This window comes from Triticum aestivum, chromosome 5A (genome assembly GCF_018294505.1).
Source record: "Triticum aestivum cultivar Chinese Spring chromosome 5A, IWGSC CS RefSeq v2.1, whole genome shotgun sequence".
Taxonomy (NCBI): Eukaryota; Viridiplantae; Streptophyta; class Magnoliopsida; order Poales; family Poaceae; genus Triticum; species Triticum aestivum.
The window spans coordinates 512,837,607-512,909,695 of record NC_057806.1 but is presented as its reverse complement, the minus strand read 5'-3'; positions in this window follow the sequence as shown (position 1 = coordinate 512,909,695).

Here is a 72,089-nt window from a genome sequence, read left to right as displayed (position 1 = left end):
CTAGCCTCTCTAATACCGCACACCTTTCGCCGGTATCATACACCCACCATATACCTTCCTCAGAACAGCCACCATACCTACCTCTTATGGCATTTCCATAGCCATTCCGAGATATATTGCCATGCAACTTTCCACCGTTCCATTTATGACACACTCCATCATTGTCATATTGCTTAGAATGATCATGTAGTTGACATAGTATTTGTGGCAAAGCCACCATTCATAATTCTTTCATACTTGTCACTCATGAATCATTGCATATCCTGGTACACCGTCGGAGGCATTCATATAGAGTCATATCTTGTTCTAAGTATCGAGTTGTAATTATTGAGGTGTAAGAAAAATAGAAGTGTGACGATCATCATTATTAGAGCATTGTCCCAGTGAGGAAAGGATGATGGAGACTATGATTCCCCCACAAGTCGGGATGAGACTCCGGACAAAAAAAAGAGAAAGAAAAGAGGCCATAAAAAAGAGAGAAAAGGCCCAAAGAAAAAATGAGAGAAAAAGAGAGAAGGGACAATGTTACTATCCTTTTACCACACTTGTGCTTCAAAGTAGCACCATGATCTTCATAGTAGAGAGTCTCTCATGTTATCACTTTCATATACTAGTGGGAATTTTTATTATAGAACTTGGCTTGTATATTCAAATGATGGTCTTCCTCAAAATTGCCCTAGGTCTTCATGAGCAAGCAAGTTGGATGCTCACCCACTTAGTTTGTTTTTTGATCTTTCATATACTTATAGCTCTAGTGCATCCGTTGCATGGCAATCCCTACTCACTCACATTGATATCTATTGATGGGCATCTCCATAGCCCGTTGATACGCCTAGTTGATGTGAGACTATCTTCTCCCTTTTTGTCTTCTCCACAACCACCACTCTATTCCACCTATAGTGCTATGTCCATGGCTCACGCTCATGTATTGCGTGAAAATTGAAAAAGTTTTGAGAATGTCAAAAGTATGAAACAATTGCTTGGCTTGTCATGGGGGTTGTGCATGATTTAAATATTTTGTGTGGTGAAGATAGAGCATAGCCATACTATATGATTTTGTAGGGATAACTTTCTTTAGCCATGTTATTTTGAGAAGACATAATTGCTTTGTTAGTATGCTTGAAGTATTATTATTTTCTATGTCAATATGAACTTTTGTCTTGAATCTTTCGGATCTGAATATTCATACCACAATAAAGAAGAATTATATTAAAATTATGCCAAGTAGCACTCCGCATCAAAAATTCTGTTTTTATCATTTACCTACTCGAGGACGAGCAGGAATTAAGCTTGGGGATGCTTGATACATCTCCAACGTATCTATAATTTTTGATTGCTCCATGCTATATTATCTACTGTTTTGGACATTATTGGGCTTTATTATCCACTTATATATTATTTTTGGGACTAACCTATTAACCAGAGCCCCAGCCCAGAATTGCTGTTTTTGCCTGTTTTAGGGTTTCGAAGAAAAGGAATATCAAACGGAGTCCAAACGGAATGAAACCTTTGGGAACGTGATTTTCTCACCGAATACAACTCAGGAGACTTGGACCCTACGTCAAAGCACGTAACAGGAGGCCACGAGGTAGGGGGGCGTGCCCTACCCTACCAGGCGCGCCCCCTGTTGCTCCACCGACGTACTTCTTCCTCCTATATATACCCACGTACCCCCAAATGATCAGAGACGGAGCCAAAACCCTAATTCCACCGCCGTAACTTTCTGTATCCACGAGATCCCATCTTGGGGCCTGTTCCGGAGCTCCGCCGGAGGCGGCATCGATCACAGAGGGCTTCTACATCAACACCATAGCCCCTCCGATGAAGTGTGAGTAGTTCACTTCAGACCTACGGGTCCGTAGTTAGTAGCTAGATGGCTTCTTCTCTCTATTTGGATCTCAATACAATGTTCTCCCCCTCTCTTGTGGAGATCTATTCGATGTAATCTTCTTTTTGCGGTGTGTTTGTTGAGACTGATGAATTGTGGGTTTATGATCAAGTCTATCTATGAATAATATTTGAATCTTCTATGAATTCTTTTATGTATGATTGGTTATCTTTGCAAGTCTCTTCGAATTATCAGTTTGGTTTGGCCTACTAGATTGATCTTTATTGCAATGGGATAAGTGCTTAGCTTTGGGTTCAATCTTGCGGTGTCCTTTCCCGGTGATAGTAAGGGCAGCAAGGCACATATTGTATTGTTGCCATAGAGGATAACAAGATCGGGTTTTCTTCATATTGCATGAGTCTATCCCTCTACACATGTCATCTTGCTTAAGGCATTACTATGTTTTAACTTAATACTCTAGATGCATGCTGGATAGCGGTCGATGAGTGGAGTAATAGTAGTAGATGCAGGCAGGAGTCAGTCTACTTGTCTCGGACGTGATGCCTATATACATGATCATACTTAGATATTCTCATAACTATGCTCAATTCTGTCAATTACTCAACAATAATTTGTTCACCCACCATAGAATACTTATGCTCTCGAGAGAAGCCACTAGTGAAACCTATGGCCCACGGGTCTATCTTTATCATATCAATCTCCTACTACTTAGTTATTTACTTTGCTATTTACTTTGCTATTTACTTTGCTTTTATTTTACTTTGCATCTTTATCATAAAAATACCAAGAATATTATCTTATCATATCTATCAGATCTCACTCTCATAAGTGGCCCTATAGGGATTGACAACCCCTAGTTGCGTTGGTTGCGAGGATTTATTTGTTTTGTGCAGGTACGAGGGACTCGCGCGTAGCCTCCTACTGGATTGATACCTTGGTTCTCAAAAACTGAGGGAAATACTTACGCTACTTTGCTGCATCATCCCTTCCTCTTTGGGGAAAACCAACGCAGTGCTAAAAGAGGTAGCAACCAGCATGTGAAGCCCCCGTTACGGGGTGAGCAATAGGCCAGTCAGCTATGCTGGGAGCCGCAAAGGGCGTCAGGCAGATAGGCGATAACATAAGTCGTCTTATGGAAGAGGATAAGCTTGTACTGATAGATGCAAGAACGATACATGTTGCAGGGACGAACCCACGTGACTTGGGGATGATGCAGCCCAAGGGGTGCCCCCAACAAGGTAAACTAGAGATGCAAAAAGGATAGGCGCCGCAGGGACAGGCCCATGCGACATGGGGATGATGTAGCCCAAGGGGCGCCCCCAACTGAATAAACTGGAAAATGTCACCTAGTGCCGTTGCTGGAGAGATGTTGAAGTAGCTGAAGGTGCACCCTAATGAGGTTGCTCCTCACGAGCCGCCTTGGCCTTGAACCTCAGGAGGCTCTGGAGGCTCGGGTGGTTCGCGAAGAACCGTCGCTGCCTCCGCCAGGACCGCATGGTACCTGGCCTCCTAAGCTGCCACAATGCTCCGCAGGCGATGCTGGAAGGCGGCAGCCGCGTTCAGCAAGCCAAAAGGCATGCGAACATAGCTATGAGATGGTCCCTCACACCGGCCAGCGTGCGAAGGCCAGAAGCGCTGCTAAACTGTGGCTCTATTGAGCTCGAGGATGTTGACGCAGACGCAGCTCGTTGTCCTCGCTAGGACAAGGAGCCGCGCCAAGCAGTAGGTGATGGTCGCCGCACATGGCTCTCGCCTCTTGAAGCTCCTCGGTCGTCTGGGTGACAAACTCCTCAGCACCTGGCACCTTGTGCCTAGTGCCCTTGCGGGGGAAGCGTGCGGTGAAGCATGCCTCCATGTGGTGCTCGAGCGCCTCCCTCATGACATTGGCTAGGTCAGAGGCCCTCTAGAAGAGAGCCCCTGAGCCCAGCATGAGGAGGGCACTGGGCATGCCTTCCTATGTGAGGGAGGGAGGCGCCCCATCCGTGGGCGCTGGTCCTAAGGTGGTGCCACTGGAGACACCGCTCTCATGAGGCCCTTGGCGGAGCAACTGCTTCTTCTTCTTGGGAACTGCCGCGGGAGGGTAGATGGCGCCTTTGTTGTCTGGGTCTTCAACTGCCGCAGCCTGGTAGGCGCACTCAAGGGAGCACACCGCGCCCTTCTCGCAGGCGACCGTGATGACGCCGTGGCACCCTGGCATCTTGAGGACGTTGTAGCAGTGGTGGGTCACCGCCATGAACTTGGCCAGGGATGGATATCCAAGGATGGTATTGTACGGTAGGTGGATGTGCGCGACGTCAAAGTCGATGAGCTCGGTGCGGTAGTTGTCACGCTGACCAAAGGTGACAGGGAGGCGGATCTGCCCTATCGGGGTGGTGGAGCCGTCGGTCACTCCTGAGAAGGCCTTGGTGTGCTGCAGCTGATTGTAGTGCACTTAGAGGCGGTCAAATGTCTCGATGGAAAGAATATTGAGTCCTGCACCACCATCGATGAGGGTCTTGGTGACAAGGACATTGTTGATGACGGACGAGCAGAGCATTGGGAGAGCGCCGGCAGTTGCCGCGCACTTGAGCTGGTCGAACGAGCTGAAGGTGATGGTGCACTTGGAGCACCTAAGTGGACGCATGGCCTCGAGTCTGGGGAGGGCCGCATTCACCTCGCGAGCAAACTGCTTGAATATGCGGTGGGAGGCAGGGGCCTGAGCACCACCTAAGATGCAGGCGATGGTGCGAGGCTCCTGGAAGCCCCGAGCCCCCTCATCTTAGTGATGGTCGTCATTCCTTCTTGGTGGTGGCGGCAGTGGAGGGAGGTCAACCTTGCCTTGAGGACGATCCTCACAAGGCTGGTCTCTCCAGACACCTCGTGAGGCTGATCCTACCAGCAGTCCTCACGAGGCTGGTCGCGCCACTCCTGGCGTGGGCCGCGGTCGTCCCAACGTCCTCCACTTCTGCCTCATCTACGGCCATAGCCTCGGTCGTTGCGCTCGGGGCATCGACTGAAGCGCCCGTCACGGATGGCCCTAAACTCTTGACAGTCGTTGGTGTTGTTGTTGTGTACATTGTGGAAGGCGCAGAACAGGCGGCTGCCCTTGTATGACTCGGGGTGGTCGCGGTCGTGCTTCATCTCCGGTTCATCCGCGAGCACGGCCGCCCCCTTGTGCTTCACGTCCTTCGTCTTGGCCTTCTTGTCTTCTGGGTTGGCAGCTGGAAGCTCGAGGAGGGAGAGGCATCCATCCTCAGCTCTTGCACACTTGGTCGCCATGTTGAACATCTCCAGAGCTATGCACAGGTCCTCGTGAATGGCGAGCTCCTCCTTCATCTTAACGCCGCGGACGCCATCGGAGAACGCCGAGATGATGGCTTCGTCAGAAACCTTGGGGATCTTGAGGCGAACGCTGTTGAAGCGTTGGATGTACTTCTGCAGGGTCTCCCCAGGCTGTTGCTTGATGCGCCGCAGGTCACCCGCGGTAGGTGGGCGGTCGCGAGTGACCTGGAAGTTGGCGATGAAACGCTCGTGCATCTCATCCCAGGAGGAGATTGATCCCGCGGGCAGGTTCACGAGCCACAAGCACGCTCCGTCCTTGAGGGCCATGGGAAATGAGTTCGCCATGACCATCTCGTCGCCGATGGCCGCCTCGATGCTCAGCTCATAGAGCTGCAGGAACTCCGCAGCGTCGGTGTTGCCGTTGTAGCATGAAGGCAGGTCGGGCTTGAATTTGCCGGACCAGACAACATTGCGTAGCTCGGGGGTGAAGGCGCGGCAGCCTGCTGTGGTCACAGGGGCCCGTCGTGGAGGTGGAGCCTGATCTTCGCGATCATGCACCACCGCTTCAGGCGGCGCACGGTCTTGACATGGAGGTGCAGGGAGTGCTGGAGCACCTTCTTGCGGCAGTTGGACTTCACGGCAGCTTTCTTCCTCATGCGCAGGCGCCTGGCATGGCAGGTCGCGCCGAGGGGCCACGCGTCTTGGTCTGAGGGCGATGTCTTAATGGGGAGGTGGTGGAGGCGCTCCATGGGCTACGTCGCCCGCAGTAGGGGGTGGACGAGGCAGCGAGAGGGACGGTGCAGGAGAGCCCCCAGCGGTGCTGACGAGCTCGGCAATGCGGTCTAACCAGTCTTCGTAGAGGTCGTCGATGGGGCGGTAACGCAAGAGCTCGCGTGCCAGGAGCAGCACAGCCTGCGTGTCCGCGGGCCCGCGACAAGCGTGGGATGACGAGACGGCCGGAGTCAGTGACGGGGTGGCGGTGCGTCCATCCCTTCGCACGGAGGGGTGCGTCAGCGAAGATTGCTGCTCGTTCCCCGCCGGGCCGGTGGCGACATTGGCAGCGGGTGATGGAGAGCGACGGGGAGGCCCGCTAACGGGCGCCGTCTGGGTGACGCGAGCGTTGAGAGTGGCTTGGCACTCAGCATGAGCCCGACGAGTGTTAGCCATGGAGACGGTGGGGTGGTGGTGTGTCGATCGACGGAAGAGAGGTTTCAGCGCACCCCTACCCGGCGCGCCAAATGTCAGATTCAGGGCTCCGCGGACCCTTGAGAGGTTCGAACATTGGGGTGCGCATGAAGAACACTCTCTCCTAGCTCGCTCGCTAACGATCCCACGGCCTAGCTCAACAAACTCAAAGAACGAGGGACACAGAGATTTAACCTAGTTTGGGCCACCTTGCGGCGGTGTAATACCCTACTCCAGCTTTGTGGTGGATTGCCTCGAGGGGCTGAGGATGAACTAGTACAGTGGATGAAACGCCTCAAGAGGTGAGGTGTTCTTAGGCTCGATGAGCTGGTGAGCTGGTCAGGGTGGAATGGATCCCATCCTCCCTCTATGGTGGTGCCTAAGTCCTATTTATAGTGGCCTTGATCCTCTTCCCAAATGTTAGGCGGGAAGGGATCCCACAACGGCCAAATTCAAAGGGAGGTAACCAGTACAAGCTATCTTGACAAAGTATACTTCGCTTGCAAAAGGCTCTGGTGATGACTCTGCTGTGGGCTCTGTGATGACCTCGATCTTGCCGTCCTGGCGGTCTTGGTCTCGTTGCACCGATATGGAAACCTTTGCTTGATTCCTCGAGACTCCGCGCCTGCGCTTGCCCCCTTAGCACCAAAGAGGAAACTGGTACACTGCGCCGTTGGCGCCCGCCTGGCGCCCGCCTGGCCTTGGTCTTCATGGCTCACGTCACGTGAACTTCGTGAGGTGCGCCTTGCCTTGATATCTCCGCTCCTCGGGAGCCAACCTAGTGAGGCTGCCCCCAGGGAGGCCTTGGTATCATACGCCTTGCGAGGCTTGTCCCCTCGCGAGGGTCTTGAGTTGTAGTTGCTGGAACCGGGCCGTAACAGGCCGCTGATGGAGTCACTCTATGGGCCGCAGGCAGGCAAGTCTGGACACCCCCGATCCTAGAACGCCGACACAGAGTGCTTGCCAACTCCGGGTTGAATACTCTACCCTCGAAAACTGTTCCGGTCCCCTATACTTGTGCGTTATCAAGACCTTTTTTTGGTGCCGTTGCTGGGGAGCATAGCTATATTTGTTGAGTCACTTGGGATTATTATCACTATGAAGAATCTGAAGGATCCAAATACTAAGATATTACCCTCAAGGACGAGGGGAGGTAAGGAATTACCTTCCAGTTCTGCTTTAGATTCACCTTCTGTTATGAGTAAACTTGCAACACCACCACATGCTATTAATTCTGAAATGTCGCAAGTTATTGATGATGCTACTTCTACTATGAATGATGCTTATGATGATGCTAGTACCTTGCTTGATAATGATGATGTGCCACTTGGTGAATTTCTTGATGAACAAATTGCTAGAGTTATACAACATGATGTTGTTGAATCTGATGATGAGCTTGAAACTGAATCTCCTGAAACACCTGCTAGAACTAGCCTTCCTAGATATGAATTTCCTAAGGTACGGGAAGGCTATTTATGAGTGAAGAAACAACTAGAGATATTCTTGCTTGCAATGATAGAGATGATCTAGAGAAATTATTACACAAGTATAAAGAAAGATCTCTGAATGCTAGAATGAAATGTGATCCTAAGTTTGCTACTTCACCTATCTTTATTGATGAAAAGTATTACGAATTCTCTGTCGACCCAAAGTTAAATCTGATCCTTTCCATGGTTATGGAACTGAAATTGTTATGGCACATCTTACTAAGTTGAATGACATATCCACCCTTTTTACTCATGATGAGAAAACTCATTATTACTTTATTCTCAAATTATTTCCTTTATCATTAAAGGGTGATGCTAAAACTTGGTACAATACTCTTGCTCCTGGTTGTGTGCGTTATTCCCAGGATATGATTTATTACTTCTGTGAAAAATATTTTCCTGCTCATATGAAACAAGCTGCCTTACAGGAAATATTTAACTTTGCTCAAACTAAAGAAGAGAGTCTCCCACAAGCTTGGGGGAGGCTTTGCCAGTTACTTAATGCTTTGCATGATCATCCTCTTAAGAAAAATGAAATACTTGATATCTTCTATAATGGACTAACCGATGCTTCTAGGGACTTCCTAGATAGTTGTGCTGGTTGTGTTTTCAGGGAATGAACTATTGCTCAAGCTAAAGAATTATTGAATAACATATTGAAAAATTATGATGATTGGACTATTCCTGAACCACCTCCTAAACCCACTCCAAAGAAGAGGGGTATATTATATCTCAGTCCCAAAGATATGCAAGAGGCAAAGAAATCTATGAAGGAAAAAGGTACTAAAGTTGAGGATGTTAAAAATTTACCTCCTGTTGAAGAAATACATGGGCTTAATACACCACCAATGCCTAAGGTGGTAGAGGTAAATTCTCTTATGAAGTTTAATGATAATGATAATCCTCACAACATGCATCCTAGTCAATGCCTTTATGAGTTTAAAAACTACATTAGGAAACAAGATCACTTCAATGCAAATGTTATGAAACAATTGAAATACAATTCTGATATGATTGCTCGCTTGAGTGACTTGTTATTTAGAATATCAAATGATGTTAGGGGTGTTGGAAAACATGCTTCTATGGTTCAAACTCAGTTAGAACAAGTTGCTAAATCACAAAGAGAATTGCTTGATGAAATGAACCATGATATGCATGAGTTTGCTGTTAGAGTTGCAACTAGAGGAGGCAAAATACTCAGGAACCACTTTATCTTGAGGGACACCCTAAAAGAATTGAACAAGATTCACAAAGAGCTAACACTAGTGCACCTAGCCCTTCTAGAAAGAAAAAGAAAAATGATAGGACTTTGCACACTTCTAGTGAACCTAAAATAGAAAAACCTCCTGATGATGAGAATGAAGTTTCTATCTCTGATGCTGAAACTCAATCTGGTAATGAACACTCACCTAATGATGATGAAAAAGATAATGATGAGGTTCATGAAGACTCTCAACCAAACAACGAAAAAGAACCAGACAATGATGTTGAGATAGAACCACCTGTTGATCTTGATAACCCACAATCTAAAAATAAAAGATATGACAAAAGATACTTTGTTGCTAGAAAACACAGTAAAGAAAGAGAACCATGGGTTCCAAAACCTATGCCTTTTCCACCCAAGTCAACTAAAAAGAATGATGATGAAGAATTTGAATGCTTTGCTGAAATGCTAAGGCCAGTCTTTTTGCATACTCGCTTGACTGATATCTTGAAAATGCCTCCATATGCAAAGTATATGAAAGACATCATCACAAATAAGAGAAAAATACCGAAAGCTAAAATCTCCACTATGCTTGCTAATTATACTTTTAAAGATGGGGTACCTAAGAAACTTGGAGATCCGAGAATACCAACTATACCTTGCTCTATCAAAAAGAATTATGTGAAAACTGCTTTGTGTGACATAGGAGCTGGTGTTAGTGTTATGCCTTTCTCTTTATATAAAAGACTTGACTTGAATAAACTCACACCTACTGAAATATCTTTGCAAATGGCTAACAAATCAACTGCCATACCTATCAGTATCTGTGAGGATGTGCCCGTTGTTGTTGCTAATGTTACTATTTTGTCTGACTTTGTTATACTTGAGATGCCCGAGGACGACAACATGTCGATTATCCTTGGTAGACCCTTCTTGAATACTGCAGGGGATGTTATTGATTGCAATAAAAGCAAGGTCACTTTTCATATTAATGGCAGTGAGCATACGGTGCACTTTCCGACGAAACAATTCCAAGTGAATGGTATTAATGTTATTGAAAAATCTCCGACAATCACTATTAGAAGTTTTCAAATACCTCTATGTCGGTGTCAAAACCGGCGGATCTCGGGTAGTGGGTCCCGAACTGTGCATCTAGGCCGGATGGTAACAGGAGGCAGGGAACACGATGTTTTACCCAGGTTCAGGCCCTCTTGATGGAGGTAAAACCCTATTCCTGCTTGATTAATATTGATGATATGGGTAGTACAAGAGTAGATCTACCACGAGATCAAGGAGGCTAAACCCTAGAAGCTAGCCTATGGTATGATTGTTGTATATATTGTATATCTATCGACTAGCCTGGCCTCGGTTTATATAATGCACCGGAGGCCTAGGATAACAAGAGTCCTAGCCGAATACGACGGTGGGGAGAAGTCCTTGTCTTGATCGCCAAGTCTTGTGGAATATTCCTTGTATGCGGTAGCCGTCCGAACTGGCCCATGAGTATACGGCCAACGGGGTCCTCGGCCCAATCTAATAGATCGGGAGACGACGTGGTGAGTACCACCAGTCCAGGACACTGTCAGTAGCCCCCTAAACCGGTCTTCAAGTTAGGGACACTCCTCGATTCTTCCGAACTGTTCTTCATCTTCGATCTTGAGGATCGCCGAAATGCATTTGACGAGTTTACACGTCGGGTATCCGAGGAGCCCCTTTAAGTTTCTGGCCTTTATCAATGCCTTGTTTATTTTTATGCCACACCTTGGGTTCGAAGTTGTTCCCGGGAGGCAGGGTCCTCTTGCGTCCGAGCTCCAACGCTGGACTGCATTCGAGGTATCTTTCGCAGCCGAGCACCAACGTCGGACCGCTTCCCAGCTCTAGCGCCGGAATGTATCCGAGCTCCAACGCCGGACTATGTATCCGAGCTCCAATGCCAGACTGTATATCCGAGCTCCAACGCCGAAATATATCCGAGCTCCAACGCCGGACTGTGTCCAGGCTCCAATGTCGGACTATATCCGAGGTGTCATATCACCTTGGTTCAAAAAAGTTGAAGGAGTTTAGCCGAGCTTAATGCCGGAAATGCCCTCTATGGAGCCAGCCACTAGCGCCCGAGCTTTATACCGGACTGCTTCCGAGGTGGTGCACCACCCCGACTATGGGCCGATTTTTTGTCAATATTTTCTATTGGTGCAATTTATTCTCTGCCGAGATATATAGCCAGTAGCCCTCAAGGTGTGTATCGGTCTAAAACCCGAGATGCACATGAAGGATGACATAAGACCGCTGATCCCAGTAGCCGCTGAGACTCAGGTTGATTTGCAAAATCGGCCTGAGGATCAAGTCCTAGCTCAGCAAAATACTTCGGGACACAAAAGCGGCGTGCTCACTCCTCAAGACTCAGGTTGGGTGCGGCCGACCAACCTGAGGATCAAAATCTCCTCGGAAACTATATTGCACATAAATTTTCTGCATTGGACAAGCAATGCAGTAGCCCCCGAGACACTGGTCGGGTGGCAACACCAGATCAGGGGATCGATGTGCCCCTTTAATATTTGTAAATAATAAGCCCGAAGACCAGTAGCCCCCGAGCCTTAATGCGGGCACGGGTGGCCGAATTAAGGATCAATATCCATAGTAAAGTCACAAATTATGTGTAATGACTCTATGTATCCAAGTACTTTACGTCATTAATGCTCGGATCCGCATTGTACAAAACTTTGTTGACCGACCATCGGCTTCCACCTCCTTGGCCAGTAGCCGAGGAGTGTTTGTCCTACTTTATAAAGCATTTATGAGGGCAAAGATTTACGACAAACAAGGCAATCTGGCCACACGGTTTTATAAACAAAGGTACGCAGAGAGATATTTATATTACTGTTTAACAGAAGAAATGTATTCCAAAGAAAATAGTCCCGCTATCGGTTCCTTTCTTTGGGTTGTCATGCTAAGCATGATCATGAAACCTCAGCTCGAATGTAAGAGCAAAATATCGAGGATTTAGTTTGGGAGGCCAGTTAATAGCCCCCGGTAGTGTTCGGCGACAGTCGAGGTCAAGCCGTAAACACTTCGGCCAATGTTATGAATGGCCCGTCATAGTCATCGGATCGCTGACCAGTTTACGCTTATTGTGACAGTCAGTTTTCGGCTTTCTCCACTAAGGTGCTTAACCATGTGAGCTGGAAGCACAATCGCAGTGGTTCTCCCTTTGCACGCCTAGCCAAACAAAACGGAACGTAGGAAGCAAGTGCAGGAGCCGGGCAACCCAACTATTGACCGAAGACACAATTCGAAACCGATGCATATATAGCAATATATGAGAATGTTTTTGCCGAATCCCTAAAGGTGTCCGGCGTTGCACTGCGAGACTAATGCTGGAAAAGCACAAATAGTTTAGAAGTGCCAAAAAGCTTGGAAAACCAGGAAACGTCAGTAAAAACATGACGTCCGAACAAGATCAAGTGGTCGGTGCCAATCCAAAAATTGGTCTTAGAAAAAAGAAGTGCTTCTGTCGTCCTTTAACATGACACATCCTATCTCAAGACTTCGAGCGGGTCAGCCTACGGCTTCAACCTCCTATCCCGAGGGTGGAGTACTTCTCATTAGGCCAGTTTAGCAAACTAAACTCTAGCGGCTTTGAGAGAGAAATTAGGCTCCCCGGCTAGTGACTGCACACTCGCGTCGAAAAAAGGAGTGATAAATAATAATAATAGAACTTTGCAATGACTGAGAAGAAGAACACTTATTATAAAACGGCTCAAATAAACTTAAGAGCCCCCAAGTGACTTGGGTAGAAGAATGATTGCATGTACTGAAGTACTTATATCATATCTATGTTCAACCGAACTTTAAACGCGTCTTAACCGACCATCGGCTTCTCGCTCTTCGGTTAAGGACCGAAAAGTGTTATGTATTCCATCGGTCGAGAATATCGACGGTGTTTCCAATAACCAGGCAATCAGTCCATAAGGCTATAACAGACAAAGCGCGCTCAGGGAACTTATGCTATATTACTGCAAAGAGTAAGAAGCATCTTCGAAGAAAATAGTACCCCCACCGATACCTTTCTTCGGTGCTCATTGTTATTATGAGACTTGTGCAATAGATTTTTTGTACTCATGAGTTCCGTTGTGTGCCGACCATCATTGAATAACTATAAGAGCGCTAGCTTTCGGCTTCACCCAGTCTGAGGTCCGGCTCGGGTGACCCGATCGTGACAATCGCAGAGGTGCTCCCTTTACTCCCTACCCGAACAATCGGGAACGTAGGGGTAAACACAAGAGCGAGGCAACCCAGCTTGCAAATCGCTTAAGTCAATGTGGTGCATATTGTGGCGTAATACACGAACAAGGAACGAAGCCGTACAAGTATAATCATATGCAACAGGAAAAGCTTCATAAAGGAAGCCCCCAAGTAAACGGGGTATTTGAATTTATGCATCACAAACAAAGTTTGGACAAGGAAATTTTTTAGAAGCAACTTTTTTCTAAAAAAGTATAATGCTTGGTCGAACCGAACGCAAGTTAGAAATTAAAGCTTTGAGCATGAAAGCGACTTAGCTGGTTAATGTGTTCGGTATTGATGACGCGGTCCGAGCTTGATGCGGGGCAAGGTTCCATCCCTCAAGCCGGTCCCGAGGTGGCGGAGTGGAGAGCTTGACACACCGAAGTGGTGACATAGCATGATCAATGCAGACCGGCAGAGTGATGCCGAAGTCCCCAGATCATTTTCCTGTGCACAAAAAATAGTGCAAACCGGAGATAATAGTAATAATGATAATTAAAAAAATCATTGCATAATAAATAATTTATGCAAAGTGAGTAATAAAAGAAATATGGCCTGGCGCTGAAGTCAAGTCGATGCAGGGCGTCGGCGTGATGCGGTAAAGGCATGGCAAAGCCTGAATTCGCAGGTCGGTCCGAGCTCCGAGTGCGGCGTTCGCCGTACTATGTACGGAAACTGACCGAACCACCATGCGACTGTCGTTAATGCAGCCACCATTTGATAGACCTATGTACATATGACGGACAAACCAGAGTAATAATTCCTTGGGAAAAATGAACCCAAATAAGCAAAAAATACTGGGATTAATAGCACCTGGTTTATTTGTTATAGCAATCCGAAGGAAGGTGATTCCTAAAATTGGGACCCGCTCCGCACACCCATTGCCTGATGGACGATAAACGACGGCATGGCAATGCTGGTAAAGGTTGACTCGCCGAGGCAAAGCCCTCGGCCCAGCTAACGTGACGGAGCTGGTCGGCTAGTGACGCCGAAGTGTCCGGAGTAGGTTGATGAAGAGATGGCGAATCCCCCGGTCCAGCCGAGATGTCGAAGCCTCGATGTCAACCGATGAGTCGAAGTAGGTCGGCGTGATGGACACCAACTTGAAGAAGCAATAGTGCGGCCCTGTCGATGCAGGTCGTGACGTGGTCGATGCCGGCTTGATGAAGCGACCGTGCGGCGATGCCGGTATGCCCGCTCCGTGTAATCCGTGGGGCGGCGATGTTGGTGATGATTTATCCTTCGCGATGCCGGGCTCTTGTTCGGCTTGCCGAGATGATGATCCGAAGAAGTTGAGCTCGGCTCAACAAAGTGACGCCGTGTCTAGCGCAGGTCGGCAGCCGTGGAGTAATATTGCCGGACTGGTTTGACACCAGCATGATGTTGAAGATCATGTTCAAAAGATCTTACAGTTAGTGGGATGTGTTCGGGAACAAAACACAATACCCCATACAAAACTTCCTTCAAAAGGGATGTCCGAAATCCTGTTCATAAAAAAGATGAACTCGGGTCGGATTCGTTTTCGCGCAGAAAACAGATCCGAAAAGTGATGCACTAATCGGAAGGTTCCCGGAGTTTGGACGGTCAGATCGAGCCGAAATTTTGAGAGTTGGTAGATATAGGAATTCCGCAGCCGATCAACGGTTGGATCTTCCAAAGGACGTCCGAGCTAGAAGCTGGACACCACGCCCTAAACTCATCCAAATTCCCGTCCAGATTTGACAGGGCTCCGGTATATCGTGGATTGCCAGAGATTCCTCCATCGGAACTCGACGAAATTTTCCAGGGTTGTTGTAGACTCAATTCCGTACAATTCCACCAAAGCGATCGTCAAAGCGATACTCGAGGAGGTGGTGGTGGCAGATACGAGTTCGATGCCCAGAAAAACAGCACGGTCGCTTGAGGGCAATGTTGACGTTGAGCCCCCGAGCTCCATAGATGATTCCTTCGTGATCTTGATAGAGATCGGAGTTGATGTTTGATGAAGGCCCTCGTCCGGACATGGTGATCCGAATATGGGGCGCAATTCTTGGTCGAACCAAGGTGACCAGTCGAGCTGGTGACGAAGATGCCGAAGTCGCAGTTGATCTACAGGCAAGCCATCGATCCTTTTATCAATCACACAACGGAAACCTCAATGAAAGCACCAATGTAGGTGTCAAAACCGGCGGATCTCGGGTAGTGGGTCCCGAACTGTGCGTCTAGGCCGGATGGTAACAGGAGGTAGGGAACATGATGTTTTACCCAAGTTCGGGCCCTCTTGATGGAGGTAAAACCCTACGTCATGCTTGATTAATATTGATGATATGGGTAGTACAAGAGTAGATCTACCACGAGATCAAGGAGGCTAAATCCTAGAAGCTACCCTATGGTATGATTGTTGTATATATTGTATATCTATCGACTAGCCTGGCCTCGGTTTATATAATGCACCGGAGGCCCGGGATAACAAGAGTCCTAGCCGAATACGCCGGTGGGGAGAAGTCCTTGTCTTGATCGCCAAGTCTTGTGGAATCTTCCTTGTATGCGGTAGCCGTCCAAACTGGCCCATGAGTATACGGCCACGGGGGTCCTCGGCCCAATCTAATAGATCGGGAGACAACGTGGTGAGTACCCCCTAGTCCAGGACACCGTCACTCTACCTACTGCCAAAAAGAAATATGAAATGCTTATAGTTGGGGAAATATGCATATCCCCATTGAGAAAATTGTACACGGACATGAATATCTTAAGGAAGTTTGGCTCTAAGAAGAACTCCAAGGGTGTTATTGGGGAGTCTTCTGACAATGATCTCCACCCTCGGAGGTAGGCGGTAGCCTTGCGAATGGCCACACACCCCGTTCCTGCAAGAGGCTGGAATTCTTGAGGACTTCATGCAATACATTGCCAACGCTGGCCTCACCGACTTCATCGTAGATGAGTGTGACCAGCACCACATCCTCACAAACATCTTTGTTCAGAGCTTTACTTTCTTGCCTAGAAATAATCCCCCTGAAGTGAGCTTTAATTTATATGCGGAAAACCATCGGATACCACTTACTGAGTTTTGTGACATATGCATGATCCCGTCTGATAGGAGCTTGGCTGAGCCTAGGTCGGCTGGGTTTGAGGATTTTTATCGCACTCTGACAGTGGGTGACGAGAGAGGAGTGTCAGCCACTACGACTGCTAGCATACACTTTCCTACCATACATTATTTTGCTTTATTTGTTGCTAAGTGCTTGCTTGCTAGAAAGAAAGTAGGTGCGCTCAGTGCACCAGACTTTGCTATTTTACGCCGAGCACTAGAGGGCGACAACACCTATAGCTTGGGAGCTATTGTGGCTCGTCGCCTCCATCTTAATAAATCACAGGGTGAAATACATGGTGGGATTTATGCTACTCGTTTGGCGGCTCACTTCGAGGTTCAGATACACCCCCATGATTTCCCTCTGACCAAAGTTTACCTAGACCGTGCAGCCATGGATCACCACCATTTTACTGATATCGAATCTCCTCACATCCCTATTCCGTATAACTTGGTTTTTAGTGTGATGACTTGTGATGTTATTCCATTGCGTGCTCCTGCTTTGTTTGATTCTATTGCCAGGGGCGGATACCGAATTATGGCTGCAGACATCATCGCCTACTGGAACGCTCACGCTGCAGCACACCAGGCACCTCTGCAGTGGGACTAGTGGATGCCCACTCCTCAGGATCCCTACTACCCTCCAGGCTACTGATTCACTACCAACTTAGGCCAAAAGCCTAAGCTTGGGGGAGTACGTGTTCTCACCGACATTATATTCATGTTCACATATCATTCCATTTGTTGGTGCTCACACTTTTTCATCGTATCATCCATGCTTAGATTTATTTTCTTGCTTTCTTCTTGTGTGTTTGAAAAACTTTAGAAAAACAAAAAAAATAGTTGTAGTTAATTTACCTTCTATGCATGCTTAGTAGTAGTACTAAAAAGAAAATCCAAAAAGATTTCCTTGTTCTTCTTTTGCTTGTTGGGAGTTTTCCCATGTAAATAGTTTTTCTCGTTTTTGCTTTTCCCTTATTTGCTTGCTTAAGAAAACCAAAAACTCCAAAAATATTTCCGTGTGTTTCTCTGAAATTCTTTTCTTTTATTCGAGTTGTACTGAGGAGAAGACCACGATGAAAATGTTGAGTGGCTCTCATATGAATAATTGTTGAACTAATAAAGAGCCCATTTTACCTTGTCTTCTCTTGTTGAATAAAATGTTTGTAGATTCCAGCTTAGTCCATGGCACTCTTGCACTATTATTATTTTCATATCATTCGGTCATGCAAGTGAAAGGCAATAATGACGACATTCGATGAACTGGCCGTGGCAAAGAGAAACTGGTATGAACTCGACCTGCCCTGTCTGTGTAAATATGTTTAACCTAGTGCCCATGATTCAGCCCATTATGATTAAACATGTTTGCAATGACAATTAGAAATTATAGTTTCTCATGCCATGCATAAGTATCTGGGAGTTAATAATGATTTATCTTGGATATCAACATAGCGTTAAAATGGTTGTGATGTAGTACGATGATATGGTATCCTCCTCTGAATGCTCAAGTGGCTTGACTTGGTACATGTTCATGCATGTAGTTGAATCAAAACTAATAGCCTCTATAATGTTTATGTTCATGGTGTTCATATCCTACTCATGCTAGTGTCCAATGTTACTTACGCATAATGCATGATTATGATCGGTGTTGCTCTCTAGTTGGCCGCTTCTCAATCTAAATTGCCAGCCTTCGCCTGTACTAAGTGGGGATTCTGCTTGTACATCAAAAACCTTGAACCCAAAGTTATTCCAGATGAGTCCACCATACCTACCTATATACGGTATTACCCTGCCATCCTAAGTAAATTTGCATGTGCCACCTCTAAAAACTTCTAAAAAATTTATCTGTTTTGTGTACCTGGATTGTTCATGGAACGACAGGAGGTGGTCAATATCTTCCGTGCTAAGTGGGTTATTCTCAGGTCGAGTGTTTATTCACTCACCATCGCATGAGAAAATGGGCGGCAATAGGGATGCCCAGTCCAAAACTGCAAAATACAAAAAGAGTTCATCTCTTACATAATCAAACAAAAACTCCCAATGGAGTCAAAACCTTGTTATTCTCAGAAAGAGCTAGCGAGATACCACCATTGTCATATTATATCATGGCTGTTTTGATAACGTGTTGCCGTTTGAGATATATTATTATTGCTCGCTAGCTGATTATGTCATTGATATGAATCATTATAATCTTTAAGAGTTATTGTCGACATGGTTAGTTATAATGTTGGCTGAAAACCTGGGTGCTGTTTAAGCTTATTTATGCAAACAAGAGCAAAAGAGTTTGTAAAAGTTTTTCTTTCTCACTTTCAGTTTATCAACTGAATTGCCTGAGGACAAGCAAAGGTTAAGCTTGGGGGATTTGATACGTCTCCAACATATCTACTTTTCTCATGCTTTTCCTCTTGTTTTGGACTCTAATTTGCATGATTTGAATGAAACTAACACCGGACTGACGCTGTTTTTAGCAGAACTACCATGGTGTTGTTTTTGTGCAGAAATAAAAGTTCTTGGAATGGAATGAAACTTTGCGAGGATTTTTATATCAATAATAAGAATTTCTGGAGCCAAGACCCACCAGAGAGTGGCCCCTGGGTGGGCACAACTCACCAAGGCGCCCCCCTCTCCTGGCGCGCCCAGGTGGATTGTACCAACCTGGTGGCCCCGCTGATGACCCCCCTAATACTATAAATTCACATATTTCCAGGAAAAAAATCAGGGAGAAGGAATTATCGCGATCCACGAGACGGAGCCGGCGCCAAGCCCTATTCATCCTTGGGAGGGTAGATCTGGAGTCCGTTTGGGGCTCCGGAGAGGGGGATCTTCGTTCTTCGTCATCACCAACCCTTCTCCATCGCCAATTCCATGATGCTCCCCACCGGGAGTGAGTAATTCCTTCGTAGGCTCACTGGTCGGTGAGGAGTTGGATGAGATTCATCATGTAATCGAGTTGGTTTTGTTAGGGCTTGATCCCTAGTATCCACTATGTTCTTAGATTGATGTTGCTATGACTTTGCCATGCTTAATGCTTGTCACTTTGGGCCCGAGTGCCATGATTTCAGATCTGAATCGTTTATGAATTCATCATTATATCCATGTTCTAGATCTGATCTTGCAAGTTATAGTCACCTACTACGTGTTATGATCCGGCAACCCCGGAGTGACAACAACTGGGCCCACTCCCGATGATGACCGTAGTTTGAGGAGTTCATGTATTCACTATGTGTTAATGCTTTGTTCCGGTTCTCTATTAAAAGGAGGCCTTAATATCCCTTAGTTTCCAATATGGATCGCGTTGCCATGGGAGGGTAGGACAAAAGATGACATGCAGGTTCTTTCAATAAAGCACGTATGACTATTTACGGAATACATGCCTACATTATATCGATGAACTGGAGCTAGTGCCGTATCGCCCTAGGTTATAACTGTCACATGATGAATATCATCCAACAAGTCACCGATTCAATGCCTACACATTTATCCTTATTGATCTCGTCACGTTACTATTCCTATCATCATTGTTACACTTGCTACAAACTACTACTATCACTGTTACTGTTGCCATTGCTGCTGTCACTATCATCAAAACTATCAAACTACTTTGCTACTGATCACTTTGCTGCAGATAATTAATCTCCAGATGTGGTTGAATTGACAACTCAACTTCAAATACCTTCAAATATTCTTTGGCTCCCCTTGTGTCGAATCTATAAATTTGGGTTGAATACTCTACCCTCAAAAACTGTTGCGATCCCCTATACTTGTGGGTTATCAAGGGAGAAGTGTCCGGATTTCAAGGCGACTTGCTGCAGGAGCTATCCAAAGTGCACGAGCGAGCTCGGAAAGCCATGGGGAGCATGGCTAAGGCTTTATGGCCATACGATTCTCCTCCATAAATTATGGAGGAGCTCGTGAATTTATTCAAGGGAGCTCAACGCCGCCTTGAACTATGGAAGGTATCAGCATGTCAAGAAGGCGCACAAGAAGCCTGGGCCATGGTAAAAATGCGGTATACCGGACTTAATCCAAATCATATGGCCTGGGTCGGACCTCGGGGGCCAGATAGACAAGAAATTCATGTTAGCTTGGTGTATGACCAAGTAAAGACAACCTCCCATTTTTCACAACATGACTGTAAACTAGATAGCCTGATAGATGGTATAAATAAAGAGTAGGCGTTTGATTCCATGCAACAATGTACTTTATCACCAAACTTACATCCGTCCGAACTTGAAAAGATTGTCATGGCAAACCTTCCGCTTCTACCTCCGAAACCCAATGGTTGGAGTGTTTCTGAATACTATACCTGTGGGAAACACCAAGTATGTTCGAAAACCAGGCAATCCGGTCATAGTGCTTGAACAGACAGACTGTATTCGGGGAGTTATGTTATATTACTTTTTAATGTAAGAAACATCTTCCAGACAGAATAGTTCCGTTAAGGGTTCCTCTCCCTGGGTCAACATGCATTATTTATGCATGCCTAAGCCGTGATGCGAAAGAAGCACAAGAATTTTTATATTTTGAGAGTTTATACTGCCACGAAGGCAGTTCATCGTTTGTCCGCCGACCAATTATTCCCTTAAGAATGCTAGCTTTCGGCTTCACCCGTCTGAGGTACATGCCCGGATGACCCGGTTGTAACAATCACAGAGGTGCTCCCTTTATGCCCTAGCCGAACAAGCAGGAATGTAGGGCATAAGCACAGGAGCCAGGCAACCCAGCTTGGCAAAAACTTAAGTCATAGAGGTGCATATAATGGCGAAGACAAGATGTATATGAGAAAACAATATATATATATATATATATATATATGGTGAGCTTTATGCTCAAAATAATAATAAGCTTCTATTGAGAGAAGCCCCTGATACGTCTCCGTCATATCTACTTTTCCAAACACTTTTGCTCTTGTTTTGGACTCTAACTTGTATGATTTGAATGGAACTAACCCGGACTGAGATTGTTTTCAGCAGAATTGCCATGGTGTTGTTTTATGTAAAGAAAACAAATATTCTCGGAATGACCTGAAACTCCACGGAACATCTTAGAAAAAAATAATAAAAAATCCTCGCCAAAGATGAAGACCAGGGGCCCACACCCTGTCCACGAGGGTGGGGGGCGCCCCCCCCTAGGGCGCGCCCCCTACCTCGTGGGCCCCCTGGATGCCCTCCGACGCCAACTCCAACTCTATATATTTGCTTTCGGAGAGACAAAAATCAGAGAGAAGAAATCATCGCGTTTTATGATATGGAGCCGCCGCCAAGCCCTAAAACCTCTCGGGAGGGCTGATCTGGAGTCCGTTCAGGGCTCCGGAGAGGGGGATTCGTCGCCGTCGTCATCATCAACCATCCTCCATCACCAATTTCATGATGCTCACCGCCGTGCGTGAGTAATTCCATCGTAGGCTTGCTGGACGGTGATGGGTTGGATGAGATTTATCATGTAATCGAGTTAGTTTTGTTAGGGTTTGATCCCTAGTATCCACTATGTTCTGAGATTGATGTTGCTATGACTTTGCTATGCATAATGCTTGTCACTAGGGCCCAAGTGCCATGATTTCAGATCTGAACCTATTATGTTTTCATGAATATATGTGAGTTCTTGGTCCTATCTTGCAAGTCTATAGTCACCTACTATGTGTTATGATCCGGCAACCCCGAAGTGACAATAATCGGGACCACTCCCGGTGATGACCATAGTTTGAGGAGTTCATGTATTCACTATGTGCTAATGCTTTGTTCCGGTTCTCTATTAAAAGGAGGCCTTAATATCCCTTAGTTTCCAATAGGACCCCACTGCCACGGGAGGGTAGGACAAAAGATGTCATGCAAGTTCTTTTCCATAAGCATGTATGACTATATACGGAATACATGCCTACATTACATTGATGAATTGGAGCTAGTTCTGTGTCACCCTATGTTATGACTGTTACATGATGAACCGCATCCGGCATAATTATCCATCACTGATCCGGTGCCTACGAGTTTTCCATATACTGGTTTACACTTATTTACTTTCCCGCTGCTACTGTTACAATCACGACAAAATACCAAAAACATTACTTTTGCTGTCTTTACTTTTTGTTGCCGCTACCACCACTATCATATTACTTTGCTACTAAACACTTTTGCTGCAGATACTAAGTTTCCAGGTGTGGTTGAATTGACAACTCAACTGCTAATACTTGAGAATATTCTTTGGCTCCCCTTGTGTCGAATCAATAAATTTTGGTTGAATACTCTACCCTCGAAAGCTGTTGCGATCCCCTATACTTGTGGGTTATCAAGACAAATTTCTGGCGCCATTGCCAGGGAGCATAGCTCTATTCTTTGAGTCACTTGGGATTTATATATGCTGGACACTATGAAGAACTTGAAAGACGCTAAGACAACAATTTATGCCTCAACTACGAGGGGAGGTAAGGAACTGCCATCTAGCTCTGCACTTGATTCACCTTCTGTTATGAGTAAGTTTGCGACACCTACACCTGCTTCTGCTATTCGTTCCGATATGTCGCATGTTATTAATGATGCCACTTCTGCTATGCATGATACTTATGATGAAACTCCTTCTATGCCTGATACTACTGTGCCCCTTGGTGAATTTCTTGATGAACAAATTGCTAGGGTTAGAGAAAAAGAAATTGTTGAATCTGAATACGATGATGATAGTGATGATGAAAATATGCATGTTATCCCTGAGGGTTATCTTTTTGATATGGAATCTTCTGCCGCTATTTTAGCTTGCAGAGATAGATATGAGCTTAAGAGGTTATTCGTTAAATGGAACAAAGAATCACATAGAGATAAAATGAAACCCGACCCCGCTTTTGCTACTTCACCTATTTGTGTTCCTGATAAGGATTATGAATTCTCTGTTGATCCTGATATAATTACTTTGGTTGAATCTGATCCGTTTTATGGCTATGAATCTGAAACTGTTGTGGCACATCTTACTAAGTTAAATGATATAGCTGCCCTGTTCACTAATGATGAGAGATCGCGTTACTTTTATATACTCAAAATATTTCCGTTCTCATTAAAGGTTGATGCTAAGATATGGTTTAATTCTCTTGATCCTGGTTGTGTGCGTAGTCCCGAGGATATGATTTATTACTTCTTTGCTAACTATTTCCCTGCTCATAAGAAACAAGCTGCTTTGAGGGAAATATACAACTTCGTGCAAATTAAAGAAGAGAGTCTCCCACAAGCTTGGGGAGGCTTCTCAAGTTACTTAATGCTTTGCCTGATCATCCTCTTAAGAAACCTGAAATCCTTGATATCTTTTATAATGGACTAACCGATGCTTCTAGAGATTACCTGGATAGTTGTGCTTGTTCTCTTTTCAGGGAAAGAACACCGGATGAAGCTGAAATTCTATTGAATAATATGTTGACAAATGAAAATAATTGGGCACCTCCTGAGCCAGCTCCGAGCCAACTCCTGCTCCAATTACTGAGCTTATTCTTAAACCAACTCCGAAGAAGAGAGGTGTTCTATTCCTCAGTCCTGAAGATATGCAAGAGGCAAAGAAATCTATGAAAGAAAAAGATTAAAGTTGAAGATGTTAAGAATTTACCTCCTATTGAAGAAATACATGGTCTTAATATACCGCCCGTTGAAGAAACATATGATCTCAATTCTTTATTTATTGAAGAACCTCCTGATCTCGATATCCCGACACAGGTAGTAAAGGTAAATTCTCTCTATAGGTATGATAAAGCTGAAGTCCCTCCTACTAAAATTGCTTGCCAATGCTTGGATGAGTTTGATAATTTTATGTTTAAGCAAGACGACTTCAATGCTTATTTTGGTAGACAATTAAAAGAAAATGCTTATATGATTAGACGCTTGGGTGATTATATGGCTAATATTAAAGGTGAACTTAAACTTGTTGGCAAACATGCTTCTATGGTTACCACTCAAGTAGAACAAGTACTTAAGGCTCAAAAAGAAGTGCTAGATGAAATGAATAGTAAGAAAAATGATTATGCTGTTAGAGTGGCTACTAGAACTGGTATAATGACTCAGGAACATTTGTATCCTGAAGGCCACCCTACGAGAATCAAGCAAGATTCTCAAAGAAATAATATTGATGTTCCTAGTTCTTCTAAAAAGAAGAAGAAGAAAAATGATAGAACTGTGCAAACTTCTAGTGAACCTATTGCTGAACCACCTGATAATCCAAATGATATCTCTATGTCTGATGCTGAAACACAATCTGGTAATGAACATGAACCTAATGAAAATATAAATGATGATGTTCATGATGATGCTCAACCTAGTAATGATAATGATGTAGAAACTGAACCTGCTGTTGATCTTGATAACCCACAATCAAAGAATCAACGTTATGATAGAAGAGACTTTGTTGCTAGGAAACATGGTAAAGAAAGGGAACCTTGGGTTCAGAAACCCATGCCTTTTCCTCCAAAACCATCCAAGAAAAAGTATGATGAGGATTTTGAGCGCTTTGCTGAAATGATTAGGCCTATCTTTTAGCGTATGCGATTAACTGATGTGCTCAAAACAAATCCTTATGCTAAATATATGAAGGATATCATTACTAATAAAAGAAAGATACCGGAAGCTGAGATTTCCACCATGCTTGCTAATTATACTTTTAAGGGTGGAATACCAAACAAACATGGAGATCCCAGAGTACCTGCTATACCTTGCTCCATTAAAAGAAATTATATTAAAACTTCTTTATGTGATCTTGGAGCCGGTGTTAGTGTTATGTCTCTCTCTTTATATCGTAGACTTGACTTGAATAAGCTGACACCTACTGAAATATCTTTGCAAATGGCTGATAAATCAACTGCTATACCTGTCGGTATCTGCGAGGATGTGCCTGTTGTGGTTGCAAACATTACTATTTTAACGGACTTTGTTATTCTTGATATTCCCGAGGATGATAGTATGTCTATTATTCTTGGAAGACCTTTTCTTAATACTGCAGGGGCTGTTATTGATTGCAACAAAGGCAATGTCACTTTTCATGTTAATGGTAATGAGCATACGGTACACTTCCCGAGGAAACAACCTCAAGTTCATAGTATCAACTCCATTGGAAAAATTCCATCGATTATAATTGGAGGTTTTGAATTTCCTCTTCCTACTGTCAAAAAGAAATATGTTACAATTATTATTGGGGATGTGCATATCCCCGTTGAGGTAACTTAGTGTTATTCTAAATTTCTCCGGTTTCATGATTATCGGAATGAGTTTGTTAACAAGACTTGATCAACCTTGTTAGTGGATTCTTTTTTATGAGCATGAGATGGATGAAACTAGAAGCACAACCTTCTGTACCCTCTCTATATTTTCTGTTAATTAGTAGAAATAAAGTAAAAATAGTATTTTTCTGTCTGTTTCTTGACTTATCAGTGCAATATAAAAATATCCCAAAAATAAAAGTCCTCAGAATGCCATGCCAATTTAATATGATTTTTTCAGGAATATTTGAGGATTTACTGTGTAAAAATTACCGCGGGAGGAGCTGCCACCTGGCCACAAGGGTGGTGGGCGCCCCCCCCCCTCTAGGGCGTGCCCTCTGCCTCGTGGGCCCACAGTGGCCCTCCTCCACTTATCCCAGCACCCATCTTCTTCCTTTGTCTCACACAAACCCGAAAAACCAACCCAAGCACGAGTTCCAGCCACTTTTGCTGTGATTTTCGATCTCCTTGCTCAAAGCACCTCTTGCAAAACTGCTTGGGGAGATTGTTCCTTGGTATGTGACTCCTCCATTGGTCCAATTAGTTTTTGTTCTAGTGCTTTATTCTTTGCAAATTTTTGTTGCTTAGGTGACCCTGTTCTTGAGCTTGCATGTCAAATTTATATGGTCAAAGGTAGTTTTGATGCATGATATAGGCCCTAGGCACTTGTAGGAGTAGTTGCTATCAATATTATTGAGTTTGCTTTACTTTTATTTTGAAGTTGCTAAAAATTTCAGACTTTTTCAGAGAAAAACAATATGCTTAGGAAGGTGTTCCAAGGTGGTTCTTCTAAGAAGTAAGGACCCAGGATTGCTATGCGCGATGCTGACGAGGATCCACCAAGAGACGCTCCAGTACGACCTTGCGAATGGCCGTCGGAAAATTTTATGGACCGTGCGGGAATTAAATAAGAATCCAAAGCATATTTTCGTAATGCCGGTCTTGAGGATTTTGAGGCTAACAAATGCCCCCAGTATCATGATCTCACAAGTTCATTTGTGAGGAGGTTTGAGTATTCATCTTCGTGTAATTCTTCTTCAGTCATGTTTGATCTCTATGACAAATCTTATACCATGGACTTAGAGGATTTCACTTCTGCTTGCAAACTTCCATCATGGGGTAGTGTTAGGGATCCCCCTAAATCTGAATTTAGAAACTTTCTTGCTAGTATAACTGTGGGGGAATCTAGAGATATAACGCAGGCTACCATAGGGAGCATTCACTTTCCTGCTATACATTATTTTGCTCTCTTCGTCGATAGATGCATAAATGCTAAGGATGAAGCATGTCACATGTGTGTCCCCGATCTTAGCATTCTTAGGAGTGCTGTGTTAGGAGACCAATCTTATCATATAGGAGCCATTGTAGCTCGTAGGTTGCATCATAATAGACATAATGGAGATTTCTTTGGAGGAATTTATGCAAGCCGATAGCTCATTTTCTTGAAATAGACATTCGTGAGGGTGATACGGAGTTGCCTCCTGCATATTTAGATTATGACTCTATGGCTTTGCACCAGTTTGTCGAGAGGCCTGAATCACCTCTCTTATATCTTTTAATTTTTGATAAACGATGTGTTTTCCGTATTACTCTCCCTGCGCCTGCCTTCTTTGATTCACAGACAAAAAGAAGATATGTTATTACCAGAGAGGAGGCAGAAGAGCACGAGAGGAGAGCGGAGGCAGCTCGACTCCACGCTGCAGCTCAGCAGGCGATAACCGCTGCACATCAGTATGATCCCAACTATTCCTCATCACAGTACTGAAGGAAATATGCCCTAGAGGCAATAATAAAGTTATTATTTATTTCCTTATAATCATGATAAATGTTTATTATTCATGCTAGAATTGTATTAACCGGAAACATAATACATGTGTGGATACATAGACAAACAAAGTGTCACTAGTATGCCTCTACTTGACTAGCTCGTTAATCAAAGATGGTTATGTTTCCTAACCATGAACAATGAGTTGTTATTTGATTAACGAGGTCACATCATTAGTTGAATGATCTGATTGACATGACCCATTCCATTAGCTTAGCACCCGACCGTTTAGTATGTTGCTATTGCTTTCTTCATAACTTATACATGTTCCTATAACTATGAGATTATGCAACTCCCGTTTGCCGGACGAACACTTTGGGTGCTACCAAACGTCACAACGTAACTGGGTGATTATAAAGGAGCATTACAGGTGTCTCCAAAGGTAGATGTTGGGTTGGCGTATTTCGAGATTAGGTTTTGTCACTCCGATTGTCGGAGAGGTATCTCTGGGCCCTCTCGGTAATGCACATCATATAAGCCTTACAAGCATTGCAACTAATGAGTTAGTTGCGGGATGATGTATTACAGAACGAGTAAATAGACTTGCCGGTAACGAGATTGAACTAGGTATTGGAATACCGACGATCGAATCTCGGGCAAGTAACATACCGATGACAAAGGGAACAACGTATGTTGTTATGCGGTCTGACCGATAAAGATCTTCGTAGAATATGTAGGAGCCAATATGGGCATCCAGGTCCCGCTATTGGTTATTGACCGGAGACATGTCTCGGTCATGTCTACATTGTTCTCGAACCCGTAGGGTCCGCACGCTTAAGGTTACGATGACAGTTATATTATGAGTTTATGCCTTTTGATGTACCGAAGGTTGTTCGGAGTCCCGGATGTGATCACGGACATGACGAGGAGTCTTGAAATGGTCGAGACGTAAAGATTGATATATTGGAAGCCTATGTTTGGATATCTGAAGTGTTCCGGGTGAAATCGGGATTTTACCGGAGTACCGGGAAGGTTACCGGAACCCCCCGGGAGCTAAATGGGCCATGATGGGCCTTAGTGGAAAAGAGAAGAGGCAGCCCTTCATGGGCTGCGCGCCTCCCCCTTCCCCTAGTACTATTAGGACTAGGAGAGGTGGCCAGCCCCGTCTCTCTCTTTTCCCCCTCCGCGAATCCTATTCCAACTAGGATTGGGGGGGGGAATCCTACTCCCAGAGGGAGTAGGACTCTCCTGGCGCACCCCTTGTGGCCAGCCAGCCTCCCCCCTTTGGTTCTTTATATACTAAGGTAGAGGCACCCTAGAACACACAAGTTGATCCACGTGATCTATTCCTTAGCCGTGTGCGGTGCCCCCAACCACCATAGTCCTCGATAATATTGTAGCGGAGTTTAGGCGAAGCCCAGCTGCTGTAGTACATCAATATCGTCACCACGCCGTCGTGCTGACGGGACTCTTCCCCGACACTTTGCTGGATCGGAGTCCGGGGATCGTCATCGAGCTGAACGTGTGCTCGAACTCGGAGGTGCCATAGTTTCGGTGCTTGATCGGTTGGATCGTGAAGACGTACGACTACTTCCTCTATGTTGCGTCAACGCTTCCGCAGTCGGTCTGCATGGGTACGTAGACAACACTCTCCCATCTCGTTGCTATGCATCACATGATCTTGCGTGTGCGTAGGAAAATTTTGAAATTACTACGAAACCCAACAGTGGCATCCGAGCCTAGGTTATTTATGTTGATGTTATATGCACGAGTAGAACACAAGTGAGTTGTGGGCGATATAAGTCATACTGCCTACCAGCATGTCATACTTTGGTTTGGCGGCATTGTTGGACGAGACGACCCGGACCAACATTACGCGTACGCTTACGCGAGACCGGTTCCCCCGACGTGCTTTGCACATAGGTGGCTTGCGGGCGACTGTCTCTCCAACTTTAGTTGAACCAAGTATGGCTACGCCCGGTCCTTGCGAAGGTTAAAACGGAGTCTATTTGACAAACTATCGTTGTGGTTTTGATGCGTAGGTGAGATTGGTTCTTGCTTAAGCCCGTAGCAGCCACGTAAAACTTGCAACAACAAAGTAGAGGACGTCTAACTTGTTTTTGCAGGGCATGTTGTGATGTGATATGGTCAAGACATGATGCTGAATTTTATTGTATGAGATGATCATGTTTTGTAACCGAGTTATCGGCAACTGGCAGGAGCCATATGGTTGTCGCTTTATTGTATGCAATGAAATCGCGATGTAATGCTTTACTTTATTACTAAGCGGTAGTGATAGTCGTGGAAGCATAAGCTTGGCGAGACGACAATGATGCTACGATGGAGATCAAGGTGTCACGCCGGTGACGATGGTGATCACGACGGTGCTTCGGAGATGGAGATCACAAGCACAAGATGATGATGGCCATATCATATCACTTATATTGATTGCATGTGATGTTTATCCTTTTATGCATCTTATCTTGCTTTGATTGACGGTAGCATTATAAGATGATCTCTCACTAAATTATCAAGAAGTGTTCTCCCTGAGTATGCACCGTTGCGAAAGTTCTTCGTGCTGAGACACCACGTGATGATCGGGTGTGATAGGTTCTACGTTCAAATACAACGGGTGCAAAACAGTTGCACACGCGGAATACTCAGGTTATACTTGACGAGCCAAGCATATACAGATATGGCCTCGGAACACGGAGACCGAAAGGTCGAGCGTGAATCATATAGTAGATATGATCAACATAACGATGTTCACCATTGAAAACTACTCCATCTCACGTGATGATCGGTTATGGTTTAGTTGATTTGGATCACGTAATCACTTAGAGGATTAGAGGGATGTCTATCTAAGTGGGAGTTCTTTAAACTTGATTAATTGAACTTAAATTTATCATGAAACTTAGTACCTGATTAGTATCTTGCTTGTTTATGTTTGATTGTAGATAGATGGCTCGTGCTGTTGTTCCGTTGAATTTTAATGCGTTCCTTGAGAAAGCAAAGTTGAAAGATGATGGTAGCAATTACACGGACTGGGTCCGTAACTTGAGGATTATCCTCATTGCTGCACAGAAGAATTACGTCCTGGAAGCACCGCTGGGTGCCAGGCCTGCTGCAGGAGCAACGCCAGATGTTATGAACGTCTGGCAGAGCAAAGCTGATGACTACTCGATAGTTCAGTGTGCCATGCTTTACGGCTTAGAATCGGGACTTCAACGACGTTTTGAACGTCATGGAGCATATGAGATGTTTCAGGAGTTGAAGTTAATATTTCAAGCAAATGCCCGGATTGAGAGATATGAAGTCTCCAATAAGTTCTATAGCTGCAAGATGGAGGAGAACAGTTCTGTCAGTGAGCATATACTCAAAATGTCTGGGTATAATAATCACTTGATTCAATTGGGAGTTAATCTTCCAGATGATAGCGTCATTGACAGAATTCTTCAATCACTGCCACCAAGCTACAAGAGCTTCGTGATGAACTATAATATGCAAGGGATGAACAAGACTATTCCCGAGCTCTTCGCGATGCTGAAAGCTGCGGAGGTAGAAATCAAGAAGGAGCATCAAGTGTTGATGGTCAGCAAGACCACTAGTTTCAAGAAAAAGGGCAAAGGGAAGAAGAAGGGGAACTTCAAAAGAACAGCAAACAAGTTGCTACTCAAGAGAAGAAACCCAAACCTGGACCTAAGCCTGAAACTGAGTGCTTCTATTGCAAGCAGACTGGTCACTGGAAGCGGAACTGCCCCAAGTATTTGGCGGATAAGAAGGATGGCAAGGTGAACAAAGGTATATGTGATATACATGTTATTGATGTGTACCTTACTAATGCTCGCAGTAGCACCTGGGTATTTGATACTGGTTCTGTTGCTAATATTTGCAACTCGAAACAGGGACTACGGATCAAGCGAAGATTGGTTAAGGACGAGGTGACGATGCGCGTGGGAAACGGTTCCAAAGTCGATGTGATCGCAGTCGGCACGCTACCTCTACATCTACCTTCGGGATTAGTATTAGACCTAAATAATTGTTATTTGGTGCCAGCGTTAAGCATGAACATTATATCTGGATCTTGTTTGATGCGAGACGGTTATTCATTTAAATCAGAGAATAATGGTTGTTCTATTTATATGAGTAATATCTTTTATGGTCATGCACCCTTGAAGAGTGGTCTATTCTTGTTGAATCTCGATAGTAGTAACACACATATTCATAATGTTGAAGCCAAAAGATGCAGAGTTGATAATGAGAGTGCAACTTATTTGTGGCACTGCCGTTTAGGTCATATCGGTGTAAAGCGCATGAAGAAACTCCATTCTGATGGACTTTTGGAACCACTTGATTATGAATCACTTGGTACTTGCGAACCGTGCCTCATGGGCAAGATGACCAAAACACCGTTCTCCGGTACTATGGAGAGAGCAACAGATTTGTTGGAAATCATACATACAGATGTATGTGGTCCGATGAATATTGAGGCTCGTGGCGGATATCGTTATTTTCTCACCTTCACAGATGATTTAAGCAGATATGGGTATATCTACTTAATGAAACATAAGTCTGAAACATTTGAAAAGTTCAAGGAATTTCAGAGTGAAGTTGAAAATCATCGTAACAAGAAAATAAAGTTTCTACGATCTGATCGTGGAGGAGAATATTTGAGTTACGAGTTTGGTGTACATTTGAAAAATTGTGGAATAGTTTCGCAACTCACGCCACCCGGAACACCACAGCGTAATGGTGTGTCCGAACGTCGTAATCGTACTTTACTAGATATGGTGCGATCTATGATGTCTCTTACTGATTTACCGCTATCGTTTTGGGGATACGCTCTAGAGACGGCCGCATTCACGTTAAATAGGGCACCATCAAAATCCGTTGAGACGACGCCTTATGAACTGTGGTTTGGCAAGAAACCAAAGTTGTCGTTTCTGAAAGTTTGGGGCTGCGATGCTTATGTGAAAAAACTTCAACCTGATAAGCTCGAACCCAAATCGGAGAAATGTGTCTTCATAGGATATCCAAAGGAAACTATTGGATACACCTTCTATCACAGATCCGAAGGCAAGACTTTTGTTGCTAAATTCGGAAACTTTCTAGAGAAGGAGTTTCTCTCGAAAGAAGTGAGTGGGAGGAAAGTAGAACTTGACGAGGTAACTGTACCTGCTCCCTTATTGGAAAGTAGTACATCACAGAAAACTGTTTCTGCGACACCTACACCAGTCAGTGAGGAAGCTAATGATGATGATCATGAAACTTCAGAACAAGATACTACTGAACCTCGTAGATCAACCAGAGTAAGATCCGCACCAGAGTGGTACGGTAATCCTGTTCTGGAAGTCATGTTATTAGATCATGATGAACCTACGAACTATGAAGAAGCGATGGTGAGCCCAGATTCCGCAAAGTGGCTTGAAGCCATGAAATCTGAGATGGGATCCATGTATGAGAACAAAGTATGGACTTTGGTTGACTTGCCCGATGATCGGCAAGCAATTGAGAATAAATGGATCTTCAAGAAGAAGACTGACGCTGACGGTAATGTTACTGTCTACAAAGCTCGACTTGTCGCAAAAGGTTTTCGGCAAGTTCAAGGGATTGACTACGATGAGACCTTCTCACCCGTAGCGATGCTTAAGTCTGTCCGAATCATGTTAGCAATTGCCGCATTTTATGATTATGAAATTTGGCAGATGGATGTCAAAACTGCATTCCTGAATGGATTTCTGGAAGAAGAGTTGTATATGATGCAACCAGAAGGTTTTGTCGATCCAAAGGGAGCTAACAAAGTGTGCAAGCTCCAGCGATCCATTTATGGACTGGTGCAAGCCTCTCGGAGTTGGAATAAACGTTTTGATAGTGTGATCAAAGCATTTGGTTTTATACAGACTTTCGGAGAAGCCTGTATTTACAAGAAAGTGAGTGGGAGCTCTGTAGCATTTCTGATATTATATGTGGATGACATATTGTTAATTGGAAATAATATAGAATTTCTGGATAGCATAAAGGGATACTTGAATAAGAGTTTTTCAATGAAAGACCTCGGTGAAGCTGCTTACATATTAGGCATAAAGATCTATAGAGATAGATCAAGACGCTTAATTGGACTTTCACAAACAACATACCTTGACAAAATTTTGAAGAAGTTCAAAATGGATCAAGCAAAGAAAGGATTCTTGCCTGTGTTACAAGGTGTGAAATTGAGTAAGACTCAATGCCCGACCACTGCAGAAGATAGAGAGAATATGAAAGATGTTCCCTATGCATCAGCAATAGGATCTATCATGTATGCAATGCTGTGTACCAGACCTGATGTGTGCCTTGCTATAAGTCTAGCAGGGAGGTACCAAAGTAATCCAGGAGTGGATCACTGGACAGCGGTCAAGAACATCCTGAAATACCTGAAAAGGACTAAGGATATGCTTCTCGTATATGGAGGTGACAAAGAGCTCGTCGTAAAAGGTTACGTTGATGCAAGCTTTGACACTGATCCGGACGATTCTAAATCGCAAACTGGATACGTGTTTACATTAAACGGTGGAGCTGTCAGTTGGTGCAGTTCTAAACAAAGCGTCGTAGCGGGATCTACATGTGAAGCGGAGTACATAGCTGCTTCGGAAGCAGCAAATGAAGGAGTCTGGATGAAGGAGTTCATATCCGATCTAGGTGTCATACCTAGTGCATCGGGTCCAATGAAAATCTTTTGTGACAATACTGGTGCAATTGCCTTGGCAAAGGAATCCAGATTTCACAAGAGAACCAAGCACATCAAGAGACGCTTCAATTCCATCCGGGATCTAGTCCAGGTGGGAGACATAGAGATTTGCAAGATACATACGGATCTGAATGTTGCAGACCCATTGACTAAGCCTCTTCCTCGAGCAAAACATGATCAACACCAAGGCTCCATGGGTGTTAGAATCATTACAGTGTAATCTAGATTATTGACTCTAGTGCAAGTGGGAGACTGAAGGAAATATGCCCTAGAGGCAATAATAAAGTTATTATTTATTTCCTTATAATCATGATAAATGTTTATTATTCATGCTAGAATTGTATTAACCAGAAACATAATACATGTGTGGATACATAGACAAACAAAGTGTCACTAGTATGCCTCTACTTGACTAGCTCGTTAATCAAAGATGGTTATGTTTCCTAACCATGAACAATGAGTTGTTATTTGATTAACGAGGTCACATCATTAGTTGAATGATCTGATTGACATGACCCATTCCATTAGCTTAGCACCCAATCGTTTAGTATGTTGTTATTGCTTTCTTCATAACTTATACATGTTCCTATAACTATGAGATTATGCAACTCCCGTTTGCCGGAGGAACACTTTGGGTGCTACCAAACGTCACAACGTAACTGGGTGATTATAAAGAAGCATTACAGGTGTCTCCAAAGGTAGATGTTGGGTTGGCGTATTTCGAGATTAGGTTTTGTCACTCCGATTGTCGGAGAGGTATCTCTGGGCCCTCTCGGTAATGCACATCATATAAGCCTTGCAAGCATTGCAACTAATGAGTTAGTTGCGGCATGATGTATTACAGAACGAGTAAAGAGACTTGCCGGTAACGAAATTGAACTAGGTATTGGAATACCAACGATCGAATCTCGGGCAAGTAACATACCGATGACAAAGGGAACAACGTATGTTGTTATGCGGTCTGACCGATAAAGATCTTCATAGAATATGTAGGAGCCAATATGGGCATCCAGGTCCCGCTATTGGTTATTGACCGGAGACATGTCTCGGTCATGTCTACATTGTTCTCGAACCCGTAGGGTCCGCACGCTTAAGGTTACGATGACAGTTATATTATGAGTTTATGCATTTTGATGTACCGAAGGTTGTTCGGAGTCCCGGATGTGATCACGGACATGACGAGGAATCTCGAAATGGTCGAGACGTAAAGATTGATATATTGGAAGCCTATGTTTGGATATCGGAAGTGTTCCGGGTGAAATCGGGATTTTACCGGAGTACCGGGAAGGTTACCAGAACCCCCGGGAGCTAAATGGGCCATGATGGGCCTTAGTGGAAAAGAGAAGAGGCAGCCCTTGATGGGCTGCGTGCCTCCCCCTTCCCCTAGTCCTATTAGGACTAGGAGAGGTGGCCGGCCCCCTCTCTCTCTTTTTCCCCTCGGCAAATCCTATTCCAACTAGGATTGGGGGGGAATCCTACTCCCAGAGGGAGTAGGACTCTCCTGGCGCACCCCTTGCGGCCGGCCAGCCTCCCCCCTTTGGTCCTTTATATACTGAGGTAGAGGCACCCTAGAACACACAAGTTGATCCACGTGATCTATTCCTTAGCCGTGTGCGGTGCCCCCAACCACCATAGTCCTCGATAATACTGTAGCGGAGTTTAGGCGAAGCCCTGCTGCTGTAGTACATCAAGATCGTCACCACGCCGTTGTGCTGACGGAACTCTTCCCCGACACTTTGCTGGATCGGAGTCCGGGGATCGTCATCGAGCTGAACGTGTGCTCGAACTTGATCGGTTGGATCGTGAAGACGTACGACTACTTCCTCTATGTTGCGTCAACGCTTCCGCAGTCGGTCTGCGTGGGTACGTAGACAACACTCTCCCATCTCGTTGCTATGCATCACATGATCTTGCGTGTGCGTAGGAAAATTTTGAAATTACTACAAAACCCAACAAGTACGACCCCAACAACTATTATTATGGATATCAGCCAGGCCAGCTGTGGCCATAGACCAACTTAGGCCAAAAGCCTAAGTTTGGGGGAGTACGTATTTCTCACCGACATTACATTTATGTTCACACACACTCGTTGCTAGATGTCGGTGCTCATACTTTTTCACTGTAATATACATGCTAGTTTATTTTCTTTTTCCTGCTTTCTTCTTGTGTGTTTGTTACACCTTAAGAAAAACCAAAAAAATAGTAGTAGTTTATTTTTCTGCTGTAGTAGTAATAATTAAAAAGAAAACCCCAAAATATTTCCCGTTCTTCTTTCGCTTGTTGGGAGCTTTCCCGTGTAAATAGTTATTATTTCGTTTCTTTTCTTTGGGGGTCAGTAGGAGAAGACCATAATTAAATTGTTGAAGTGGCTCCTATATGCATTATTGTTGATTTAACCAAGAGTCCATATTGCCTTGTCTTCTCCTGTTTATTGAATGCTTGCAGATTCCAGCTTAGTCCAATGCACGTACACTCTTATTATTATTCACACCGTTCGGTCATGCAAGTGAAAGGCAATTATGATGATATATGATGGACTGACTGAGATGAGAAAAGCTGGTATGAACTCGAACTCTTTTGTTTTTGTAAATATGATGAGTCCCTCGTTCTTGATTCAGCTTATTATGAATAAACATGTTTGCAATGACAATTAGAGATCGTAGTTGCTTGTGCCATGCTTGATTAGCTATGAGTTATAATGATTTACCTTGTGTGACCAACATGCTATTGCGATGATTATGATTTGGTATGATGGGGTGGTATCCTCCTTTGAATGATTTAAGTGACTTGACTTGGCGCATGTTCACGCATGTTGTTGAAACAAAATCAACATAGCCTTCACGATATTTATGTTCATGGTGGATTATATCCTACTCATGCTTGCATCCAATGTTTATTAATTTTAATGCATGTACATGGCTGTTGTCGCTCTCTAGTTGGTCGCTTCCCAGTCTTTTGCTAGCCTTCACTTGTACTAAGCGGGAATACCGCTTGTGCATCCAATCCCTTAAAACCCAAAGTTATTCCAGATGAGTCCACCACACCTTCCTATATGCGGTATCTACCTGCCGTTCCAAGTAAATTTGTATGTGCCAAACTCTAAACCTTCAAATAAACATTCTATTTTGTATGCTCGAATAGCTCATGTATCAACCAAGGCTGTCCTTACCTTCCGTGTTAGGCGGGTTATTCTCAAGAGGAGTGGACTCCGCTCCTCACTCACGAGAAAATGGCTAGTCACCGGGATGCCCAGTCCCATGCTTTATGCAAACTAAATCAAAATTAATTGCAAACAAAACTCCCCCTGGGACCTGATGTATGTTGGAGACACTTGTTGTTTTGAGCAAGTCATGGATTGATGCTTGTTGGTGGAGGGGGAGTATAAACTTTACCATTCTGTTTGGGAACCGCCTATAATGTGTTTAGCATGGAAGATATCGCCATCTCTTAGTTGTTACATTGACAATGAAAGTATACCGCTCAAAATACAATTTATCTCTATTTCAAAACCGAGCTCTAGCACCTCTACAAATCCCTGCTTCCCTCCATGAAGGGCCTATCCATTTACTTTTATGTTGAGTCATCACCCTCTTATTAAAAAGCACTAGCTAGAGAGCACAGCTGTCATTTGCATTCATCACTACTAAACTATGTAGGGTGTGACTATGATTGGATCTCTTTTACCATGAATTACAATGTCTAGTCAGTCCTTGATCTTTAAAGGTGCTCTGCATTTATGTTTTGTGGTCTCAGAAAGGGCTAGCGAGATACCATCCTGTTATATCATATTATGATTGTTTTCAGAAAGTGTTGTCATCCGAGATTTATTATTATGGCTTGCTAGTTGATCATGTTATTGATATGAGTAATTATGAGACCTGAGAATTATTGCAAATGTGGTTAGTTATGATTTATGCTGAAAACTTGAATGCTGGCTTGACATAGCTACAACAACAAGAGCAAATAGAGTTTGTAAAAGTTTTTCTTTCTTTCTTTCAGTTTGTCAACTGAATTGCTTGAGGACAAGAAAGGGTTTAAGCTTGGGGGAGTTGATACGTCTCCGTCGTATCTACTTTTGCAAACACTTTTGCTCTTGTTTTGGACTCTAACTTGTATGATTTGAATGGAACTAACCCGGACTGACCCTGTTTCCACCAGAATTGCCATGGTGTTGTTTTATGTGTAGAAAACAAATATTCTCGGAATGATCTGAAACTCCACGGAACATCTTAGAAAAAATAATAATAAATCCTCGCCAAAGATGAAGACCAGGGGGCCCACACCCTGTCCACGAGGGTGGGGGGCGCCCCCCCCCCTAGGGCGCGCCCCCTACCTCGTGGGCCCCCTGGATGCCCTCCGACGCCAACTCCAACTCTATATATTTGCTTTCGGAGAGAGAAAAATCAGAGAGAATAAATCATCGCATTTTACGATACGGAGCCGCCGCCAAGCCCTAAAACCTCTCGGGAGGGCTGATCTGGAGTCCGTTCGGGGCTCCGGAGAGGGGGATTCGTCGTCGTCGTCATCATCAACCATCCTCCATCACCAATTTCATGATGCTCACCGCCGTGCGTGAGTAATTCCGTCGTAGGCTTGCTGGACGGTGATGGGTTGGATGAGATTTATCATGTAATTGAGTTAGTTGTGTTAGGGTTTGATCCCTAGTATCCACTATGTTCTGAGATTGATGTTGCTATGACTTTGCTATGCTTAATGCTTGTCACTAGGGCCCGAGTACCATGATTTCAGATCTGAACCTATTATGTTTTCATGAATATATGTGAGTTCTTGATCCTATCTTGCAAGTCTATAGTCACCTACTATGTGTTATGATCTGGCAACCCTGAAGTGACAATAATCGGGACCACTCCCGGTGATGACCATAGTTTGAGGAGTTCATGTATTCACTATGTGCTAATGCTTTGTTCCGGTTCTCTATTAAAAGGAGGCCTTAATATCCCTTAGTTTCCAATAGGACCCCGCTGCCATGGGAGGGTAGGACAAAAGATGTCACGCAAGTTCTTTTCCATAAGCACATATGACTATAAACGGAATACATGCCTACATTACATTGATGAATTGGAGCTAGTTCTGTGTCACCCTATGTTATGACTGTTACATGATGAACCGCATCCGGCATAATTATCCATCACTGATCCGGTGCCTACAAGTTTTCCATATACTGGTTAACGTTTATTTACTTTCCCGCTGCTACTATTACAATCACTACAAAATACCAAAAACATTACTTTTGTTGTCTTTACTTTTTGTTGCCGCTACCACCACTATCATATTACTTTGCTACTAAACACTTTTGCTGCAGATACTAAGTTTCCAGGTGTGGTTGAATTGACAACTCAACTGCTAATACTTGAGAATATTCTTTGGCTCCCCTTGTGTCGAATCAATAAATTTGGGTTGAATACTCTACCCTCAAAAGCTGTTGCGATCCCCTATACTTGTGGGTTATCAGCCCCTAGTTATGGTGGGGTGTGTACATTTAAGGATGTATGCCCCTCAAGTGTGTGGCTTACCCGAACACGCGCTAGAAATCGTATAAAAACAAGAAAAAAGGGGGAAAATTGAAAAGGAGAAAAAGGGAATGAACAAAGGTATGTGTCCGGACTTAGGCATAGAATCTTCGGAGTCTAGCAGCGTTCCATGGGTTTGGATCTAAGCGGTTATCCGATGCATTGCGAACGCGATAGGCTCCTCAAGTGAGAACTTCATCTATAATGAAGGGACCCTCCCATTTGGGTTTGAGCTTGTCCTTTTTCTTCTCTGGTAGGCGTAGAACGAGTTCACCGACATTATAAATCTTTGCCTGCACTTCTCTACTTTGGTATCTTCGAGCTTGTTGTAGGTAGAATGCGGAACGGGCTTTTGCGACATCACGCTCCTCCTCCAGGCCATCTAACTCATCCTGCCAATCGAGCTCGGCCTCTCTCTCCTCATACATGCGCACTCGAGGTGAGTCATAAATAATATCGCAGGGCAAGACAGCCTCTGCGCCGTACACCATGAAGAACGGTGTGTATCCGGTCGTACGGTTGGGCGTGGTCCACAGGCCCCAGAGTACGGAGTCGAGCTCCTCGACCCAGTGTTTATCAGACTCCTTTAGGGATAGCACTAGTCTGGGTTTGATGCCGCTCATTATTAGGCCATTGGCCCGTTCAACTTGACCGTTTGTTTGGGGGTGATACACGGAGGCGTAATCGAGTTTAATACCTAGGTTAGCACACTAATTTTTCACCTCATCGGCTGTGAAATTAGAGCCGTTATCCGTAATAATGTTATGTGGGACACCATAACGGTGTACAACACCGGAGATAAAATCTATCACCGGTCCGACTTCAGCCATATTTACTGGTTTGGCCTATATCCACTTAGTGAATTTATCCACCATAACCAGAAAATATTTCTTCTTATGGCTTCCCGTTTAAGGGGTCCGACCATGTCTAGCCACTGAACCGCGAAAGGCCAGATAATGGGGATTGTTCTTAGGGTTGTGGGCGGCATATGGCTTTGATTGGCAAAGAGCTGGCACCCGACATAGCGTTGTACAAGGGCATGTGCATCTGCTCGGGCCGTGGGCCAGAAGAAACCTGTACGGAAGGCCTTGCTTACAATGGCCCGAGCTGCGGCGTGATGGCCACCAAGGCCAGCATGTATTTCGGCCAAGAGCTACCGCCCCTCCTCTTCGGAGATACATCTTTGTAGGACTCCAGTAGTGCTCTTCTTGTAGAGCTCTCCTTCATGAACTTTGTAGGCTTTAGAACGTCGCACTATGTGACAGGCCTTATTCTGGTCATCGGGGAGCTCCTGTCTATTAAGGTAGGCTAAGAAGGGTTCTGTCCTTGGAGCAATAACCGCCATGATTACATGAGCCCAAGGCGTTCGTTTAGTGCCCGAGCCCCCGATGATATCGGAATCGTGTTCGGCATCCGGGGGTGCGCTCGGCGCCGGACTGGTATTTCCGCTCTCGTCCTGCCATACCATAGATGGCTTGAAAAGACTTTACACAAAGATGTTAGGCGGGATGGGGTCGCGTTTAGCGCCCATGCGAGCAAGGATGTTCGCTGCCTGATTACTGTCTCTAGCCACATGGTGAAATTCAAGCCCCTCGAACCGGGCTGATACTTTGAGTACGGCATTGCAGTAGGCCGCCATCTTTGGATCTTTTGCATCGAATTCTCCATTGATTTGAGATATTACGAGGTTCGAATATCCTCGCACCTCAAGGCATTGTATGCCCATAGAAACGGTCATCCAAAGTCCATGAAGTAGAGCTTCATATTCGGCTGCGTTATTGGAGTCCGTATATGATACGTCTCCAACGTATCTACTTTTCCAAACACTTTTGCCCTTGTTTTGGACTCTAACTTGCATGATTTGAATGGAACTAACCCGGACTGATGTTGTTTTCAGCAGAATTACCATGGTGTTATTTATGTGCAGGAGCAAACGTTCTCGGAATGACCTGCAACTTCATGGAGACACTTTTCAGAAAATAAGAAAAATACCTGCAAAAGATGAAGGCCAGGGGGCCCACCACCTCTCCACGAGGGTGGGAGGGCGCCCCCCTACCTCGTGGGCCCCATGTTGCCTCTCCGACTCCAACTCCATATATTGAGTTTCGGGGAGAAAAAATCAGAGAAAAGAAATTATTGCGTTTTACGATACGGAGCCGCCGCCAAGCCCAAAAACCTATCGGGAGGGCTGATCTGGAGTCCGTTCGGGGCTCCGGAGAGGGGAATCCGTCGCCATCGTCATCATCAACCATCCTCCATCACCAATTTCATGATTCTCACCGCCGTGCGTGAGTAATTCCATCATAGGCTTGCTGGATGGTGATGGGTTGGATGGGATCTATCATGTAATCGGATTAGTTTTGTTAGGGTTTGATCCCTAGTGTCCACTATGTTCTGAGATTGATGTTGCTATGACTTTGCTATGCTTAATGCTTGTCACTAGGGCCCGAGTGCCATGATTTCAGATCTGAACCTATTATGTTTTCATCAATATATGAGTGTTCTTGATCCTATCTTGCAAGTCTATAGTCACCTATTATGTGTTATGAACCGTTAACCCCGAAGTGACAATAATTGGGATACTTACCGGTGATGACCGTAGTTTGAGGAGTTCATGTATTCACTATGTGTTAATGCTTTGTTTCGGTTCTCTATTAAAAGGAGGCCTTAATATCCCTTAGTTTCCGTAAGGACCCTGCTGCCATGGGAGGGTAGGACAAAAGATGGCATGCAAGTTCTTTTCCATAAGCACGTATGACTATGTTCGGAATACATGCCTACATTATATCAATGAACTGGAGCTAGTTCTGTGTCACCCTAGGTTATGACTGTTGCATGATGAACCGCATTCGGCATAATTCTCCATCACCGATCCATTGCCTACGAGCTTTCCATATATTGTTCTTCGCTTATTTACTTTCCCGTTGCTATTGCTATCATCGCTACAAAAATACACAAAAACATTGTTTTTACTACCGTTACCTTTTGTTACCGTTATCACTACTATCATATTACTTTGCTACTAAACACTTTGTTGTAGATATTAAGTTTCCAGGTGTGGTTGAATTAACAACTCAGCTGCTAATACTTGAGAATATTCTTTGGCTCCCCCTGTGTCGAATCAACAAATTTGGGTTGAATACTCTACCCTCAAAAACTGTTGCGATCCCCTATACTTGTGGGTTATCAAGACCATTTTCTGGCGCCGTTGCCGGGGAGCATAGCTCTATTCTTTGAGTCACTTGGGATATATATCTGCTTATCATTATGAAGAACTTAAGAGATCCAAAAACCAAGATTTATCCCTTAACTACGAGGGGAGGTAAGGAACTGCCAGCTAGCACTGCACTTGATTCACCTTCTGTTATGAGTAAGTTTGCGACACCTACACCTGCTTCTGCTATTCGACCTGATATGTTGCATGTTATTGATGATGCCACTTCTGCTATGCATGATACTTATGATGAAACTACCTCTATGCCTGATACTACTGTGCCACTTAGTGATTTCCTTGATGAACAAATTGCTAGGGCTAGAGAAATTGAAAATATTGAATCTGATGATACTGATGAAAGTGATGATGAGGAATCACTTGTTATTCCTAAGGGTAACGTTTTTTATCAAGAAGCTTCTTTTGCTATTTTAGCTTGCAAAAATAGAAATGAACTCAAAAGGTTATTAGCTAAATGGAGTAAGCAATCTCTAAATGCTAGAATGAAACCTGACCCTGCTTTTGCTACTTCACCTATCTTTGTTACTGATAAGGATTATGAATTCTCTGTTGATCTTGATATAATTACTTTGGTTGAATCTGATCCTTTTCATGGTTATGAATCTGAAACTATTGTGGCACATCTTACTAAGTTGAATGATATAGCCACCCTGTTCACTAAAGATGAGAGAACTCGTTACTTTTACATCCTCAAAATATTTCCGTTCTCATTAAAGGGTGATGCTAAGATATGGTTTAATTCTCTTGATCCTGGTTGTGTGCGTAGTCCCCAGGATATGATTTATTACTTCTCTGCTAAATATTTCCCTGCTCATAAGAAACAAGCTGCTTTAAGGGATATATATATTTTTGTGCAAATTGAAGAAGAGAGTCTCCCACAAGCTTGGGGGAGGCTTCTCCAATTACTTAATGCTTTGCCTGATCATCCTCTTAAGAAAAACGAAATACTTGATATTTTTTATAATGGACTAACCGATGCCTCCAGAGATTACGTGGATAGTTGTGCTGGTTCTGTTTTCAGGGAAAGAACACCGGATGAAGCTGAAATTCTATTGAATAATATGTTGACAAATGAAAATAATTGGACACCTCCGGAGCCAATTCCTGAGCCTATTCCTAAACCAACTCCGAAGAAGAGGGGTATTCTATTTCTCAGTCCCGAAGATATGCAAGAGGCAAAGAAATCTACGAAAGAAAAAGGTATTAAAGCTGAAAATGTTAAGAATTTACCTCCTATTGAAGAAATACACGGTCTTAATTTACCGCCTGTTGAAGAAACATATAATCCTAATCCATTACCTATTGAAGAAACTCATGATCTTGATAACCCGACACAGGTAGTAAAGGAAAATTCTCTCTATAGATATGATACAGCTGAACCCATTTACTAAATTTGCTAGCCCATGCTTAGATGAGTTTGATAAATTTATGGCTAAGCAAGAAGACTTTAATGCTTATTTTGGTAGACAATTGAAATACAATTCAAATATGCTTGAACACTTGGGTGATTATATGGCTAATGTGAAAGGTGAACTTAAACTTATTAGTAAACATGCTTCTATGGTTACCACTCAAGTAGAACAAGTACTTAAAGCTCAAAATGATTTGCTCAATCAATTGAATAGTAAAGATAATGATAATGCTGTTAGAGTGGCTACTAGAACTGGTAGAATGACTCAGGAACCTTTGTATCCTGAAGGCCACCCTAAGAGAATTGAGCAAGCTTCTCAGAGAAATAATATCGATGCACCTAGTATTTCTAAAAATAAGAAAAAGAAAAATGATAGGACTTTGCATGCTTCTAGTGATCCTATTACTGAAACACCTGAGACAAATAATATTTCAATTTCTGATGCTCAAACACAATCTGGTAATGAACCTGAAACTAGTAATAATGTTAATAATAATATTCATGATGATGCTCAACCTAGTAATGATAATGATATAGAAATTGAACCTGTTGTTGATCTTGATAACCCACAATCAAAGAACCAATGTTATGATAAGAAAGACTTTTCGCTAGGAAACATGGTAAAGAAAGAGAGCCTTGGGTGAAACCCATGCCTTTTCCTCCCAAACCATCTAAGAAAAAGGATGATGAGGATTTTGAGCGCTTTGCTGAAATGATTAGACCTATCTCTTTGCGTATGCGATTAACTGATATGCTCAAAACCAATCCTTATGTTAAGTAGATGAAAGATATTATTGCAAATAAAAGAAAGATACCGGAAGCTGAAATTTCCACCATGCTTGCTAATTATACTTTTAAGGGTGGAATACCAAAGAAACTTGGAGATCCAGGAGTACCCACTATACCATGCTCTATTAAAAGAAATTATGTTAAAACTGCTTTATGTGATCTTGGAGCCGGTGTTAGTGTTATGCCTCTCTCTTTATACCATAGACTTGATTTGAATAAGTTGACACCTACTGAAATATCTTTGCAAATGGCTGATAAATCAACAGCTATACCTGTCGGTATTTGTGAGGATGTGCCTGTTGTAGTTGCAAACGTTACTATTTTAATGGACTTCGTTATTCTTGATATTCCCGAGGACGGTAGTATGTCTATTATTCTTGGAAGACCCTTTTTGAATAATGCAGGGGCTGTTATTGATTGCACCAAAGGCAATGTCACTTTTCATGTTAATGGTAATGAGCACACGGTACACTTTCCAAGGAAACAACCTCAAGTTCATAGTATCAACTCTATTGGGAAAATTCCATCGATTATATTTGGAGGTTTTGAATTTCCTCTTCCTACTGTCAAGAAGAAATATGATATTCTTATTATTGAGGATGTGCATATCCCCGTTGAGGTAACCTAGTGTTATTCGAAATTTCTCCGGTTCCATATTATTCGGAATGAGTTCGTTAACAAGACTTGATCAACCTTGTTAGTGGATTCCTTTTGATGATCATGAGATGGATGAAACTAGAAGGCACAACCCTTTGTACCCCACTTTTACTTTCTGTTATTTATATTAAATAAAATGAAAATAAATATTTTCTGTCTATTATCTGATTATCCGTGCAATATAAAAATACCTCGAAAATAAAAGTTCTCCAAATGCTCTGAAATTTAAATATGATTTTTTCTAGAATACTTGAGAATATTTGGCACTGAGAACACAGCAGGGGCGTCAACCACCTGTCCACGAGGGTGGAGGGCGCGCCCCCCTGCCTCGTGGGCCCACGGTGGCCCTCCTCCACTTATTCCTGCACCCATACACTTCATCTTCCTCCCACAAACAGGAATATCCAGCTCAAGCACGAGTTCTAGCTCACTTTGCTGCCATTTTCGATCTCCTTGCTCAAAGCACCTCTCACAAAACTGCTTGGGGAGATTGTTCCTTGGTATGTGACTCCTCCATTGGTCCAATTAGTTTTTGTTCTAGTGCTTTATTCATTGCAAATTTTTGCTGCTTAGGTGACCCTGTTCTTGAGCTTGCATGTCAAATTTATATGGTCAAAAGTAGTTTTGATGCATGATATAGGACCTAGGCACTTGTATGAGTAGTTGATATCAATATTGTTGAGTTTGGCTTCTTTTATTTTGAAGTTACTAAAAATTTTCAGAATTTTTCAGAGGAACAAATATGCTTAGGAAAATGTTCCAAGGTGGTTCTTCAAGGAAGCATGGACCTAGGCTTGCAATGCGTGATGCTGATGACGAGCCACCAAGAGACGCTCCAGTGCGTCCTTGTGAATGGCCTTCTGAGAATTTTATGGATCGAGCGGGAATTAAGGAAGAATTCAATGCATATTTGCGTAACGCTGATCTCGTGAGCTTTGATGAAGAGAAGTGCAGCCAGTATCACAACCTCACCAGTACCTTTGTGAGGAGGTTTGAATTTTCAACTTCACGTAATTCTCCAACTGTCCTGTTTGATCTTTATGATAAATCTTACACTATGGACTCAGAGGATTTTACCACTTCATGCAAACTTCCACAATGGGGTAGTATAAGGGATCCTCGCAAATCTGAATTTAGAGATTTTCTTGCTAGCATAACTGTGGGAGAATCTAGAGATATTACACAAGCTACCATAAGGAGCATTCACTTTCCTGCTATACATTATTTTGCTCTCTTCATAGGTAGATGCATAAATGGTAAAGATGAGGCATGTCACATGTGTGTCCCTGGCCTCAGTATTCTTAGGAGTGTTGTGTTAGGAGACCAATCTTATAATTTGGGAGCCATCATTGCACGTAGGTTGCATCTTAATAGATTTAATGGAGATTTCTTTGGCAGAATTTATGCAACCCGCATAGCTAATTTTCTTGGTGTAGCCATACGCGAAGATGATATTGAATTACCACCTGCCTACCTAGACTTTAATGCTATGGTTCATCACCAGTTTGTTGAGAGGAATGAATCGCCTCTCCAGTACTGACTAATCTTTGACAGACGTCGTGCTGTCCATATTACTCTCCCTGCTCCTGCCTTCTTTGATTATCAAGCAAGAGGAGGATATACTATTACCAGAGAGGAGGCAGATGAGTACGAGAGGAGAGAGGAGGCCGCTCGTCGCCATGCTGCAGCTCAGCAGGCGATAGCCGCTGCATCGCAGTACGACCCCAACTACTATTATGGATATCCGCCAGGCCAGCCGTGGCCATAGACCAACTTAGGCCAAAAGCCTAAGCTTGGGGGAGTATGTATTTCCCACCGACATTACATTTATGTTCACACACTCATTTCTAGATGTCGGTGCTCATACTTTTTCATTGTATCATCCATGCTAGTTTAATTTCCTTTTTATGCTTTCTTCTTGGGTGTTTAATAAACCTTAATAAAAACCAAAAAAATTAGTTGTAGTTTAGTTAGTTTAATTTCCATGCTTGTAGTAGTAATTAAAAAGAAAACCCAAAAATATTTCATGTTCTTCTTTTGCTTGTTGGGAGTTTTCCCATGTAAATAGTTTTATTTCTTTCCTTTTCTTTAGGGGTTGATAGGAGAAAACCATAATTAAATTGTTGAAGTGGCTCTTATGTGCATACTTGTTGACCTGACAAAAGATCCCATATTGCCCTGTCTTCTCCTGTTTATTGAATGCTTGCAGATTCCAGCTTAGTCCAATGCACGTGCACTATTATTATTCACACTATTCGGTCGTGCAAGTGAAAGGCAATTATGATGTTATATGATGGACTGGCTGAGATGAGAAAAGCTGGTATGAACTCGACCTCTTTTGTTTTTGTAAATATGATTAGTTCATCATTCCCGATTCAGCCTATTATGAATAAACATGTTTGCAATGACAACTAGAGATCATAGTTTTTATGCCATGCTTGATTAGCTATGAGTTATAATGGTTTACCTTGCGTGCCAACATGCTATCAAAATGGTTATGATGTGGTATGAGAGGGTGGTATCCTCCTCTGAATGATTTAAGTGACTTGACTTGGCGCATGTTCACGCATGTAGTTGAAACAAAATCAACATAGCCTTCACAATATTTATGTTCATGGTGGATTATATCCTACTCATGCTTGCATTTGGTGTTGATTAATTTTAATGCATGTTCATGACTGTTGTCGCTCTCTAGCTGGTCGCTTCCCAGTCTTTTGCTAGCCTTCACCTGTACTAAGCGGGAATACTGCTTGTGCATCGAAACTCCTTAAACCCCAAAGTTATTCCACATGAGTCCACTATACCCACCTATATACGGTATCTACCTGCCGTTCCAAGCAAATTTGTATGTGCCAAACTCTAAACCTTCAAATAAATATCCTGTTATGTATGCTCGAATAGCTCATGTATCAACTAGGGTTGTCTGTATCTTCCATGTTAGGCGGGTTATTCTCAATAGGAGTGGACTCCGCTCCTCACTCACGAGATAAATGGCTGGTCACCGGGATGCCCAGTCCCATGCTTTATGAAAACTAAATCAAAATAATTGCAAACAAAACTCCCCCTGGGACTATTGTTAGTTGGAGGCACTCATTGTTTCGAGCAAGCTATGGATTGATACTTGTTGGTGGAAGGGGGAGTATAAACTTTACCATTTTGTTTGGGAACCGCCTATAATGTGTGTAGCATAGAAGATATCGCCATCTCTTGGTTGTTATGTTGACAATGAAAGTATACCGCTCAAAATATTATTCACCTCTGTTTCAAAACCGAGCTCTGGCACCTCTACAAATCTCTGCTTCCCTCTGCGAAGGGCCTATCTATTTACTTTTATGCTGAGTCATCATCCTCTTATTAAAAAGCACCAGTTGGAGAGCACCACTGTCATTTGCATTCATTACTGTTAGTTTACATTGAGTATGACTTGACTGGATCTCTTTTACCATGAATTACAATGTCTAGTCGGTCCTTGGTCTTTAATAGTGCTCTGCATTTATGTTTTGCGGTCTTAGAAAGGGCTAGCGAGATACCATCTTGTTATATCATATTATGAATGTTTTGAAAAAGTGTTGTCATCTGAGATTTATTATTATGGCTCGCTAGTTGATTATGCTATTGATATGAGTAAACTTGAGACCTATGCGTTATTGCAAATGTGGTTAGTTTTAATCTTTGCAGAAAACTTGAATGCTGGCTTTACATATTTACAACAACAAGAGCAAACCGAGTTTGTAAAAGTTTTTCTTTATCACTTTCAGTTTGTCAACTCAATTGCTTGAGGACAAGCAAATGTTTAAGCTTTGGGGAGTTGATACATCTCCAACGTATCTACTTTTCCAAACACTTTTGCCCTTGTTTTGGACTCTAACTTGCATGATTTGAATGGAACTAACCCGGACTGACGCTGTTTTCAGCAGAATTACCATGGTGTTATTTATGTGCGGGAGCAAACGTTCTCAGAATGACCTGAAACTTCACGGAGATACTTTTCAGAAAATAAGAAAAATACCTGCAAAAGATGAAGGCCAGGGGGCCCACCACCTCTCCACGAGGGTGGGGGGCACGCCCCCCTACCTTGTGGGCCCCCTGTTGCCTCTCCGACTCCAACTCCATATATTGAGTTTCGGGGAGAAAAAAAATCAGAGAGAAGAAATCATCGCGTTTTATGATACGGAGTCGCCGCCAAGCCCTAAAACCTCTCGGGAGGGCTGATCTGGAGTCCGTTCGGGGCTCCGGGGAGGGGAATCCATCGCCATCGTCACCATCAACCATCCTCCATCACCAATTTCATGATGTTCACCGCCGTGCGTGAGTAATTCCATCGTAGGCTTGCTAGACGGTGATGGGTTGGATGGGATCTATCATGTAATCGAGTTAGTTTTGTTAGGGTTTGATCCCTAGTGTCCACTTTGTTCTGAGATTGATGTTGCTATGACTTTGCTATGCTTAATGCTTGTCACTAGGGCCCGGGTGCTATGATTTCAGATCTGAACCTATTATGTTTTCATCAATATATGAGTGTTCTTGATCCTATCTTGCAAGTCTATAGTCACCTATTGTGTGTTATGATCCATTAACCCCGAAGTGACAATAATCGGGATACTTATCGGTGATGACCGTAGTTTGAGGAGTTCATGTATTCACTATGTGTTAATGCTTTGTTCTGGTTCTCTATTAAAAGGAGGCCTTAATATCCCTTAGTTTCCGTAAGGACCCCGCTGCCACGGGAGGGTAGGACAAAAGATGTCATGCAAGTTCTTTTCCATAAGCACGTATGACTATGTTCGGAATACATGCCTACATTATATCAATGAACTGGAGCTAGTTCTATGTCACCCTAGGTTATGACTGTTACACGATGAACCGCATTCGGCATAATTCTCCATCACCGATCCATTGCCTACGAGCTTTCCATATATTGTTCTTCGCTTATTTACTTTCCCGTTGCTATTGCTATCATCACTACAAATACCAAAAACATTGCTTTTACTACTGTTACCTTTTGTTACCGTTATCACTACTATCATATTACTTTGCTACTAAACACTTTGCTGCAGATATTAAGTTTCCAGGTGTGGTTGAATTGACAACTCAGCTGCTAATACTTGAGAATATTCTTTGGCTCCCTTTGTGTCGAATCAACAAATTTGGGTTGAATACTCTACCCTCGAAAACTGTTGCGATCCCCTATACTTGTGGGTTATCAGTATACATGATCTGTAATACGTAGTGGACTGTGTCCGTTGTAGGGGATGTTAGGATGACACCAGCCCCCCAGTCCGGCTAACATTTTAGAGCCGTCGAAGTACATCACCCAGTTGGAGTATGTGCTCTACTCTTTAGGGAGTTCGGCTTCTGTCCATTCGGCGATGAAGTCAGCCAACACCTGAGATTTAATAGATCGGTGTGGCTTCTATGTTATTTCAAATGGCAAGAGTTCGTAGCCCATTTGGCAATGCAGCCAGTGGTGTCTCGGTTGTTTATGATGTCATTGAGTGGAACTTTGGAAGCCACCGTGATCGAGCACTCTTGAAAGTAGTGCCGCAGCTTCCGAGATGCCATGAAGACCGCGTAGGCTATCTTTTGATAGTGCGGGTATCGGGATTTGCATGGTGTAAGGACCGCCGATACATAATACACTGGTTTTTGAAGTGGGAATTTGTGTCCCGCTTCCTCTCATTCGACGACGAGCACAGCGCTCACCACCTGGTGAATTGCGGATATGTAGAGCAACATAGGCTCGCCGACGTTTGGTGCAGCAAGGATTGGGTTATTTGCTAACAAGGTTTTTATTTCTTCCAATCCGGCTGTTTCCACATCCGTCCACTCAAAGTGGTCGGTGCGTCGGAGCAGGCAATAAAGTGGCAGTGCCTTTTCTCCTAGTCTGGAGATGAAACGGCTCAATGCTACCACGCACCCCGCTAGCTTTTGGACTTGTCTTAAGTCTCTTGGCGATGCCAATTGTGTCAGGGACCAGATTTTCGTTGGGTTTGCTTCAATTCCTCTGTTGGACACGATGAACCGGAGCAGTTTTTTGGCTGGGACGCCGAAGACACATTTTCCGGATTGAGTTGGATATCGTATGTCCGGAGGTTGTCAAATGTGAGTTGCAGATCATCCACCAACGATACGACATGCTTAGTCTTGATGACGACGTCGTCAACATATGCCTCCACCATCTTGCCAATTTGTTTTTCCATGCATGTTTGAATCATGTGTTGATAAGTGGCGCCGGCGTTTTTGAGTCCGAAAGGCATAGTGTTGATGCAAAAAGGCCCGTACTGAGTAATGAATGCCGTTGCGGCCTGATCGGACTCCATCTTAATCTGATGGTATCCGGAGTATGCTCGAGGAAACACAGTGAATCGTGTCTTGCAGTTGCATCGATGATTTGGTCAATGCAGGGTAGTAGGAAGGGGTCCTTAGGGCAGGCCTTGTTGAGGTCTTTGAAATCAACACAAAGGCTAGGATTTGTCCTTCTTTGGCACCATGACCAGGTTTGCTAGCCAATCCGGGTGTTTGATCTCTATAATGAACCCGGCTTCAAGTAGTTTGGCTAGCTCCTCCCCCATAGCTTGTCGCTTGGATTCGGAAAATCGCCGCAACGTTTGCTTTACTGGCTTGAACCCCTTTATTATGTTGAGGCTGTGTTCGGCCAGTTTGCGTGGGATTCCTGGCATATCCAAAGGATGCCAGGCAAAGACGTCCCAATTCTCGCGCAAGAAAGCTCTTAGAGCGGCGTCGATCGTCGGATCCAGTTGTGCTCCAATGGCTGCTGTTTTATTAGGATTCGTCGGTTGAACTTGGAATTTGACTATTTCGTCTACTAGCTTGAAAGAAGTGAACTTAGGCCTTTTATCAAGGATTACGTCGTCTCTATCCACTATGGAACGTAGAGCGGTGAGCTCCTCGGCAGCAAGGGCCTCGGATAATGCCTTGAGACCCAAGGATGCGGTTTTGTTTTCGGTGCGGATTGCTATGTCCGAGTCACTGGTGATAGTGATAACTCTGTTGGGCCCGGGCATTTTGAGATTCATGTACCCGTAATGGGGTATGGCTTGGAAGCGTGTGAATGCGTCTCGCCCCAACAGGGCGTGATATCCGTTGTTGAAAGGTGCCACGTGGAAGATTAATTCTTTGGACATGTAGTTGTCCAGTGTGCCGAATACCAAATCAAGTTTAATTTTCCCTGAGCATCACGCTTCTCGACTAGGGATAATGCCTCGAAAGGTTGTACTGCGTTGCTCGATGCGGCTCTTGTCTATTTGCATTTTATCGAGCGTGTCTTTGTAGATAGGTTCAGTCCGCTGCCGCCATCCATGAGCACTTTAGTAAGCCGAAAGCCGTCGACGATTGGGTTTAAGACCAAAGCGGCTGGTGTGTGGACTGATCAAGCCCTTGGTTCGTCGTTGGTGGCGAAAGTTATTGCCGTATCGGTCCAAGGATTTACTGCGGCTATTTGGTTGATTTCGGCGAGGTCGCAGAGTGCCCTTTTATGCTGATTATTTGAAGAAAAGGTCTCAAAGACCGTAAAGACATTGAGATCGTCGTCCTCCGGAGAGTATTTCTCAGAGGTTGTACTGGTGAGGATAGCCTCACCGCTCTTAGCCACCTGCCGGAGTACCCAACATGCCCGAAGGCTGTGTGTTGGTTCGGAATTCGGCATCGTGTGTATCTGACAGGGCTTGTCGAGCCATTCATCAAGGACAGTTCTGTGTCCCGTTAAGGGCTTAATTTTCTTGTCCACGGGATGATAATCGGGTGCCCCGCGAGGGTGCATCCTTTTTGCCCGTCCGGTGGGTCGCTTAAAGGCGGGTGGTTCCCACCGGGCTGTCCGGGCTTTCCAGGCGCTTTCCATTGCGCAATATTTCTGTACTATATGCGCCAATTCTGCATAGTGCAGTATGCGGCGTCGGTTGAGGGCATTGAGGATCCCCTCGTCCGTACAGTTGCGGCAGAATACTGAAACTGCATCCTCGTTGCAACAATCTTTGATCTTGTTTTTAACAAGGAGGAATCTGGCCCAAAAGTGATGGACTGTTTTCTTGAGGTTGTTGTCGTACGTACATTAGGTCGCATATGTCCAGAGGACCGGAATTTCTTGGGGAGTATTGCTTGTGGTGGGTGGGCGGGCTTAAATCCGAACCCTGACCCACTGTGGAATCCGTAGATTAAAGAATTTCTGAGGTTACTAGCCCGGGATCCGGAGTGTCCTGGGAGTTTTCAGGCTCAACACCTGGTTCGATGTTCGGAGGATAGGAGGTGTCTTCCCGAAGATGGGTATCCGGCTCGCAAGGCTCGGAAATCCGGACATAGCTTGTACTTAGCATAGGGGGAGAGGTATCCTCGGCTTGTTCCTCCACAACCACCATCAGATGGGTGATCGGTGGGGACCTGATTTCCCTCTGATCGGGTTTAAGCCCAATCCGATCATAGTCTCCTGCGACCCCCAGGGCAGTGATGCGATCTAGCAATTCGTTCAAAGACGAAATATCTACCGGATCCATCTTGCCAGAGTGTTCGAGGCCGATACGGAGATGATTTTTGGCAATTTGGGGGACCGCCTTTGGCTTAACAGCCGAGCGGGCACCCATGATAAAACTGCCGAGTTGGAGGATCTGCCTAGGAACTAGGGCCCTTCCAGACGTGATTTTGTCATTGATGACAAGGCGAGCCATCGATCCTTCTGCTGTCGACATAGAGGAATTCTCAATGAAAGCACCAATGTCGGTGTCAAAACTGGCAGATCTCGGGTAGGGGGTCCCAAACTGTGCTTCTGAGAATGGAAGGTAATAGGAGGCAGGGGACACGATGTTTACCCAGGTTCGGGCCCTCCCAATGGAGGTAATACCCCACTTCCTGCTTGATTGACTTTGATGAGTATGTGGGTTACAAGAGTTGATCTACCTCGAGATCGTAATGGATAAACCCTAGATGTCTAGCCTGTATGATTTGTCCTTGCCTCTACGGACTAAACCCTCTGGTTTATATAGACACCGGAGGAGGCTATGGTTGTACAGAGTCGGTTTACAGAGAAAGGAAACTACACATCCGATCGCCAAACTTGCCACCTACGCAGAGGAGAGTCCCATCCGGACACGGGGGAAGGCCTTCTATCTTGTATCTTCACGGTCCATCAGTCCGGCCCATGTCACATAGCCCGACCATTCTGGGACCCCTTAATCCAGGACTCCCTCAGAGACCCGAAACAATTATTCCACTGTTGCGACCCTCTGTTCTTCCGTGATTCCGTATGGAGGCCTTCGCGGGTACTCTGCCAGAGGGGGAAACCATTGCGGAGCCAATCTTGATCGACCTTGTTGCCTCCATGATGATGTGTGAGTATTTCCCATAGGACCTATGGGTCCATAGCAGTAGCTAGATCTCTCTCTCTCTCTCTCTCTCTATGTCTCTCTCTCTCTAATCTTCAGTGCACTATTCTCTTCAGAAATCTATTTGATGTAAACTTTTCGCGGTGTGTTTGTTCGGATTCGATGAATTGTGGGTTTATGATCAGATTATTCATTGAACTATCTAAGTCTATTTTGTGATTTATATATGTGCGATATTATAGCCTTGTACTTCTCTTTGATCTATCCATCTTCTTTGGCCATTAGATTGATTTATCTTCAGCGGGAGAGGTGCTCAGTAGTCATTATGCTTCAAGCATTACTCTGTTTGTCATAAATATAATAATTTGAGATGCATGCTGGAAATAGGTCTTGGGATGGAGCAATAGTAATGGATGCATATGGATTTCGGTCTACTTTTCATGGATGTAATGCCTACATTTTGATGATGCCATGAAGAATCATAATCATAAACATGCGCTATTCTGTCAATTGTCCAACAGTAATTTGTTTACCCACTGTTGCTATGCTTATAAGAGAGATGCCTCTAGTGAATCTATGCACCCGGGTCCATTTTCGAAATTTACAAAACCCATAAATTTGCTCGTTGCATTTATTTTGTTTCAGTTTTATTTGATGTATCTACCACTATCAGATTTAATCCCTGCAATTGGCGAGAACAAGGGGATTGACAACCCTCTTGCCTTTGTGGGGTGCAAGCATTACTTTGTGTGTGTATGTGCAGGTACCGCTTATCTTGTTTGTGTGGCGTCTCCTATTGGTTCGATTAACCTTGGTTCTTAAGTGAAAGAAATACTACCCATTACTATACACAATCACCCTTCCTCTTTGGGGAATCCCAACGCCTATCACAAGTAGCAGAAGAATTTCTGGCGCCATTGCCAGGGAGGCTTCACCAAACAAGTCGAGGTTCCTTCGCTCACATTTATCATATTTTTACTTTCTTTGTCATTTGCCTTCTCTTATTCATCTCCTCATCCTTCTCTAAAAATTAAAAATACCAAAACATTGTGTTACTATGCTTGCTTGTGTTTCCATGCATGTGCCTTCTATTTCCTTGCATGTTCGCTTGCTAAATAATATATTGATATGGATCCTTCTCCACTAGCCGGACTTTTAAACTCTAATTATGATAAACCAATTGCTAGTGATTAAAATACTATTCCTATAAGCCCTTGAAAGAAAAGATGGACCTGAGTGTACATCATTATCTTTATAAAGTGATTCATGATAGTTTCTAGAATGAAAAGCATGATTGCAATGATGTTAGTATGAATTCTATGAATGTCAATTGTGCTAATGATATGCAAAGCTATAAGCTTGGGGATGATGAGTTTGATGAGCATGATACTTTTAGCCCCCTATTAATATTAAAAGTGGGTTTGGAAGAGCGTAAACTTTAGGTAATAGTAATCCCACTACTTTAGAGAATAATAAATCTTATGATTTTTTTTATAAAAGTGGGTTTTGAGATGTCATGACTTTAGTTGATGTTAATCCCACTATCTTTGAAGATTATAAAATTTGCATGCACATGGATCATAAAGAGAATGTTTTACATGATAGTTGTATTGTTGAATTTGACTTTGACCCTACATGTAATTATTTTGAGAGAAGCAAATATGGTCATCAAAATTTCCATGTTACTAAATGACCTCTCTTTATATTAAGATTGTCAATGTTTCTTTCTTCTTCCTTGCATATGCTAGGTCTTGCTTGCCTTGATAATTTCTTTCCTTATAAAGTGCATATGCATAGGAAGTGGGTAGAAGTGGGTTAGACTTGAATATGTTTGTTACATGTTTTATGATGCTCTCTTTGTGCTTCAATTCTTATCTTTCATGCGAGCATCGCTAAATATCAAGCCTATCTTAATGGCTATAAAGAAAGAGCTTGTTGGAAGACAACCCAATAGTTATCCTTTTTATTTTTATTTTCTTTTTGGTGTGTCGACATGATTATTGCTACTGTAGTAATTGTTTTGTATATTTTTCTTTGGATTTTTGTGTCAAATAAAGCCTTTAGGAGGTTTGGATGCTTGTTGATTTGATCCGCATGTGGGCCCATGGCAACTTCTCTCACGGTCTCCCAAAGCTCCGCGTGTTTCTTGTGGCCCAAAAATCCGTGTTAAACCGGCAACTTATTTTTACCGTCGTAGATATCGATTTTCTATGAAACCAAAACAAGCAGAAAATAGGAAGCACTCGGCACTAAATTAATAGGTTAGTCTATAAAAATAATATAAATTGCTATACAAATTATTTAAAAATGATAATATAATAGCATGAAAGAATGAAAAATTATAGATATGTTTGAGACATATCAGTACGTGACAACATCACCACTCTCGTTGAAAACTCCTGGGACACTCCGGATTCCAGGCAACTTTTTGTGCGCCAGCACCGAAAAAACACCCCAGTCGCGCCCCCAAGATGCCGAAATCCACTGGCTCGGCCCATTTTTGGGCCCGGCGATCGCAGGCCGAACCCGGCACACTGGGGCGCTCGGGGGCTCCGGCGCAAGGGAAAACACGCCTGGCCCACACTATTAGGCGAAAATTCAACCCAAGCGTCTAGATTCGCCTCCCCCGCACACTCGGACGCCACCCTGCCGATGTCGACGCCGCCCACCGCCCACCACCGTTAGATAGGTCATTCCTCGCCAGAAAAGCAAAGAGGTTTCGTCGTGGCAGCCTCTCCGCCACCGCCCGCGCGATTTTTTGGCGTTCCGGCCGCGCAGGGGCAGTGTACCGGCGGGGTGTACCCACCACGCCCGCAAGGTGTTCGGCAATTTTCCTGCTCGGCAATGGACTCACACGATGAGGAGGCGCTCGCCGAGCTGCTGGAGGAGGAAGCCGATGCCGACATCCAAGAAGAAGAACATCTCATGGTCCTCACCGCCCTCACCGTCCTACTCGCGAGCAATGAAAATCCGCGACAAGGTGGGTCGGCACCTAGGCGGATGAAAGCAAAGAACCGGCATCGTCTGGAAGGGTACTGCATGCTCTACTCCGACTACTTCGCTGACGCTCCACTGCACAGCGACGAAGTATTTCGGCGTCGTTATTGAATGAGTCGAAAGCTTTTCCTCAGGATTGTGAATTCCATCTGGGAGTTCGACAGCTACTTCAAGTGCAAGAAGGATTGCACCGATAAACTTGGATTCACCTCAATCCAGAAGTGCACGACAGCGATGAGGATGCTTGCACACGGAGCTCCCGGGTATTCACTCAACGACTATGGGCATGGCCGAGTCCACCACCATTGAGTGTTCCTACAAGTTTTGTAGGGCAGTGGTGGCAGTGTTTGGACTGCAATACTTGCAAACTCCCAATGCGGAAGACACTGCTCGGATCCTAGCACATAATGCAGCAGGAGGATTTCCTGGGATGCTTGGAAGCATCGATTGTATGCATTGGAAATGGAAGAACTGCCCATTTGCTTGGCAGGGGATGTACAAAGGCGCCAAAGGCGGTTGCAGTGTGGTACTTGAGGCGGTGGCCACACATGACCTCTGGATTTGACACTCCTTTGGTATGCCAGGAACTCACAGTGACATCAACGTGCTGCAGTGCTCCCCTGTCTTTGCCAAGCTTGTTAAAGGTCATTCTCCTCCGGTGAACTTCGAGGTCAATGGGAGGCACTACAACAAGGGGTACTACCTAGCTAATAGCATCTATCCGAGATGGTTGACATTTGTGAATACTATCTCAAACGTTGTGCCAGGAGGCAAGAAGTCCCACTTTGCCAAGGTTCAGGAGGCTTGAAGGAAGGATGTCGAGCGGGCATTTAGTGTGCTCCAATCTCGATTTGCTGCTGTCTGGTACCCTGCTCAGACCTGGTCGAAAGATCGAATGTGGGGGATCATGACTTACTGTGTCATCTTGTACAATATGATCATTGAGAGCAAGTAGGAAGAGCCAGTGTTTGACATTGAACCATACTACAGGTAGGGTCCTCTTATTGAAGTTAATCACCAGCTACCGGCAACCTGGATTGCCTACCTCAATATGCGTCAGGAGATCCGAGACCCACATGTGCATTAACAACTGCAGCAGGATCTGGTGGAGCATCTATGGAGGATCAAGGGCGACGCCTAGCTCGACGTGTGATGAAATATGATTTTTTTTATTTGTTAAACTATTTGATTTCTATTGATTTTCTATGATGAACTATGTGATAAAAAATATTTATGTTGAGAATTCACGTCGAACCATGCTGAACCACGCCGAATATGGGCCGATTCTCGCCGATATTGGGCCATTTCTCGCCGAAAGTGGGCCAAAAACTGCGCTGACAACGGCGCCTGGGGGCGACCTGGGGACGACGGCTAGGTGCCCAACCGCCCCCAGAGCCGATTATACCACCGGCTCGCCCCCAGGTGGCGATTTTTATGCCTCCTGGAGGGGGCAACGACTGGAGATGCTCTTATACTTATATTTCTCAACTCTAGCTTTGGGGTAAAGCCATGGAATATCGGGTGCATGAGTGCCCAAGGTGGGTTGTTGGGTAGAAGGAGGAGCGGAAGCATTTGCCACTAAGGGCACATTTCCTGTGATAGGGATAGGTATATCACTCAGGACAGATGCGACTATACTCGCTTGTACCAAAGTATCAATTTGGGTGCCATGCTTAAGGTTTTGTTTCTCAAGTCCTCTAGCCAAGTCATCAGAGGAGAGCATCTTATCCTCATCCAGTGATTGGACTACTTGCTCACAGGGAGCGTCAAGCACCACAAGTACTAGGGTCCCTTCTTGAGCCATCTCGCTCTAGGGCAGTTAAGTCACAAGAATAGAGCACGAGGCTCTAATACCAATTTAAATGATCGATATGGACATAAAGGGGGTAATAGGTACAAATACAAATTTTAATCGGTACTTAGCCATTTTAGGCAATTATGCGGGATATGAAAGTGTGTCGAACAATTGCAAAGATGATTCTAGTGCTAACAATATTGTAAGTGCATCTAGTGCCACCCCTAGTTGGTTTTGGAGTATTGACGACAAACCTAGTTGAGGGACTAATGTGTTTGTGAGAATTGCAGGATAACACAGGTAGAAGTCCCTCATTGATTCGGTTTTCCTACCAGAGATGACCCCTAAAAATGTATGAAGACATTGATGTCAAAGGTGGTTTATGAAGATATTCTCATTGAAGACTATGACAAGAGAAGACATCGCATGAAGCCTATGGAGCTCGAAGACTTAGACCTTTCGTAGTTCTGTTTCTTCTTTGTTGAGTCATAGGAACCACCGTACTGTTAAGTGGGGTCCAAGAGAACCAGTCAGAATGACTGAAGTGATGCTTAACCAAAACCTATGTCTTCGAGTGAAGACTATGAGAGTGAATCTTGTCCAGAGTCGGACAAGTCAGCTTTGCTTGTAGCCCAAGTAAAGTTGTCATGTGTGCTTGAAATCTGACCGTTGGAACACGTGTCAGTTCCTTAGTGACCCAGGGTCATTTCGGACAAATCAGGTCGGGTTGCCTAGTGGCTATAAATAGCCCACCCCCTACAACCATAAACGGTTGGCTGCTCTGAGTTAGAGTACGGCTTTTGTTGTTTGAGAGCAACCCACCTCAAAGCCTTTGACAGAGAATTCCTTGCGAGGATAAAGCCCTAACCACCCAGAGCCAAAGAGTGTTAAGGCATCACTTAAGTCTTATTGTCTGTGTGATCTGAAGACTTATTACACTTGAGGACTGTGAATCCTCCAGCCGGTTAGGCGTCGCGTTCTGAGCATCCAAGAGACATTGTGGATCGCCGATGAACAAAGTCTGTGAAGGTTTGGGAGTCTACCTTGAAGACTTACCAGAGTGATTGGGCGAGGTCTGTGTGACCTTAGCTCAAGGGGAATACGATGAGGACTGTGTGTCCTGAGCTGCGTGTTCAGGACTGAGTGTCCGGGACTGTGTGTCCTTAGGTTTAAATACCTAGCCGCCCTAACCATACGTACAGTTGTCACAGCAACTGGAACTGGTCCAACAAATCATTGTCTTCAACGAGTCACTGGTTTCATCCTTCCCTTCCCTTTACTTACTGTTGGTCCTTGTGAAGTGATTGTATGATTGCACTATCTTTTGTCTTTACTGAGTGACTACATGTTCTGTTTGGCTTCATAATATCTTCATACCTGATCTGTACTACATTGCTGCTATTAGTCATTGTGCTCTCACTTCGTTGAATACTTGACTATGGTTTGCCTAGTGTAGTCTACCTTCCGCCGCATGGTAATAGGTTTATTTCTATCGTTTGTCTTCGAAACTTCCATGTTTTGAAGACTTTCATAAAAATCGCCTATTCACCCCCCTCTAGTCGATATAACGCACTTTCAATTGGTATCAGAGCGAGGTACTCCTTTGTTCTATGTGATTCAGTTTAACCATCTGGAGTTTTAGCTATGTCGACTGCAGGGATAATCAAAGTCTCCGCTGCGTGCCCCGTCTTCGATGGAACTGAATATCCCTACTGGAAGAATAAGATGCGCATGCATCTTGAAGCCATTGACGTCGACCTATGGTATGTCGTCAAGAATGGCGTTCCCAAGGCTGGAGAAGGTGTCACTGCTGCTGACGTCAAGAAGTTCGTTCAACTGGACTCTACTGCCAAGAATATCATCTGTGGTCATCTGACCAAAGGACAGTATGGCCGCGTGAGTGCTTTGGAAACATCTAAGCTAGTCTGGAACTGGATCTCCAAGGTCAACGAAGGCGTCTCAACTCAGAGAGATCAGAGAATCAGTGTCCTTCGCAACCTCTTCAACCGCTTCAAGCGAAATGACAATGAGAATGTCCAGCTCACGTTTGATCGACTCACTGACATCACAAATGAGCTTCAAGCCCTCGGCGCTACTGAGATCACCAAGCATGAAGTCGTCAAGACACTACTAAGATCACTTGATAGTTCGTTTGACACCCTAGCCCTGATGATTCAAGAACGTCCTAATTTCAAGACACTCGATCCGTCTGACATACTTGAGAGGCTCAACACACATGAGTTTCAGCTTTCTGAGAAAAGAGATATCTACGGTCCAAACTATGGGCAAACTCGTGCCTTGAAGGCAAAAGCTGTCTCCTCATCTGAAGAAGAATCTGACAGCAGTTCTGATGATCCTGAAGACATTGGAAAGGAACTTGCTATGCTTGTGAAGAAGTTCCAAAAATTCACCAAGAAGAAAGGTTTCAGAAAGTCTTCACGATCAAGCTGAAGGAATGATGAAACTTCTGCTCATGACTACAAGAAGAAAACATGTCACAAGTGCAAGAAACCTGGGCACTTCATCTTTGAGTGTCCGCAGTGGGACAATGAGAACAAAAAGAAGAAGAAGAGCAAGGAATATGACTCTGACGACAAGAAGAAGAAGAAATACTCAAAGTCTTCTTCCAAGTCTTCCTCAAAGTCTTCATCACACAAGAAGAGCTCATCTGGCAAGGCACGTGCGTTTGTTGGCAAGGAAATGGATTTAGAGGAGGAGTCCGCTTCTGAGGAGGCGGAGGAGGAGTCTGAGGAGGAGTCCCATTCTGGCGTTGCAAGTCTGGCTACAGCATACGTTGCCAAGTCCATCTTCAACACTGAAGACAATGACTTCATCACCGACACCGATGCAAATGACAAGGACTACTCCGCTCGTACCTACTGTTTCATGGCACGCGGTGCCAAGGTAAACACACGCACTACTCACTATCAAACATCTAGTGAAGATGACTCTGATTGTGGTTCAAGACCCAGCTACAAAACACTTGCTAAAATTACAACTGAACAATAGAAAGCTATGGAACATATTCAAAAACTGTTAGACAAAAGCGATGATCTGTTAGGCGCTGAAATGACTCGATCTGAGTCCTTAATTGAAGACATAAAAAATCTTCATGTTAAGTATGAGGAACTTGAAAGTCGTCATGAAACTCTCTCAACAACTCATGAAAAGTTTTCCTATGATTATCTTCAAAGGAAGCAAGATCTTGAGAAATTGAGAGCGGCTCATGAAGATCTTCAAAAGGAAAACAAGTCACTTCGCACCGAATAGATCAGTTCCGCTCAGGAAGGATTTGAACCACCATGTCTTAAATGCATTGAGCGTGATAATGCTACTTCTGTTGCTGAATGTTCTACTGTTGCTACTGTTGCAATATCTTCAACTGTTGATGTGGGAACTAACCCCTCTGCTGAGGATACCACTGCTATTGCTGATGAGAATGCTAGGTTGAAGACGTTGCTTGAAACAGGGATGTACAAAAGTCTTAAAGGGCATCAGACGCTATGTGATGTCCTCAAAAGGTAGATCCTGAACCGAAACCCGAGGAAAGAGGGTGTTGGGTTCGTAAGGAAAATGAATGCTAATGGCTCTTACTGGAAACCTGAGCAGTACCCCAAAACCACATGGGTTGCTGCAAAGGAATCTTCAGCAGATCCATCCACTCTATCTGGCTTCACTTGTGCTAACCCCATTGTCAATGATGAATCCTTTGATGCAAACTATAAACTGTTTAAGAATCAGAATGGTGAAGTGTTTGCCGGGTACATTGGTACTAACTGCAGGAATGGACCGCCTATGAAGAAGATCTGGGTACCGAAAAAGTGTTTGGAGAATCTTCCTGTGAATGTCATCATGACACCACAGGTGAAGAAGACAAACCCCAAACCACAGGCTTCATACGATCCAAAGGCTTCATACAGACAGAGGACTCACCTGAGTCACACTAACGCAAATGTTTTGCAGGGAAACCATACTCAGGCCTATGAATATGAGCACGGTTCATCAAACCGCCATGTTCATAAGACCAAAAACTATTCTGCTTATTCTTATGAGTACTATTGTCCACCTGCAAGACTGTTTGCTAGGGATCCAAAGCCAAAGTTCTCAGATGCTGCACTTAGACTTATTGCTTCTAAGCCACCCTTGAAGATGTGGGTGGCTAAGAAAGCTTAACTCTCTTTTGCAGGGAAGGGTCTCCAGCAGAAAACCAAAATCGTCTGACGCTATTGCTGGGGACCTTAAGCATCTTGTAGGGCGCAAGATCAAATGCCCGAATGGTCTTATTATGTACTTCGTTCCTGAATCGCTTGCTACTCTCCCTATCAGTCCTAATCTGGATCTAAGCTTTCATAACCCAATGGTTCGTCAAATGTTTTTGCTTCACAATTCTCTTCGTGAAGCCTATCCCCCTAACTGCACTGTAGGGTACGACACCAGTGTCTTCAGAATGGATTATTGATAGTGGGTGTACCAATCACATGACTGGCAAAAGAAGCCTTCTAATGGACTCAACCTTACGTCCATCCAACAAGAGTCACATCACATTTGCTGACACTGGTAAAAGTAAGGTATTGGGTCTAGGTAGAGTTGCAATCTCAAAGGATCAACACATGGATAAAGTCATGCTTGTTGAATCCCTTGGCTTCAACTTAATGTCTGTCTCAATGCTTTGCGATTTGAACATGATCATAATGTTTGGAAAATATCGCTGCCTTATTCTAATGGAATCTGACAAGTCTCTAGTGTTTGAAGGGTATCGGAAAGATGATTTGTACGTGGTAGATTTCTCAGCAGGACCACAGCTTGGCGTATGTCTTCTAGCAAAAGCTTCAGAATGCTGGCTCTGGCATCGGAGGCTAGGGCATGCTGGCATGAGGAACCTCCACACCCTTGCAAAGAAGAAGCATGTCATAGGCATCGAGGGCGTCAAGTTCAAGAAAGATCACTTATGTGGTGCCTGTGAAGCAGGAAAGATGACGAGGACCAAACATCCCTCGAAGACAATCATGACAACAACTCGACCCTTCGAACTGCTCCACATGGATCTTTTCGGTCCCACTCATTACTCAACTCTTACTACTACTGCTTGTCTCTATGGCTTTGTCATTGTTGATGATTATTCTAGATATACTTGGGTGCACATAATCCTCTACAAGACTGAAGTGCAGGATGTCTTCAGACGCTTCGCCAATCGAGCAATGAACAACTATGGCGCCAAGATAAAGCACATCAGAAGTGACAATGGCACTGAATTCAAGAACACTGGCCTTGATACATATCTTGATACTTTGGGCATCACACATGAATTCTCAGCTCCGTACACGCCACAGTAGAATGGCATCGTCGAACGCAAGAACAGAACACTCATTGAGATGGCCCGAACGATGCTAGATGAATAAAAGACTCCAAGAAAATTCTGGCCTAAAGCTATTGATACTGCATGTCATACAATCAATCGTGTCTGTCTTCACAAGCTTCTGAACAAGACATCTTATGATCTCCTTACTGGCAAGAAGCCAAATGTCAGTTACTTCAGAGTATTTGGAGCCAGGTGCTGGATCAAGGATCCACATCACACTTCAAAATTTGCACCAAAAGTACATGAGGGTTTTATGCTTGGATATGGAAAGGATTCGCACTCCTACAGAGTCTTCAATCTCTTTCATTATAAAGTGGTTGAAACAATGGATGTGCGGTTCGATGAGACTAACGGTTCACAAAGAGAGCACCTGCCAAATGTGCTAGATGAAGTTCCATCCAGCGAATCAATCAAACTAATGGGAACTAGAGAAATCATACCCTCTGAAGCTCAACCTGAAGAGGAACTTATCATCTCCGCACCTGATCAACCTGAAGACAATGCTCAGCCTGAAGACAATCCCACTAACAATGACAATGATCGACAAGAGCAAAATCTTCGCCCTGTACATCCTCGTGTTGCCAATGAAGTGCAGATTGAGAGAATAATTGATAGCATCAATGCACCCGGTCCGCTCACTCGTTCAAGGGCAACACAGCTAGCAAATTTCTGTGGGCACTTCGCATTCGTCTTAATAACAGAACCCAAGAAAGTTGAAGAAGCCTTCATGGAACCTGAATGGATTCAAGCCATGCAAGAAGAGCTTCAACAGTTTGAGCTGAATAATGTATGGGAACTAGTTAAGCGTCCTGATCCTTGGAAGCACAATATAATAGGCACCAAATGGATATACCGCAACAAGCAAGATGAGCATGGTCAAGTTGTCAGAAACAAAGCTCGTCTCGTTGCTCAAGTGGAAGGAATTGACTTCGATGAAACATTTGCTCTTGTGGCTCGACTTGAAGCCATACGCATACTCCTGGCCTATGCAAATCGTCATAACATACTTCTATATCAAATGGATGTGAAGAGCGCTTTTCTCAATGGCAAGATTGAAGAAGAAGTGTATGTTGCACAACCGCCTGGCTTTGAAGATCCAAAACATCCTGACATTGTATACAAGCTCAACAAGGCACTGTATGGCCTCAAACAAGCCCCTCGGGCTTGGTATGACACACTCAAATACTTCCTGAAGAGCAAAGGCTTCATACCTGGTTCCCTCGACCCCACTCTCTTCATGAAGACATATGATGGTGAACTGTTTGTATGCCAAATATATGTGGATGACATTATCTTCGGCTGCACCAATCAGAAGTACAATGAAGAGTTTGGATATATGATGCAAGAGCAATGTCAGATGTCCATGATGGGAGAGCTGAAGTTCTTCCTTGGTCTTCATATACGATAGCAACGCAACGGCATCTTCATATCTCAAGAGAAGTATCTCAAAGATTGCCTGAAGAAGTTCGGTATGCAAGACTGCAAAGGCTTCACGGCGCCAATGCCAGCCAAACATCATCTGGGTCCCAACGACAATGGTAAAGAGTTCGATCAAAAGTTATACCGCTCCATGATTGGTTCTTTACTTTATCTATGTGCATCTAGGCCAGATATTATGCTTAGTGTTTGCATGTGTGCTCGATTCCAAGCGGCACCAAAGGAATCGCATCACTTAGCTGTGAAGTGAATTCTTCGATATTTGGCTCACACCCCAACTCTAGGATTGTGGTATCCAAAGGGCTCAGAGTTTGATCTGGTTGGATTCTCGGATGCTGATTATGCTGGTGACAAGGTGGATCGCAAGTCTACATCAGGCACATGTCATTTTCTGGGACGATCACTTGTATGTTGGTCTTCAAAGAAGCAGAACTGTGTATCTCTCTCCACTGCTGAATCTGAATACATTGCTACTGGATCTTGCTACGCTCAGCTTCTGTGGATGAAGCAAACACTCAAGGACTATGGCATTCATCTGAAGCAAGTGCCACTCTACTGCGACAACGAAAGCGTCATCAAGATTGCCAACAACCCAGTTCAGCACTCGAAGACAAAGCACATTGAAATTCGTCATCACTTTCTCAGAGATCATGTTGTGAAGGAAGACATTGATATCATACACGTCAACACTGAAGAGCAATTGGCAGATATCTTCACCCAAGCCCTTGGATGAGAAGAGATTTTGCAAGTTACGGTGTGAGCTAAATATCTTGGAATCCTCAAATGTCCTGTGATCAGGCACACATCCTAACACTTATGCATATTGATGATTTAGATGTGCAACACACGAAGTAAAGTATATCTTCAATCAATGAAGACATACATTCTAAGTGTGAATACATTAATGTGGAATTTGACTTCGGAGCGCCAAGATAATTGTGCGTCGTGTCTGAGTCTAATACTTCCTATACGGTGGGTAACGCCACCACCAAAGGTTCTGTTTGAAGTGTTTCACTCATGGCGTTACATTTGCTATGTCTTCACATTTGGTTTGGCTTCAATCTCAACATGTCTTCATGATTATCTTCACTATGTTGATTATATATATACTAGTGTTCTGTCCTCTACAGCATTCACTTATAGCTATGTCTTCTTGTTGAATCTTTTGGACTAAGTGACTGTGATCGGACCCTAACCTATCTATGTTTTCTATCTCAAACTCTATCTCTCCAAATCATATGCATTCTATTGAAACTGTCGAATGTCTTGTCTGCGTCCTTGTCAGCAGAAGATACAGAGACAAACATTAAGTCCGTTTTCAATGCTCATTCCTTCACCTGAAACCCAGAGAAGTGGGAACGACCACCCGACAATCCAGGCGTGCGTGGGACGTGGAACAACCTCCGACATGATGCATGATGGCCACGTGTTCCTTAGATGTGAATCGCCAGGGGCACCTGTGTAATAACACTGAGCCGCCCATGTACCTATAAATACACGCCTCACCGCAGTCATTATCTCTTCTTCCACTCTCGCATGAACCCTAGCGCCACCGCTAGCCCTCGACGACGCCGGCGACGAAGCGCTTCACTGCCGCAACCTCTCCGACGTTGTCTTCACGCCGACCGCGGACATCGTCTTCTCCGTCGTCGCCGTAGGTGTCCTCCGTCGCCAAGTTAGGGCACGGACGATCGAACTGCTCGGCCTCCTCTTCCACTCTGTCTAGCAGTTCCTAGTGTGGTAAATAAAACTTCCTTTTTACAGCCCCTTTGATCCTATAGCTTCGTCATTCTCTACCACAAGCAGTTTCTATTCACACAAGTTGGATCTCTTTCATACTGCATCTCATAATATGCCTAGTATATTCACTTATGCTTCACAAAGTAGTTAGATTCCTCACTTGTACTGATCCATGGATTCGTACAAATCTGGAACCAACTCCTTATCTATGAGTGAATGTCTTCGCACGATGAGGTCAATGTCTTCTAAACTGAGTTATCTTCAAAATCTTCTGAGAATGCATATGACCTCTTCCCTTTTCCTTGCACCTTAATGCTGTCACAGGTACATGTCCGTGGGAGAATCCCTTGGTTCTCATAGTCTGCATTCATTTTCAGAATTCTTACAGCATCATATAAATTCTCCCGAAGCCAGTTCCTGTTTGTCCAGCAAGAGAAAGCCTCTAAAGCCTTTGAACGTGTTGAAGCCATTTAGGTTAAAGTTCATGGCTATAGAGAAATCTGCAAGGAAGGGAGGCAGACAGCGTCGTGGGGGAACATCAAGAGATTTGCCTGATGACCTCTCAGAGCTTTACAAGACAAATCCTGAAGAGGATTACAATCAGCGCAAGACCCGAATCCAATGGATTCGAAGATATTGGGCAGAACAATGGTTCAAATACCGGTTTGTGACCCAAGAATATGCTGAGAAAAATGCCATCAAGCGACCGTGGGGAGACATCCTATACAAGAATCTTCAACCCAGGTCCAGAGAAGAAGCCACTGAACAAGGCTTCTATCCCTGCATGGTCCGTGGGCCACAGCCTGCAGATGCATACCCATCGTCACTACTATGGTGCCGTGACGACAATCTGTTCAAGCGCAACTTCCAGTTTGCCAAGAACTCAGCGAAGCAAAACAAAAAGTCTTTGGGATTAGACTTCAACCCTGGCCCCTCTGCTCCCCGTGCTGATGGAACTCGCGAAGCTGAACCCAATCTTCTTGGGCCCTTCTACAACTTGGAAGGTCTCATCACTCATATCGTGGTTCAAGGGACAGCCGTGAATGAGCCTGCAGATGATGTTGAATCAGATGAAGCGCCTGCAGCGCCGAAGCCAAAGAAACTGAAACAGCCAAAAGCTTCAAAGCCTGCCTCTGCACCAAAAATCTCACGGGCGAAGCCACTGGCCACCGCACCTCCTGAAGACAGTGTGCAGTCTGAAGACTTATCACGCGTCTCCAAGCCCCAGAAGGTCAAGATGCCTCTGCCACACACCGGCCAAGAACTGACAGCTGCTGCTATTCTGCGCAACGATGTCATTGATCTGTCCAGTGATGAAGATCTTGCAGATGACGCTCTTGAGCAACTGATCAAGAGCAAAGAAGAAGCAGAAATCTTCAACAATTTGCCTCTCTTTGACGTGGCAATCATCCATGACTTCATTGATGGGTGGTTTGAAACGCCCAACCTCAGCTTTGAAGACCTGCAACTTCCCATTGGTCTTAGTGTCGCCTTCCATGGCACCATTTCTTCAGAGCTAGCTCTAGCTCAGCGCATCGACGAACTGAAGCAGAAGATTGACTTTGAGAAAGCTCAGTTCAAGAAGCATATGGCCAAGCTCAGCGTGCAAGAGGTCAAGAACTTCAAGCTCATGCTACACGAGCTTAAAGAAGCCTTTCTCAAGAAGCGTGAAGAAGCTCAAGGTTCTCATGAGCGCATGAAGACCCTGGCTGACAAGTGTGTGCAAGCCTACAATGAGGCTGAGAAGCACAAGGCCCTTGGGCCTCCTGGCATCGACCCTAGGATGGCTGCAAAGAAGAAGAAGAAGCCCGCTATGGCCGAACCCGACGCACCAAGGCAGGAAGCAGATCCCATTGTCTTCCCAACTAGCATGACTGGCTCGAAGCCAAAGGCCAGGTCAACCGCTTCAGAACTAAAGAAGACGAGGACTGCTGAGGCTGAAGCCAGAAAAAGGAAACATCCTGAAGCCTCTGCTACTGCTCCCTCCAAGAAGAAGCGGAAGACCAAGAAGGAACGGGCTGCTCCCATAGAGCCCTTAATTGTTGAACCCATCTCCATGGTTCGCCTTGACGCTGAACATCAAGAGCGTCAACTGACTGTCCATGAGCCTGCTTTCACAGAGGCTCATGAGGCTGAAGACTTTCCAGCAGCTGATCCCACCGCTGCTGAAGACATTGGTCACCATGACCATGTTGAAGATGATGCAGTTCTTCCTCAGCTCGAGCACCAACAGGTATCATCGCCTATGCTAACGCACAGCGAGCTCATCAGCATTGGTCGTCCTCTGACGCCAATTGCTCAGGATGCATCATGGGCTGATCGCCCACAAGCACAGGAGGAAGATGACTTTGAGGCCCAGCCAACTCCAACTCCACAGGCGTTGCCAATGTTACGCAGGCTTCGCAAAGGACCAAGGCCTCCAGTCTCTGTGTCTGAAGCTAATACTGCTGAAGACATTCCGACTGCATCAGCCAATGAAGAAGAAACCCCAAAGGCTGCTACTCCCCCGTCCCACCAAGAAGCTGTTCTCGAGGAGAACGTGACTGTGACCGACCCTCTAGCTCGTCAAGTGGAGGTTGAGAATCTTGAGGCTGCCACCGACGCCACTGACGCTGTCATGGCTGAAGCCAATGTGGAGCCTTCACCAACCCAAGCACCAGAAGTCAGCGAAGCCACTGATGCTACTGCTTTTGTTCCTGCGCCTGCTGCTAGTCCTCAGTTTGACTATCATGTTGAGCACAGGCCTCAGCTACAGAAGCCAATCCCAAGATTGCCCAGGTTTCCAGGTCCTGCATCAGCACTTGGATCCTTCAATGTCAATGGCTTCAAAGCAGATAACACCTTCTTCAATAGCTCCAGGAACCCCTACTCAAGGGAAAGAATATATTATAATCGGTTCTGGAGCTATCCGCAGCGAAGCTATTACTCCTGCATTCTATACAATCAAGGTCGCATCTTCCCACATAAGCGTCTTGACACTGAAGCAATAGCTGGTCTGCCCTGTCTGGAAGAAGCTCTAGATTTCTTCAAAGAGGTTGGATTGCTGCCGTTTGTCACCGACCAGGAGCACTGGAATGAAGAGTTGCTACTCCAATTCTATGCCACACTTCACATCCGTGGGTACAACAGAGATCCGAAGACTTGGGTCCTGGAGTGGATGACAGGAAATGTTCATCACGAAGCCAAAGCCTTTGATATCATTGAGCTCACTGGTCTGCCCACTCCTGGCGATCTCTACAAACCTGGCTGTCAGCTTCATAGTGAAGCTATGGAGAGCATCTTTTAGAAGCCTGAACCAAACATGAGTCAGATGCTCAGTATGATGAAGCCATTGCCACACGATGTTGCATATCCTAAGGAGTTCCTTGTTGAAGACCTTGAGTATCTGCCAAGGACTATTTATCACATCATAAGGCGAACTCTCTGGCCCATCAAAGGACATTCTCCACATGCCAAGCTAGAAGGTGCAATGAAGACTTTGGTCTTCTACATTCTTCATGGCAAATGCTTCAATGCACAGGACTTCTTCATCCGCCAACTTGCTGCATCAGGCTCTGATCTTTTTGGCTTGAAGTTCTACGCTCCATGGATAATGCGGCTGATTAAACTCCACTCCGCTATCTCATATCAGCCATCTTCTCGCAATCATCGGATCTTTCTGCCTGATGTGGATATGTCTGTTGAAGCCATTTATCCTGAGCCTGCCAAGGAACCTCTAAGTCTTCAGAATGCGGAGCATCAAAGTTTTTCTCAAAACATTGAA